This window comes from Thalia democratica, chromosome 1, assembly GCF_965202585.1.
Source record: "Thalia democratica chromosome 1, ktThaDemo2.hap1.1, whole genome shotgun sequence".
Lineage (NCBI taxonomy): Eukaryota > Metazoa > Chordata > Thaliacea > Salpida > Salpidae > Thalia > Thalia democratica.
This window is the reverse complement of record NC_139165.1, coordinates 62,451,726-62,506,398: the sequence shown is the minus strand read 5'-3', so window position 1 is coordinate 62,506,398 and position 54,673 is coordinate 62,451,726. Positions and strand designations below refer to the sequence as shown.

The 54,673-nt window shown below is 25.1% G+C and overlaps 2 protein-coding genes across 3 annotated transcripts; one reads left to right on the top strand and one right to left on the bottom strand.

The window, feature by feature from the left end:
• The first annotated feature begins 22,126 nt into the window (after positions 1 to 22,126).
• Positions 22,127 to 34,427, top strand: LOC145828753 (uncharacterized). Of its 2 annotated transcripts, XM_082936507.1 has the most exons (14): positions 22,133 to 22,170; positions 23,916 to 24,012; positions 24,243 to 24,423; positions 25,933 to 26,041; positions 26,400 to 26,459; positions 26,523 to 26,585; positions 26,655 to 26,792; positions 26,900 to 27,055; positions 27,445 to 27,615; positions 30,950 to 31,109; positions 32,029 to 32,185; positions 32,664 to 32,706; positions 32,881 to 33,159; positions 33,800 to 34,427. In XM_082936507.1, exons 1-14 carry the CDS (start codon positions 22,158 to 22,160, stop codon positions 33,829 to 33,831), a joined length of 1,659 nt encoding a protein of 552 aa, XP_082792633.1. In that variant the 5' UTR covers positions 22,133 to 22,157; the 3' UTR covers positions 33,832 to 34,427. The 2 variants fall into 2 exon arrangements, with proteins under 2 accessions (XP_082792640.1, XP_082792633.1); XM_082936514.1 differs by lacking the exons at positions 23,916 to 24,012; positions 24,243 to 24,423 and having other exon boundaries at positions 22,127 to 22,170; positions 33,800 to 34,425.
• Positions 34,428 to 41,479: 7,052 nt separating this feature from the next.
• On the bottom strand, positions 41,480 to 50,631 carry LOC145831877 (prenylated Rab acceptor protein 1-like). The gene is made up of 5 exons (XM_082939231.1): positions 50,578 to 50,631; positions 48,613 to 48,819; positions 46,048 to 46,145; positions 41,968 to 42,069; positions 41,480 to 41,857 (listed from the first exon to the last, which is right to left on the bottom strand). Exons 1-5 carry the CDS (start codon positions 50,601 to 50,603, stop codon positions 41,760 to 41,762), a joined length of 531 nt encoding a protein of 176 aa, XP_082795357.1. The 5' UTR covers positions 50,604 to 50,631; the 3' UTR covers positions 41,480 to 41,759.
• Positions 50,632 to 54,673: the final 4,042 nt, after the last annotated feature.

Sequence of the window (54,673 nt, the reverse complement as noted above, 5' to 3'; positions counted from 1 at the left end):
CCAAATTCTATGTTGTGCAACAAGTTGGTAATCGTGATTGTCCAATTACACCAAAAAGACATCTGCAAGCACGATAAAGAGCACTAATGATCACTTGCCAATAACCGCGAAAAATGATCTTCTAGCGACAAATCTCAAATAGAGAGAAAACCAACACTTAAACTTAAGGAGAAGAAGAAATCAGAATGAGTTTTATTTTTCATTTAGTTTAATCATTATTTTTAGTGTTGCATATTTTTGAGCACAGCCCACATAGTCGATTTTAGCTGGTAGCAGTGCTATTATTGTATCTACTATATATATGATAAAATATTAGAATCAACTGTATAGCTAATTTCCCATGAAGTACGTTTAGTTTAAATCATAAGGATTCAAAGCTAACAGATATTTATAAAATAGCGGCACACTCATTTTTCATTTATTAAGGTTATACAATACTTTCAGCAAACATCAATAGACAAATTAGAAATAAACTAAGTTATTTTTTAAGCATAAAGTTTGTGACTTTTTAATTACAAAAATTTATTCCAATTAAAGAAATTACAATAACATTTCTTTTATAAAAACTATATTCTACAATCAATAACCTTTTAGTTGATTTATATTAAGAACATCATAAAAGTATTACAGCTCGAAAAAAGTATAAGCTTTTATTTATCAATAACACAATATTTTGTTTATCTTGTATTACAAACGGGTAGGTGTCAAATATCCACAAAGGGACATTTTTGCACAAAAACACTTTTGCACGAGGAGTCATTTTTGCAATATATTCTTATTCTTTTAAATTGAGGTTTGTTTTTTTACTATTGCTCTTACCCTCGGTCGGTCATACTTTTTATTAATTTATTTTATTTTTTTTATTAATATTTTTCATTGTTATTTTACTATCACTGTTGTCCCTTACTCTCGTCGATAGCTTATTTTCTTATAATTTTTTTTTACTAACAAATTTCGCTAGTAACTGATGTTTTTTTTACTACTACTGTTGCCCCTTACCCTCGGTCAGTAACTTATTTTTGTGTTTTTATTAGTTTGTCTTTTTGTTTGTTTTTTTCTTTTTTTGTATAGATTTATTACTTTAATATTTTTCACTCTCGTGCAAAAATGACCCTCCGTGCAAAAGTCTCTTCGTTCAAAAGTGTCCTTCGTACATATAAAACCCGTCCCCATTACAAACTGATAGTAAAATCTATTATATATATGTAGTTACTATACAACTGAAAGCACTTGCCTACTAGTATTCGTTTACTTAAGTTAAAGTATTTTACACGGTATAAAGCTTAATGTACACACCATATTTCCACAGTTGAGCTAAAATGCGTTGACCAGGTAAAATGGAGTGAAATTTTGTATTAAATAAATATTAATAAATTTTTCAAAAATCAAATTTAAACGGAGCCTATCAATTGAAGCATTCACACTGAGTTATATAAATATTTCTATACTGTTTAACAAAGTTTTTACTTTAAGCTCAATTCTATACTAAAAATGTACAAAAAACTTGTACTTTTTTATTATATAAAACATTAGTCTTAAGTTCTATCTTTTGCAATGATAAACGTTTTCTGGGCAAAAGCGAGTGTGTTACATCATACATAACTTTGTCTGCCCCATTAATGTTTACTTTTGATAAACCAAAAAATAAAAAATATCTTTAAAAAAGTTGAAGAACACTCTTAAGACCATTTTAAGAACATTCTTAAGGCTAAAATATTTCTTACAAAAACCTGAAAGAAATTTAAAAAACTTAGAATATTTTTTTTAAACCTATGGCAAGCCTGTAGAACAAAATTCATCAGACTTCAAGTATTAGCTTCCTATTTTCTTATTCCTTTTGTATTAAATATTAAGTTTATTTTAAACTTAAAAATAAAGCACATAAAACTAATGTTTTAACAACTTTCAGGTTGTGCTGCTTTTAAATGTTTATTACATAATAGATAAACAGCTTCGGTAAATAAAAGAACTTGTTCTGTTGAAATTGTTCAAAGACACTTTTTAAAAAACTCTACATGATTTTTTCGAAGGATACTTCAGCAGAAACATTATAACAATATGAATTTTTCAGAATTGATACCAATTGTCATAAAAGTTTCTTTAACTCTACTAAGTCTATGGTAAACTAGGTATTTATAAAAATATACATATATATATTTGTTTAAGCTTGTCTACAAATAACCTTAATCTTTTAAGGTTTACTGTATTAACGACAAAAAGTGCTTCAAAACTTTTGATTTTTTTTATGTGTATAGAACTCAAAAAGTTTTGATAAAACTATTAAACAAAAATTTTGAATACTTAATTTATTTAAGGAAAAATAAATAAAATAATTTTATTGAAAATATTTATCTTAAGGCTTTTTTTGATGGTTTTTTTTCTATTTTTTAAACACATATAAATTTTATCTATGCCAAAACTCATTTTCAAAATGTCAGATATCCTCCTTATTAGAGAATCAAAAAATAAGCTTCCCCTTTACTTAGAGATCAGCAGGCATCTGATGGTCGCGACCGAATAAAATCTTCGCGGGTTGTATTTTTAGTTTTGGCTTTTATTAGAGTTTTTATTATTTCATCACAAACTAAAGAATATCTATTGTAAATATTATTACACTATCAATGTATTATTAGAACTGTAAATTTTAAAACTCTGGTTAATTTTCCATCATACCTTTTTAATCTTCATTAAAAACCAAAGAAAAATTATTGTTTGCTTCAAATCTTTTGACAATTATCTCTCAGATTTTTTTGTCTATTGTAAGTTAATAGATTACCCATTTACCTTTTTCCGATATACTAGTTAATGGTCATTTACAAACTTTGTAAAAAGTAGCAGGTAAAAAATCTAAAATTTAGTACTCCTCAAAAGTTTCAAAATTTCCCCTCTCCTTTGCCCCCTTTTTAATTATTGCCCTTGATGTACTAAAATCAACCATTTTAAGAAACGTTTGTGTGAAATAAGCTTTAAATTTCTTTCTTTTCCTTAGCAACTACTTTCATAAACTCTGTTATTAAAGAAAATTGAAGTTATTGTAATGTTTAATCTATAAGTTTACATATTTTCGTCTGTTGTTAACATAATGAAGTATTATGGTTAGTATTATATACCACAACTAACTTGTTTCCTTATATTAAATTATGGTACTTACCTAAAAGATAAAACTTATAAAGTATGAATGTATTGTTTAAGTAAAAATTATGGTCGAAATTTAAAGACTATTTTCTAAGAATTTATGAAATAAATGAAAAAAAAAATTAACAAGAGTAATTTGTTTAAATAATTAAAAGACACAATCTAAAAACACAGTATTTTATATTTAAAAAATCAAGCTTCATTAACATTATAATAACTTAAGTAAATTAAGTTATTTAAAAGATTAAATCCTTTTTAAAATAAGTGCTTTAACTTCTAGTAGCTGATGTAATGAATTACGTATAATAAAGATAGCTGTTTTTTTTTTCCCTGAATCGAAAAATTATTTAGTGAGTTACATTAAAGCATTTAGATAATAAATTCCTTATTACCTTTCAAAAAGCAAAAAATAATAACTTAGGCAAAAAAAACTATAAAAAATCAATGAAAAAAAAAAGTATAGACTTATTTTAGGCTAAACTGCTCCTTAAAGTTTATTAACTTTTAAGCTTTTAGCCCAATAGCAATTTGATTTTTAATGTTTTTATCTAAATTCAACGCAAATGTGTCTAAAAAGATCATATCTAGTTATACTTTTTTTTTCTGATAAAATCATCTAATGCTTAATGCATGAGTTACCTTATAAAATATAAACCATTACAGAAAAAGATTAATTTTCAGTACTTGCTGTAAATACTTAATTAGTTGTTTATATAATTATCTTATACTAAAAATTTGTTAAAAACTTTTAATTACTTTATTAACGTCCATATATACACAATTTAAATGCTTACAAAAAAAAACGAATTCAAATTTTAAACATTCTCATGTATTTTTATTATTCTAAAACTATTAAATTTATATGATTATATAAGGGGTCGGTAGTTTTTGATAACGATCAGACCAACTTTTAGTGATACTGCTTAGAAAAAAGTCTTTCAAAGATTGCATTCATTTAAAATAAATGTAATAATTATAACAAAAATACTGCTTTAAACCAAAAATGTGATAAAACTAAAAACAACGAATAATAGTTTTCAGAGCTTAGTTGTAAGTCTTTACCCCAATGACTTTTATTTATTGCTTTTAAAAAGAGTATGTTTTTAGCTGATAAGTATAGCGCGGGCCACTGATTTGCGAAACGCAGTTTGCCATCCCCAGGATTAGATTTTACTAACTTTCAAAATACTTACTTAAATATACACATAAGATAAGATGCAAAATAAAAATAATTATAGGTAGATGCTCTTGAATTAAGCATATTCAAAGATTCATATAAAAATAATAATATAAAAATTTTTAAATAAAAATTATAAAATTCAATTCGTAAATGTAAAATGTTTTCAAACCAGAATGGACAAATTAAAAAAATATGTCAAAACTTTTTGTAACATAACATAATACTTTTGTTACACTACTACACTTAAAAAAATGTATATATTTTTTGTTGAAATAATTTTTTTTATGTTTTGAACTTCTCATATTTAATTAATATTTTAGGTAAAATGTTTTTTCTATATTTTTTTATTTAACAAACTTTTTTAAAGTATTTGACAAACTTCACAGGTTTTTTTACACAGTAGTTTTATTTACACATACATTCTTTATCAAAGTATTTTTTTAAGAAATATTATTACTCTATTTAAAATCTAACATTTTCAAACCCAGTCGGCTATAAACTTGATGCCTAGAAACTTCGTCATCCGCTAAAAAAATTATAAAGCATTGGAAGAGTTTAGAAGAATTTCTGAAATCATTTATTATGAACAAAAATTTTAAGCTATCTTATTTATTTTTTATCTTTATAACAATGTCTAGTTTTTGACAAATAAAACAGTAATTTGGTGTAAGACTTGTTATAAAAGTACTTTAAAATAAAAACTTGCAGTTATTTTTTAAACTGAAGGAGATACTTGTATTGTTATGCTCTCCTACGGGATTTAAAGAAACTTATCAGATAAAAAATAGTAAGTTATTAGATCAAACTAACATATAGTTAAAGACTTAATCTTTTTTAGATATATTTTTTACATTTAGTTTTGATTAAACTTCATATTTTTGCTTAAAATGTTTCATATTTATACTCAAAATCAAATATTTCTAACACTAAGAAATTAAAAACTTTTTTTTTCAATGCAGTTATTAAATACTAAGGAAACCTGTAACATAGTACTAGGTTAAACTTGGTAACCAAAAATTCATAAGCCAAAATAATTCCTGACTGTTGTCAAAATTTATTTATTGTCCTTAAAATAAAAAAATTTGTTACATTTTACTAAACTGGTCTAAAAAAGACGATAACGACATCATGAAAACGCTTAATTACTCACGGTACGAGGACAAAATTCTGATACCGTTAGAAATTAAGTATTGTCATGTGACATATTTTTAGCTCTTTTGAAATATTCCTTTTTAAATATTAGTGTTTATATTGTATAGATCTACTTCTACAAACTCAAGTTTATCTTTCTTAACGTTACTTTTACTTTTTATAATATATAATACTCATAAGTTGTGGTACACATACTAATATACTCACTCCTCTCGTCCTTAAAAGATCTACACTAATTTTTTGTAATAACTATGAGGTTAAAGTTAAATTTAAGATAAAAAATAAAATTTTACTTTACTTTTATTCTCCCTTTTTTTTAATGTTTTTGCTGAAGTTAACTTTAAAATGAATAAATTTTATCAAAACTCATCTTTTATACATTTTTTTCAATTTCAGAAAAAAAAAATCAACCTGGAATAAGCAATAATTAATTCTATCATTTCCTATACAATAATCTTTATTTTAAAACAAAATAAGTCAATAGGAAACAATAAAGATCTAATTATTCAAAAAATAACCTATGAGTTTTTACTGTAACGTCATGACAATTTTTTGACTTTACTGGCAACTTAGCCTTATATGGTTGTTTACAGTGGAACGGTTAACAACAGTGTGATGGCAGCAGCCTGCGCTACTTCCTGTATTACTCCGTTTCTCAACACCACACGCTTCCCTCGATCGTGTTGCTGTCTTTCTTACATAGTGTTAGTTTTTTTTTTTGAAAATTTTAAATCAGCAAACTTGTATTCTATCAATACTTATTATTTTCTTAATGTTTTTTAAAAATTGGTTAAGCTAATTCTTTAAAATATCTTTTCGTTATAAAAACTTGTTTTATTTATTTAAAGTTAGTCAGTCAGTAGCTTTGCATAACTAATGCTAAGTAACGTTCGAAACTAAACTAGTTAATAAATATGTTACTTGTTTTAAGGCGTATTCATTATAATATTTTTTTTTTCTTCTCAATTTTAAAAGTTTATAAATTTTAATGTGATATAGTTATTTGTCTTAAATAAAAAATAGTGCTCAATTTACTTTAATGTAAAGAACTTTTTTAATAGTATGAATTTAAATTAGAAGTTTTATTCACTACCAGATTTCGGTACCAAATAAAAAAAATACGACCTCGTCAAGTAAAATAAAATATGTTATAAATGTTGTAAAACAGTTTTACTTAACTTTTGAAAATTTTATTAAAATTGTGTTTTTTTATCTATTCATTCACCATTAGTTTTAAGTATAAAGTCTAATTTAAATAGAGCTTTAGGAAAACGATTGACTTTTAATAGCTCTAAAAGAAATACTAATTTAGCTTACTATCATATTTCATCAAACTTAAAAAAAAAAATTCTTTTATCTTAAAATCTATTTTCTGTATATCAAGATAAATATATCATAAATACTTATAGTAAGTACTTAAGTTTGTACTAACTTGTTAGTAATTGATAGTAAAAGACATGATATCTTGTTTTTAGTTTTTACTAATGTAACTAATGGGTCAGAAGCATTAAACAACGACTTTTTGTAACAACAATATTTAGTCTTAATTTGTTTATTTATGATTACATGTGTTTTATTTTAATTACTAACGATATAACTATTTTTCAAAAGTAAAAATGAAAGAATAAAATTAATTTGAAATATACTTAACTATTTTTAAGTAAAAACTTTGAGAACTTAAATCTATTGATAAATATACAATAAATAGTGTGTATAAAAGTTTGTTTTCTAAAAGACAAATATAGATTATACTGCTATGATATAATATAAAAATATCTAAAAACTAAAACATGCCATCCTCTGACTAATGTGATAATAACATTTAATTTGGTTTTAACTTACATTTTTAAGTACGCTCAAGTGATACTTTTAAAAAGCATATCAAGCTTTCACTAGCGTATGTTTATAGATATAAATTGATGAAGAAGCTCGTTTACTCTAAAACTGTTTATTGACAATTTTGATTACATCATCTAAATTATAAATAGCTTTAATCATGTTGTTTTTTTTTAACAGTTTACGCCCCTAGAACTTTACTGTTTTGTCAACCAAAGGAACAGTATCGTAGAAGATTTTTTCTAAAGCTTGACAAAAAAAAATTAAAAAATATTACAGTTAATTAGACTGATAATAAATGTATAGTATCAACAGAGTATTACCGATCTTAATGTAGCTAATCTAATATAGTTTTTCAAGTTTAGAAAACATTTTACCTTTTGTTTTAACTTAATAAAGCCGAAATAATTTTCAAAAACTAGCCTTACCTAGTTTTTTTTTTCAAAATATTTTTTTTTTAACTTACACGTTCTAAATATTTTAAAGTAAGTATTTAGAGTTTAGAAAAGGTATTTTTTTTAACTCTAATGTAATTTTAAAACCAAAGTTGTTTAAAGTTTAAAAGAAATTAAAACAAAATAAAGCATAAAGGTTGTGAAAAAATTTTTGTTAGTACCATAAAGTAAATTAATCAATGTCATAAAATAAAAAGTTAAAACCAAAACTATAACTTGATGTTCTAAAAGAACAAAAGAAAACTTCATTTAGTTATAAAACATCTTACTCAATTACAGCTTATTAGTTCAGCTTGTTGTTCGTTTTTCTAATCAATTATTTTATTTTTTCTTAATCATGCATTTTATTTTTCAATTCTTTATATTTGTTAAAATTGTTGGTTCTGTGGTAGGATTCTCGCCTGCCTGTCCTTGACATTAAACTGTATCCGTGGTGTATGACTAGATAATCGAAAGGTTTTTCATACCACGTGTTCTTGAACCAAACTTTTAAAGCGCTTTTTTTCGTTTAATAAACAATAAATAGTTAAGCGATAAAAAATATACTGTTAGATTGAAATTAGTATTTTTTTAAGCACTTAATTAAATTTATAGTTACGTATTATGTGCATTTATGTTTACGAATAAGAAAAAAACAAGTTATCTCGTCGTTTTTAACTAATGTTCATTTAATTATGTTATGTTTTAGATCAATAAATCAATAAATAACTATGAATATGTCTTTGATGTTTAATCATATTATTTGAATAAAAAATATTCAAAAATATGAGTTATTGAAAAAAAAACACTTAAATTGTTTTGTAACTTTACTCTACTGGTATCAAAAGTTATTTTATTCTAATATTATTTGAGTTTTTTAATTCGTTATATCTATACCTAAACTTAGTTATCAACAAAAACATCGGCGAAAGTCTACAGTGTTTAAGCCTGTACTTTCGTATGCCGTAAAACAAGCTCAAGTTACATAAAGGTTCGATCATACCAACTCGATCATCATACCACAAGCCTTCATTAGACCAAGACTGGTTTCGTCCTTATTAGACTCATCAGTCAGCCACAACCGAAAAACTTGCAGTCATCATCAATCTACAAACGGTCTCAGTCTATCGAAGGCTTATGGTTTGATGACCGAATTGGTATAATTAAACCTTATGTTAACTTGAGCTTGACTCACGGCATACAAAAGTTTCGGTTTAGTCTCTGTAGACTTCCGCCAATGTTTTCGTTGATCGTATTCAATACGAGCGTACCAGCTGTCTTACCTAGTGAACAATATATATTAAACGCTGCACGGTAAAGGACAATGCTGACGTCACTGATCAATACCAGCAAACGGTTGCTTTATGTTTTAAGATTATAAACATTTTGTAGATTGGTAACTGAATTTTTTTAAGTTTTGGCTAAATAATTAGTCCTAATAAGGACGAAACCGGTCTTAGCATAACGAAGGCTTGTGGTATGATCAAACCTTGACAAATGTAGTCAACAGATACCTAAGTTTTTTGAATGGTATACTTAAAACAAAATTTCGAAAACACCAAATAATTGACGACTTAAAAAGAAAAGAAGAAAGTAGTCTTTGATAAGTAAGAAAAACGTAAAACTTGTATGTAATCGGAATTTATCTAGCACAAGTAATAATAAATTTTATTAAATCACATTTAGCACTAATGATGAAAAAATATCTATGTAAAAACAAAGATGTAAAAAAAAAATTAATTTTATTTCAACGCTAAATAATAAAGCCTATAGCTTTAAAACTTGTTATAAAAATCGAGAAAAACAAAAAAATAAGTTTTCAGTTTCTAATAGCTCTAATTTTAGGATAAATATCAGAAGAAAAAACCTTAAAGCATAAACACCTTTGCTTTTAACTTAAACCAAACTAAAAATCTCACTAGAATTAAAACAGGCCATATATACAGGGATAGTTAAAATATGCTCGAAGGGTCACTTTTGCACGAAGTGTCATTTTTGCGAGGAGGGTAAATTTCGCACGAGTGATAGTTTTGCACGAAAGTAAAAATAAAATAGAATTAATAAAAAAATACAAACCAAAAGTTAGGGATAACAGTGATAGTAAAAAAAAATAAAAGGAAGAAAAAAATATCTATAATAAATAAAAAAAAATATTAAAAAATATTAAAATTAAAAAATACCGACCAAGGGCCAGGGGTAACAGTAAAAAATAAAAGAAAAAAGAAAAAAAAAATATTAAACAGTATGAACAAAAAAACAGTTACCGGCCAAGTGTGAGGGTTAGCGGTAACAGTGAAAGAAAAAAAAATAAAGAAAGTTAATCAAAAATCAATAAAAATGAAATATAATAAAAAAATTGCAACCCGTGTAAATGTGTCTCCGTACAAAAGTGTCCCTTCGTGCATATTTTACCTAACCCATACATCCTTGGTGAAAAGTTTACAAAAATTACATGCTCAGTTTTACTACTTATAGTTGAAACATTTATAGTTTGTATGTGATTACTTTTCAGAAAAAAAAAAACATTTATCTTCTACTTTTTTCTAATATGAATTATATATATTTTTTGAACTATAAATTTGACATAAAGAAATGTTTATGTTTAATAAATTACTAAGTACTTTTAAAACTTTATCTATCTAAAAAATAAAGTTTTATTTTAATTTATAATCAAGTTTTGAGATAGGTCCGAAGGATGTTTTAATTTTTATTTTTCACAATTTACTGCTCTGCCGTTACTTTATAGTAGTAGTGTGCAGCTTTTATAATCGTCAGGCAGTAAAATTTAAAAAAGGCTTTAGCTGGTTGCGTAACTTGAAACAAATTACGATAGAAGTTTTTTAAAGAAAATATGCAATTAAAGGATCATTTAATAAAAAAAATTGTGTACTAAAAACTAATTATCCAATATTCATTTTAACAGTATTACTAACAAAACAATGTTTCACTCCTATACTTGCATATAGGAGATCCTCAGTTGTTGTAAATAGGTCTTATTCAAATAGAATACGAAATTATAATAATAGAATTCAATTTCTAGTAATAAACTGTTAAAATAAATATTGGATAAAAATCTTTTTAAAGACATTTAAGTCGAGAACTTTAAATTGTTTAATTTAAAACAAGTTACAATATCAAAAATTAGTTATAAACACTTTTAAAAATACTAGTTATTAATAATTTTAATTTTACTTAATTTGTACCACTTGTTTACAAATTTATAATTGAGATTTTTGTTCGCAGGCCAAATTCGGCCCGTAAACCGTGCGTTATGCACCCCTACTTTAAGTTATTAATTAAAAAATTACTTTTTTTATACTTTATTAGACCTCTTAATAGCTTAAAAGTATATCATTGTTTTAAGATATTTTTTTCAATACTTTTAAAAGATTACATAAATCACGTTGAGATTATATAAAAAAATCAAATACATACTCATAAATAACTTAAATAAACATTAAGTACAAATTTTAGTGTGATTTAAAAAAAAACATTAAAAGTATTAAAAAAACATTAAGATTCGATTTAAATTTTAAAACTTGTTGTCTGAAAAAAAGATTTATAAAAACCTTTAAGAAGGTTAGATTTAAAACCCAAAACACTTGGATGCTATATAAAAAAAATTTAAAGCCATATTTAGACATGTTTCAAAAATTAAGTTGAAGTTAAAAGATAAAAGAAAATAAAATTGATTGTTTAATGTAAAATAAACATAAAACGATGAAAAAATAAACTTTTTAGTGGGGTGTTAAGAAAAAGATAAAAGAACCGTAATTTCACGCATATAAAAAAAATTACGATAGTAAACTAATTTCAAAATAGTGTTGGTTATCTGAAAAATAAAACAATATTTTTTTAATACTTTTAGAGCTGAATTAAAATAGTAAAAGAGATACTAAATATAAGCAATTTGATACTTTTTTAACGCACAAGCTCGTTCTATAAGTTAATTGTTTCTTTATGTTTAAAAGTCTTTTCAACATCTTTATGTTATGATAGAGACAAAATCTACAAAATCACAATTTAAAAGTCTAACTTTAGCTTTGACGGAAAAATTATACATTGTTAAGTCTTAGAATTTAAAGCCTGAGATTATTTATTGTATACACTTCTAATATACATTTTTTTTATAAAAAGCTAAGTTTAAGTTTAAAAAAAAATTATACTCGAAACTAAGGAAAAAAATTGTTTTTAATGACTTAACATTATTTTTTTTAGTACAAAGTTAAAGCAAGATCTTCAATGTAAAAAGACTTTTAGTGAATGCTGAAAATTAGATGTTTTATATTCTAAATAGTTTTTTAGTAGATTTAAAGATGACTTTAATAATTAGAAAACCTAACTGTAATTATTTACTATCTTTCACCTGTTTTTATTTAAGTTTTATAAACTGTTAAATTTTTTATCTTTTAGACATATTTTTTATTTAATAAAAATCGGTAAAATATTCAAAAATACATTTAAAAACTTTAACTTATTTTATAACTTTTAAATTTTAAATTTTATAACTAAGTGTTTTTAAAAATATTATATTAAACGAAAATTTTTATTAAAATCCTTTCAATAAATTTTCAAAAAGTTGTGTTGTATATATTGTTAATCATTTTTTTGATTTTTTTTTTACTTCATCGTCCAAATATCAACTGTTGCACTTCAATTTTATTTATAAAACTTTTTAATAAAACAGCATTCAATTTTTTCTTAAAACGTTGATTTCTAATAAATAAAACAAAAGTTGCTGATTGTTATCTTTAATTCTACCCAAACTTTTTTTGATTGACAGAGACAAAAAATACGCTTTTATAGTATTAAAAAGCCTTTTGCAAAGCCAGCTATGAAATTAAGCTACCTTTTAACATGCCAAGCCACCTGCATTTGTCTAAAAATATATTTTTAAATGTATATAAAAGTACTAGTAGAGAAATAATTAGCTTAGTGTACCTCAACTACACTACGGAGCCGCTTCAACGTGGTGACTCTTTATTCGTTAAAATAGTTGCAGCAATTCCCTTTAGACTTCAAAACCAGAGATGTAGATAGCGTTATGATACAATTTTTTGCTGTGAGGCCACTGACGTTGACTGTTGAACGGTATAAAATAATTTTCATTGGATTTCTACTACGGCAAGTTGTTTATTCGGTCTTAAACAACGTAAGTTCGAGTTAAGACTCATGTGTACAAGACTAAAACGTCAGACACCATTTTGTATTTTTAGTCGTAAATTAAATAAATTGTAAGTTTATGTTGTTTATTTTATAGCTTAATAAGTTTATAATAGTGTTTTTATAAATAAAGAAGAGACAATATAATATCATTTTTTGTTTTATAAATACGGTTAGCGATAATATATATTCATTTACAATACAAATTTTTAAATATCACATAGAAAAAGTTCTTTAAAGTTTTATTTTAGCTTCGTCTGGTTTTTCATCTATAAATGTCTTAATGTCATTTGGCCGGTTTTTTGTAAGCCTACCCGATCTATTGTGAAAGGCTAGCCGCCTCTTGTTGTACAAAATAAGCTAAAAAAGCTTTAAAGTGTTTATTAGTTTTTTTAACATAGTTGGAAATACATAGTAAACTAATGTAATGGGAATCGCGAACTGTCCCTGCTTTATAATAAAGCATTAGGAAACATAGTTTAAAATTTGAATTTGAAGTTGATATGGACATTGCAATACAGCCAAATTTCTGTGCAAATACTTAAATTTAGCTGTAGCAACGGACAGATGGCAACGTGTAACTTGGAAGACTTGTTAAACTTCTTCTAGTTTTTGAATATTGATGCTTTTCTGTGAACTCCAGCTTGTATCAGATAAGCAGTTGACTTTTATTAGTTATATTAATTTCTTTTGTATTTAAAGAGAAAAGTAATAATTTATTTAGTTAGTTACCTCTTTGAACTTTTATGTTTATGCAATTTTATAATAATTTGAATTTATTTTGCTCACAAACTTTTGATTGAAAATTTTGTATTAAACTTTTATTGTTGTATTATAAATTATTAAATTTAATTTGTTATGCATTGTCCAATTATCACATATAAAGTAAAATGAATAAATCTCCAAAAAAGAGTCTAAGACTAAAAAAATAAGCGTTCTTTGAGTAATTCAGACTTTACCTGTATTGCAGACACAGGAGTATCAATGCCTGCGGACTTCAATAGCGACTCCGTGCGCGGCGTTACACCGAATCTTCCAGCGTTATCCAAGCAACCATAAGTAGCACTTATGACACAGCAAAGAGTGCGCAGGCTAGGGATGTTGACAATTTAGATGTTATTGAACTAAATAAGTTAGTAGAAAAGGGTAGGCTCTTAGAAGAAAAAAACTTTGTTAATAGTTGAATTAAAATCCATTTATAAAACAATAAATTTCAATAACACCTTAAATAATAGCGGCCTCGCTTCAATCAAACAGACCTCACCCGCTTTAGGGGAAACGATCATCAACACAAAAAGTAGTTCCAAAAACAAAACTCTAGAAAACTGTATGCTCTTCCACAAAATTGATGCCGTACGTGAACCGGTTACAGAATTACGCTTTTTTGAAGACAGATGTACGGCGTATGGGATTACAACCGACACTATGGAATTTGAAATTCTTCTAAGAATTTTCCCACGGAGCGACATTATTGACTTTGTTTTGGCGCATGACTAAGATAGGTCATATTATAACCTTTATAAGTCCCTTATAAATAAGTTAAATTTTATTAGTTGAAGGCAAAGGGAGTACATAGCCACGCATTCTCAGGGCAAGTAAGTCATGGGAGGAGCCAGTAAAATTTAAAACGCTCCGTTCAAAGGCTAAACTATGAGCAAAAGCACACGAGGAGGACAGAGTCAAGTACCTTATGTATGTTCAATTTTCATACTCCTGCTGACTTAAAAATAAAAATATGGAAATTTTTAGGCCAAAAATACGATGAGTTTAAATACGATGGCGGGCAGAGGCACTATGCAGTTTTGAAGAGCAGAGGGTCTTAGAAAATGCCAAAAACTTTAATTATGATACTCCATACAAACATTTCAAAGAGATACACATTACAAACTCATAGTTTATTTCAAAATGACGCCGTTTCGAAATTTCCTCAGTCATTATCTAATACAAAACTGTGTAAAACAACTAAAAGTTAGTGTTAAACAAATATATATATAAGACAGATTAAGTAATAAGACAATAATTAAGTATATAAACAGTTATATATTAAAAATAACAAGCTACAGTAAAATAAAAAAATTAACAAAAAAGTTTATGCCAATAAACGTTTATACATAGTAATAAAAAATGTATATACAACTAATCAAAAATTCTTTTTGTGTGAGTACCTCCGATATGTCGATGACATACTCAGTATTTTTGAAAAGATGTATTATTTGAAAACTTCCACAAAACGTTAAACAAACTACATAAATCAATAAAATTCACTTATGAATTAGGTGGCAACGAACTCTAATTTTTGGATATTAAAACAAAATTAACAACAGACAAAGTTTTAACAAAAGTACACAAAAAGAAATTGATACAGATGATATTTTAAATAATAGTTCAATGACACCAGCTAGATGGAAAAGGGCTTTAATACTATGATTTTTGAATAACTGACTCACTTTTGAGCAACTAACTTGAGTTGTCGGTGTCAGACATGTGTGATTTTACCAACATTGCCGGTAAAGTATTGTCAATTGGCGAGTTGCAGACGGGCAAGCTGTTTCAGTTGCAGGGAAATAGATGTTGAGGAAAAAGCATTTTGATGAGCTACATCAATAGAGAAGGGAACTAAGCGAACCAGAGTATGTGATTTTTTTTCTGATTACTCTTGATTAAAGGCTACTAATTGTAGCCTGGCCAAGAACACCAAAAAAGGCATTTTAAAGAAGAAAAATGTAGTGGTAATCGCGAACTGTCTCTGCTTTATAAATAAGTTTTTACACATAGTTAAAATTAAGCTTTAGAAAAAAATTATTTAAAATTTGAATTTTAAGTTGTTATGGACATTGCATAACAACCGAATTTCTATGCAAATACTGGAATTTAGCTGTAGTAACGGACAGATGACAACGTGTAATTTGGAAGACTTGTTAAACTTCTTCTAGTTTTTGAACAATGATGCTTCTCTTGAACTCCGGCTTGTATCAGATAAGCAATTGACTTTTATAATTTATACTAATTTCTTTTGCATTTAAAAAAAAGTAATAATTTTCGATGTTAAATACTTTATAAATCTTTATTTTTATACAGTTTTATAATTTCAATACGTATTTTGCTCACAAACTTTCTATTGAACATTTTGTTTTAAACTTTTGTTGTTAGATTATCAGTTGTTATTATTTAAATTATTATGCATTGTCCAACTATCACATATAAAGTAAAATCAATAAATATCCAAAAAAAGTTTAAGACTAAAAAATAAGCGTTCTTTGAGTGATTCAGATCTATTCATGAACAGGTTTTGCAGACACTGGAGCCTGGAGTCTGGCTGGATCTTGACTGGACTACTAGTGCCTGCGATTTTACCAAAAATAAAGATTATTTTATTTTAGTATCAAAACTTATCTTGTTTATTGAAATATTTATAATATTTTATCTTTGAATTATTGTTTTATATATAAATACATGTAAATGTATTGTGGATGATTTTTTTAAATTTTTATGATGCATGACTTGACATTTTAGACAAATGTCTAATTTAAAATAAGTTTGTTTTCTTCAATAGTAAACTTTCTTTAGTAAAATAAAATTAGTTTTTCGTAATCATTTTTTTTAATTTAATTACTTTTTAGTTTGTTTTATTGTTTTATTAATTTTTTACAGACTTTAAGTAAAAGTTTTAATAAGAGTTACTATCTGATTAAATGTTTTATGGTGTTTCACTGAATGAATGTACTATTTGTTAACAAATTAAAAGCTTTCGTAAGCATGACTGCACAAATTTTGACACACCTAAGATATTAAATCTATTAACTGAGCATAATCTTAGTCAATTTTTCTATTATGTCAATATGATATATGAGAAACACACAATGCAGCGTTGCCAAAAAACCTGGAATTTGACAATCTAGACCAAAAAACTTAAAATTTTGTAAAAAAACCTTAACTTTAAAACAAATTTTACATTTTAAGTAGTAAAATTTTGATTTGACACAAAAAATTCTCTAGTATAAATAGTTTTTTTCGGTCAACATCAAATTTTTTTTATTTAAAAACACATTTAATGAAGTAATAAGAAAATTTTTCAATGTTGTTATACTATATAACACAGTTTTTTATTTTAAACTTAGTTTTAAACTAAATTTAGACCGAAAACGTGTAATTTAAAAAATCATACAAGATGTTTTCAAGAAAAAAAAAACATACATATAACAAGAAAACCTATAGAAAGTTTTCAAAAAGCATTTGGTAACCATGCACAATGATAACTATCTTTGAAATACTAAACTAAATTATTTTCACTATTTAAAATTTTTTCTTTTAAATTGTTCTTTGAATTTTAATACAAAACTACATAATATGCCTAAATTTTTTAAAATGCTTCTCAAATTTTATTAGCTATTCTTGTGTAATTTAAAATTATTAATACTTAATACTACCCTTAACTTTTACATTAAATGTTAAAGTGATATTGCTAATAAAGTTTTTAGACAATCAAAAATTCAATTGCAGAAGTTTGCTTCTAAAACTTTATTTTGTTAAATATAAATTCATAATTTTACAACATGTATGTATACTTTAAGGATAATATAAACGTGTTTGAATTATTAAATTGAAATGAATCCGATTTTTTTGTAATTTATAAAAGTTGCTAAATAAACATAACAAAAGTTTATTTGTTTACATGTAAGTAGAAAATTAGTCTTATAAGTTATTAAAACTTTGTGAACTACAGGGTTGCCACTTTACCTAGAATTTGACAATTAAGGCAAAAAAAAAACCAGGAAAAACCTGGAATTTAGGAAATTTTGATAAAAATACCTAGAAAAACCTCAAATTTTAACAATTTTCACATATTGAGTAATAAAACTTCAATTTGATTTAAAAAATCTATAATATGTTATATAAAAAAAATTATCATCATCAAAAAAATTTTATAGTAAAAAATTTATTTAAAGTATCTTTTCAGATGTTTTTTTTACTAATTAACACAGTTTCTTACCTAAAGTTTAATTTTAAACTGAAAATAGACCCAAAAATGAGTACTTTTAAAAACCTGGAGGAAATTTGGAAAATCCTGAAAAAATATTGAAAAAATGAGTGGCAACCCTGGAATTTTAAAAGTATAAAGTAGAAGATTTAAAACTTTCCATATAGTTCTAAAAGAAAAAAAAATCATAAAATGTTGAAGTACTACAATCATAAGTTACTAACTAATTTTTATTTTTACTATAATACTATACTAGTTGGAATTGCTACTGAAACTATTCTTAAGTAGTATAAATACAATAAATATAAATAAAAACAAATTATACAGTAATCTTCCTTTATTCTACCAACATATGTTTCTGTGTGTCAACGAATCTACACACTTCAACTGGGTTCTGTAAAAAAATAATTACTGTAATAAGAGAATAGAAGCATAGAATAAAGTAGGTGTATATATGTTTTCATTAAAATAAGATATATTCTACAGATAATAGTTATTAATAGGTGAAATACTTAACATTAAATCCGACTGTTATAAAACTATATGATATTTGTAATTATTAAGTCTAAAATAAATAAGTAAGCTAAATTACACAACAAAATATAATATAAACAAACAACTTTGTTGTGTAATTTAGCTTACTTATTTATTTTAGACTTAATGTTTACAAATATCATAGAGTTTTATAACAGTTGGATTTAATGTTAAGTATTTCACCTATTAATAACTATTATCTGTAGAATATATCTTATTTTAATGAAAACATATATACACCTACTTTATTCTATGCTTCTATTCTCTTATTACAGTAATTATTTTTTTACAGAACCTAGTTGAAGTGTGTTGATTCGTTGACACACAGAAACATATGTTGGTAGAATAAAGGAAGATTACTGTATAATTTGTTTTTATTTATATTCCAGTGAAGTTACTTTACTAGGATCTTTTGTTAGCAAACAATTAAAACTATATTTTGAACAGTTACAATAAAGTATATTAATTTATTTTCTTCAAGTGTAATGTATTAACCTGGATAAATGATTAATATTTTTCTCACAAAGACCAAAAAGTTTTAAAATAGAGATAGCTTTAGAAAACACTTGCCATTTAAAAATAAAAAATTACACTCCAATATCTTAAACCTAGATTTCTTAGATGAAATATTTATAAATATTTAAAATTTTTAACAATGCTTACTACAATATTTTTATTATTATTTTATTTTATTTTTTTATTTTTTTTAAATTATTTTAACATTTTTTTTTAATTTACATTAATTATTTAACTTTATACATACCATGTTAGTTTTAAGCAATTATTTTTGCATATGATAAGGTAAAAAAGTGCATATGACAAGGCTTTCTCAGAATTGTACTATGCAGAATTGCCATAACTTTGTTTTGATGTATCATCAGCTATCATGATTTATAAGGCTCAAAATAAAATTTCAGAAACATTATTCTGTAGAAAGCTTCATTAATATTGACTCTGCTTCAAAAAAGGGGATACTTAATTTTTTTAGTTTTTTTATATTTAAATTAATATTTTTTTACTGCTTCATCTAAATATTTAGAGTTTTGATAAAATATCAGTTGCTTTACCCCCTGTGCTGTTAGTTTTTTAATTTAAACTCAGCTTAGCTCAAGGTAATTCAGGCATTTTTTTTGCATTCTTAGACAAGCTTTTTTACTTCAAAGAGTGGAAATTTTCAATGAGGTGGTTTAGATTAAAACTCTTTGCAGTTTGTTCATATATTTTACTGTTTGATAAGGCTATAGGGGGGGGGGTAAGACATGTTTTTTACAAGTTGATCTTATTTTAAATAGATTTATCAAAGGTTGAAGATGCTTTTTATCATTTAAAAAAAATTCAAATTATTTTTTGAGATATGACTAGTCAAAGTTGGGCCGCATAATAGGTTCCCTCTGGAAAAGGAAAACTAAAACAGCAAAAAAAGACTATTTTATTTAAAATCTATCTCCTCCTACATTTTTCAATCAATCTTCTTCAAACTTTTACAGTCTAATCTTTATACAATAACAAAAAAACATTACTTTGGAATTAAAAAAAAAATTGTTAAAAATTATTTAAAAAACAAAAGCACTTTTTTTTTAAATTTTTGTGAAAGAATTTTTATTTTTTTACATTATTAAAATTCTAAAGTAATGTATTTTCCTTTTAATATAAGTAACATTACCTGAAAATTTGAACTAGATTGCTTGAAACATAAAGGAGAAGATAGATTTTTAGTAAATTTTTAAATTTCCAAGAAAATTGACCCCAAAAAATTTGCGGTCCATACATTTGTATTGGAAACTTTTTACAAAAAATAAAATATCTTAAAAGTCGTATGATATTTTTAAATTCTATAAAAACAGGCTTGTAGTTTGTATTTAAAGCTTTCATATAAAAGCCAAAGTTAATTTTTGTAAAAAAAATGTTGGACCCCCCTATGGCCTTAATTTAAAGTCATTAGAGATATTCACAAGACTAAAACTTAGCTTTAAGACATAAGTACTAATTCTTATAGGAGTAAAAATTTTAGGTACAATTCATTCTTTCTACAAGAACAGAATATTTAAGGTTTTTTTTTAAATTAAGTGCTAACTTTTTAATCCAAATATGACATCAACAATCACTGTATTTGTTTAGATTTAGAGTTAAAGATTTATAATTATGTGTCAATTTTAAGTATTAGTCAAAATACTATGACATTTTTAATTGGTTTAATACTTGTGTAAGCCTTTTATTTTTAATGTTAATAAAGCACTACAATACATGTCATTTTATGATAAATTTTCTGGTTTTAATGTTTTTACTTAATGCTTGCTTAAATTGAACATTAATATATATAAAATATTTATACTAGTAATAGACTAGATATAACACTTATTTTAAAACTTATTTCTGAATTTGTATTGTTAAGCGCATAGGGGGAAGGGTTCAATCACTTTTTTCACAATTTAGTCTAATTTTGTTGAATTTAACTAAGCTACAAGTTGCTTTTTGTAGATTTTCAAAACTCACAATAGTTTTTAAGATATAGCCAGTTGGAGTTGGAGACAACAATTGTAAAAATTAAGACCCCCAATACTCAAAATGACTATTTAGGGGGTTTTTCCTTAAAAAAAAACAAGCTAAATTGTCAAAATCAGGCTAAATTAAGATAAATTTGTGCACGAAACCTATATGCTGAAAGTGGGTAGGAGTCTAATATGCACAAAGGGACACTTTTACACAAAGGGTCACTTTTGCACAATAGGAAATTTTTGCACAAAGACACTTTTGCACGGCTTCAATTTTGCACAAGAGGTCACTTTTACACAAGAAACTTTTGCACTAAGGGTTAATTTTGCACAAAGACACTTTTGCACAGGATATACATTTTTATTTTTACTTTAATTTTTTTATTAACATCTTTTTACCCTAAGTCGGTAATTTTTTTCTCTTTTTTGTTTTTATAAATTTAATTTTTTATAACTTTTCTTTAATTTCTTGTTTTTTTTTTTGATTTATAATTTTTATTAGGTTTTTTATTAATTATTTTTTATCACTGTACCCCTTACCCTGGTTGGATTTTTTTTTCTTTTTTATTTGTTTAGTTTTTATTTTTTCTAAATACTTTTTTTGTTATTTTTCTTACTTGTTGTTTTTCTTACTATCACTGATATTAACTATAAGTTTATTTTTTTGGAAGCTTACTTTAATTTTTAAATTTATTTACTCTCATTTAAAAATGACCCTTTGTGTAAAAGTGACCCTCTGTGCAAAGCCTCTTTTTGTGCATACTCGACATGTTCCTGCTATAAGCATGCTGCAATATGTTTTAATATGACTAAATAAATTTTTCAAGAGTTAATGAAATAAAAGATAATTGTAAAAATGATAGTTGAATGATTAAAATAACCTTTTTTAAGCTGATATTTCCATCTATTTATTATATAAGTTTTTCAATAAAGCAAGTTTATAAAAATTACATAATAGGTATTTGTAAACGAGGTAACTAAGTAAATCAAAATTGTACTCAGAATTTAAATGTCAACACATACACAAAAAGAACAAGTTAATATCTCTTTAAAAGTTTTGTACACATTTATAGACCCTTTAATGGTAAGACCATAAATGAAATAAAATTTTATAAGCTAAAAAACTGTATAATTAAACCAACATATAGTTAATATTTTGACAAAAAATAGGTATCTAGTTATTACTGTTAGTTTTAAAAATTGACCTAAGTATTTTAATTACAGATTTAATATTATTAGCTAGAGTTTTTACTATGGTTCTATATGGTAAGTGATTTGTTTATTTTTTTTAGATCTAATGATTTGAAAGTTTTTGTAAAAAAATATTCTAATTTTTTATTATCTCTTAAAATACTTCAATCTCTGTAGTGAGTTAAGTTAATTTTTACAAAAAATTATTAAGTTAAAATATATTAATTAAATTATTCTGTACAGCTTTTCATATTTTATGGGCAGCATATTGTTGTCAGTCTATTGAAATATTTCCTTAAAAAATAATGCTTTAGTTTTTTTTTACAGCCTTTGCTTAATTAGAAGTCAAGGATTTAACACCTTAACATGTTATATGTAATTCAAGTTCATTTATAAAAGATATTAAAAAGAACTGGAGTGTTTTTTACTAATTTAAAATATATAACTGTATAAAATAGAATAGTTTAGAAAATGAATTTGGTTTAAAGGTCCATTTATTAAATATATAAGTCTCAAATAAAATTCTGGCCAATGTTAGACACATAAAATTACAACTGTGTGAATATTTATTTCTGATGCAAGTAGAGTTCTGAAAAAAAAAACTATTCTAAACAAGTTACTGTACTTACAACTATATAGTTCATATATGTAATGTTAATGACTTATTTCACAGCAGGAATAAAGTTTCAAGTAGATACAAGTAGTTATAATTTCATAATAAAATCTTACAAAAATATTGTTTTAGCTAAATATCTACCTATTTCCAACATTACTGCACATATAGTAATGAAAATTTGTATGTGTACTTTTCATAATTATTTAAAATCTTTGTAAGTTCAAGTTAATCTTTTCAGTTTTTAGAATGTAATAACTCTCAATTATTCAGAGTTACACTCATTTTCACTCTGATAATTGTCTATTGTATGGATACTGTTCAATTTGTGTTTTAATGGTAAAGTATTTTAGTGATCTGTTTAAAAGGCCCTAAATTAGTTATATATTTAAAAATTCGTATCTAATAAATTGTCAGATAACTCATTAACAAGGAAAATCTTTCTGACTTACCTAAGCAATAGTTTTAGACTTGTGTAGCAACTTCTGAACTAAATTTTATACATGTTGTTAAACTGTTAAACATAATAATTTATTATATAATTTTAATTTGAAACTAAGAAATGAAGAGGAAAAGAGATTATCATTGTACATGCTTTCAGATATAAATATAGTATAAATTTAAGGTAAATTTCAATTATTATTTACTACGTTTTTAATAAATGTTAGTTAACAAAAAATAGTAAAAATATACCTCAAGTCTATTTTATTTACCATTTTCAAAGAAAATATTTTACTAAGTTTTTTTTTTTATAAGTCAAATTCCATAAGCACATTGAAAAGCTGTTACTTAATTCCTGAAATGATTTAAATATTTGGGTTTTAAAAAACTTAAATATTTTATTGAATTGTAAGGCTTTTAAAGTTATTCTAAAATATGTATTTTTTTCACGTTTATGTTTTATAGTCTCTCTGGGTACTGCTTATAATTTGGTTTAATATAGACAACACAAAATGCTTACACTTAATTTTAGATTTTAAGTAATATCTATGATTTGAAAAAAAAAGGCTAGAACCAATATTCAATTATGATTTTGCCAAGTACATTTTAAATCTCAAATATTATATTTTGAATCTTTTGTAACTAAAGTTGTAATTATTTGTTATATTTAATTTAGTTCTAACTTTACCTTAATGAATTATGTGTGTAACTATAAAGATGTGTATATGTAATTTGGCAGCTTTATAACCATTCATTTGTAAAATAGAAATGAAAAATATACAAGAATTTCAAAAATTATGTCAAGATGGTGTTATAAATACCAATGGAAGTGTACAATTTGAATCTGCACATAATTATATCAGGTTATAATAGTTTTAATATTAAATCAAAAATACTAATTTTTATAAACAGTTTGTTAAACTAGTTCATTATAGACTAATAATAGATACTTATTTTGTAAACTGTATTTAAAAAATGTTTTAATTTTTTAAAATTATTTCATCTACACTTCCAAGTAATTTATATGTAAAATTTTTATAATATGCTACTAATGTTAATAAATGTTTAAATTATAATTAAATTATTAACTTAGATCTATGGATGGAGCTATTTTATACAGTGATAAATTGCTGTACCTAGAAACTCTAAAAAGAACACAAGAAAATAATGTATTAGAAGCATTAATTAACAACGGATTATTAAATATTTTTTCACAATGGCTAAATTGCGCTATAAACCCACTAATGCACCAGTGTGCTACAATTATAATGAAGGTAATTATTTCAGTTATAGTTATAAATAGCTTCATAAATGTATGTAATTAAAAAAAGTGTGCTACTTAAATTTAGTTATGTTTGAAAAAGATAAGTAAACAAGTATTTGTACTTTTAAAGTTTCTGTTTTCCAGCACTACTATTTTATCTTATAGAAGTGTTTTAAAACTTAAAAGCTAAACAGCTTTTAACTAAAAACTAAATTTTAAATAAAAAAATCTGAGAACTTTTTACTAAATTCAGGCATTAATGTCCTTATATATTATAGGCGTTAGTAAGACTAAAATTAGTATAAAAACCAACACAAATTTTTTATCATTAACTGGCAACAATTTTACTTTTTTAACTCAATGTTAAGGGCATGGGGGGGGGGGGGGGGGGGGTAAACATCCTTTTTTGGTTTTTGATCTTATTTTATATAGTTTTTACTAAGCTACAAGATGCTTTTTACAGATTTGAAAAATTCAAAATAATTTTTGAGATATAGCCCGTCAAAGTCGGAGGCAACAATAGGATCCTTATGGGAGGCGCAAACTAAAACAGCAAATAACTAGAAATCACTCAAAATCTATCTCCTCCTACGTTTTTTGAGATAACTACCTCAAATTTTCAGGAAATGTTCCTTGCAGTATTTAGAAAATTTTGTCAGAAGGAATTTAAAAAAAAAATTAACAATAAAAAAATTATATAAAAAATAAACAAAAAAAAATTTTTTTTTGTTTTTTTATTATAAATTTTTTTTTAAATAATTATTTTGAAATTCCTTCTGACAGAATTAACCAAAAAAGGATCAAAAAACCAAAAAAGGATGTTTACCCCCCCTATGCCCTTAATTCTACATAATAATCAATTATCTTAAATGTTTGGGTTGATTTAACTCAACAAGAAAAATCTATTTGTAATACTATAAAACAACGTAAATTCAGTAAATACAACAAAAACTAGCCTAGGTTTTATAAAAAAGTTTCAAATTAAACAAGAAATTTTCAAAAAGTTTTAAATTGTTGGAGTAACCTAAATTACATTTACTACAAACCTTCTTTAAAGAATGTTGCTTTTCTTATATGGGAACTGTTTTAAATAGTATCATTTTTTTATTTTAAAAACTAAAATTTTAAAAATGGTCTATACGTTTTTAAAGAATTTTTTTTACTTAAAATGACTATATTTCATAACTTAAGTAAAATTTTTGAATTCTTCAATACTGACTTTGATTTTCACCTTAAGCATTTATATAAGAGCCAATGTTAGTTTTTGTAAAAAAGCCCATACCCCTTTAAGCCCTTACTAGTAAGTTTTTCAATCCTTAGCTATTAAAAATAATTTATAGTTTTTTAATTTTATGATGAACTTAGGCTGGGCTTATTGCTTTAAAGAATGGAAACCTTTTCAACACCTGTAAATAAGGTGTAGAAAAATACTAAGATAACATTAATCTTATAAAATGCTATTAATGAATCGCAGTAAAATTAACTTTTGAAGCTTATCTAAAATAGTCAATATTTTTAGATCTTAACTATGGTTCCAGTTAATGTAAACAGTCAAGGCTTAAATGAAGTTGTTAAATCATTAAAAAGGTATAGAAATATAGAATCAACTTCAAATTGCCCGGAAAAAGGTGGTTTTGTAGGACTAAATAATGTATTATAAAAATAAAAATTTTTTGTATAAGAAATGTATTTGATTAATAAAATTTAGTTGAACTAAGAACTAAAGTAAATCTTTAAAGTCCAATACTATCATTTAATTAAATTTAACTATGGAAAAAGACATGAAAGTTATAATCTTCGTACTCACTAACAAGTAAAAACTTTCAACTTCAAATTTTTTAGCTTACTTGTCATTTAGAAATACTCTATAGTTATTGTAAACTATTGATTAAATAAATATAAAACTTTAATTTGAAAAATAACATCGTTTTTTGGTTTAAGAAATAAGTATTCTTGTTTTATATTTTTAACATATATAAATTATAGAGTGTGAAGAAGTCAAGAGATATGCTAATCATACGGTGAAAGTTTTAAAAAATAATTGTGGTGAGTTGATTTGTTTTCATTTAATAAAAAAAATACTCAAAAATAATGCATAGTATACTTCAGACTCTAAAGATATAAGAAGAAAAGAAAATAAAGCAGCAAAAAAGCTCTTGAAACCAAATAATGGTGAGTTAAAAATAGTTGATAATAATGAAAAACTTCTGTATTTTATCTTTGTTTAATACATAATTTCAGGATTAAGTACTAAGGAACCTGTATCAGAGAATATTAAAAAAGTCAATGCAGCTCCTAAAAGATGCTTAATTGAAACACCAGCTAACAGTGAAAGTAAGAAAGCTTCTAATTCAAGACCTCCACCACCGAAAAAAAATAGTATGTTCAATATTATACTTTTTAATATGTTCAAGAACTTAACTCAAACAAAGATATGTTGTTGTATAAATAATTTGCGTTATTCAGTTCTTTTATTTTTTATTAAGAAAAAAGTGGTTTATCTGATTCAAGCTTTCTTGATGATATCATTAGAGGACAAAAGGCTGCTATGCCAAAGCCGAAACGACCAGCTAAGAAGCCAGTGAGCATCAAGCAACCTTCATCGAAGCCTGATAAACAAAAAATTATTGCTACTTCGACTGGTAATATTTTATATAAACTCTCTCTAACAATCGAATGCTATTAATAATCAATAATTATCTATTACAACCATACAAAATTATATAATTATTAGTAGGTGTTTAAAATACTTTTAAAGTGTTTATTGTTAAATTTATAATTTATTAAACTGCTTTGTAAATATTAAATACAAAATAAGCTTGTGTCATTTATGAAAATAACTTTTGTTTAGGCGAAAATGCTATTAATAATCAATAATTATCTAATACAACCATATTTTTTTAATAGTTGTTAGTAGGTGTTTAAAATGATTTTAAAGTGTTTATTGTTAAATTTAGAATTTATTTAACTGTTTTGTAAACATTAAATACAAAATAAGTTAGTGTCATTTACGAAAATAACTTTGATTTAGACGAAAATATCAATGATGCTGTATCGGCAAATGATGAAACCGAGAAAGAAAAAGTCAAAATGCCCACCTATGGCAAAAATGGCAAACTGAAAAAAGTTCTACGTTGGGCTGATAACAGTGGCATTGACCTGGAAGAAATAAGATATTTTGAGGTCATGCCCGGAGAAAGAGGTGTGTACCTCAGAGTAAAACTATGCCAAAAACAAAAATCTCGTCTAATATATTTTCTCTTTCTTTGTTGTATTGTTATCCATAGTACTATTTTATGAACTAGATATTTATGGTTTTTTTGAACCTTCGTTTAATTTAAGGTTTTTAATAATGTTAGTAAAATTGTAGATATCTTCTTAAGGTGCATTCAAACTATTTTTTCCAATTTTTTTCATTATTCAACAAAATTGTAAGTTTAAAAGCTAATCAACGTTAAGATTAATTTTGAATGCAAATTTTTTCATGATATTTTAATAATACTAGAATTATACTTTTATCGATAACTTTTATGTGGATGTACATATATAATAAGTTATAAATAATCGTAATGCTAGATACTAAAATATTTAGCTTACATTTTATCAAGTTTAATTTTCTAAGGTCATAAATAGTGTCCACGTTGTTTTAAAATTTAAATTTGTGTATTGACTTTTCTGTCTGCGATCAAATCCTTTTAACTTTTAGGAATAAAGTTTGTGTAGTTAGTAAATATATTTTTACCTAAGATGCGATTTAAGTAAAAATATATTTGTGTTAATTCTCAAGATTTAAAGAACTATTCCTTAAATGTACACAATTAAATAAAAAAACACAAATAAAGTTGAAAAAATTGGGATATGAATCTGGGATTATAATCTTAAATAGTGTGAAATAGTTAGTTTGAATTGATGTTTAAATGTTTTCCAACTAAAAAATAAAAATTGGTAGAGTTTATAGTCCCATATCTTAAAACTTAAAGGAGAAATGATTTTGGTTAATAATAAATTTATTGAAGATTTTAGAATGAAACAACCTTAAAATTAACTGTAAAAAATCTGGAATCTTTATACTTAAATACTATTGCAAAGATATAAATGAAATTGCTACTGAAATCAGCATCTGGGATTTAATATGAGAGGAATTTTTGAATTGCCTTATGGCCTTAGTTATAATTAATTTAAATTATAAGTATTGCGCTGGAAATACTATGTTAATAGTAATTTTAATAGTTGAAAGTTGAATATTCCTTACTTGTTTACTTACTGTAAATTACTAGTTTAACTTGAATACATTATTCAAAATTTTACTTATAATTTTGTCATTAGTTTATATCTCTTTAAAATATAAACTGTTTTGAGCTTTATTCTTAATATTTTTTAAAAGCTTTGAATTTAATGCTGAACTGCCGTTTTTGAAAATCTTATTTTTCATATATACTGCTCTGAAAATTACCTCTATGTGCTTTTGTCTAATAATTCACTATTTTTTTGCAAGTTTAAGTACAAAAGTATTATTTACCTCTTTTTGATAAATTCTAATCATTACTTTAGAGTATTTTAACTGAATCATAATTTTATAAAAACATTTATTCAAGTTTAGTATCTTTAACTTTTGTCTGCATAATAAATGTAGAAAATTGTTTGCTAAAGTTTTGTTTTATTTATCGTATTAAAATTTAAAAACGTTTTAATTGAGATAAGTTCAAAAAGAAGTAAGTTAAATTAATTTTTAAAAGTTCTAGGTGAATTTATTAAGCATTATGTAAGTGAAATCCAAATAATTTTAAGTATCAAATTCTAGTTACATTATGATGTTAAAAAAAGAACGCTACAATTATTATATTTTTTAATAGTTAGGTTCGAGTCCAAGAAGTTTGTTAACAAAGCAATATTTTACCTAAATAAATTAATAAAATTGTTTAGTTTCAGGTACTTGATAAAACATTCAAAGCATACTTTAATTTTTGTTATGCTTAAAAGATTAATTAATGACTAAGAATGCAATTTAATTTTTGAACATTTTATTCAACAAAGAAATAGAAGTTTCAAATCATAATTAGCCCATAAGAAAGTTTCAATCTCTAAATATTTATATTCGCTGCTTTATCTTTTTGTGGAAATACTTTTTCATTAACTGGTAAGTGTTAAACATGCACTTTATTACGTCATAAAATGGCTTCTACAATTAAAGGTTTTAAACCTCTCTTTATAAATAAACCTTCAAGGTGAATTAATATTAAAAAAAAGAAGGATGTCTAAACTTAAGAAATCTAGTAGGATAATAATGCATACTAGTTGAACTTAGGTTCAATAAATGTATAAAGTTAAATGTATATTTGTATAAGTACAACTAATAAAAAATTGACAACGAAGAAAGTTAACTTTTTGCATATAGTGAACACTGCAATAATATTGGTTTAACAAACATTAAGCTTTAAATAGCTGTCATTTAGAACAACCTACATGAAATACAGTTTAAGTTGAAAGTTTAAATTGGTGTAAAAAATATTCGATGAGTGAAAAAAGTACATATTTTAAAATTCACTTATAGGTCTCTCGAGCGTCCAACAACAGAGTAAGTTTAAAGATAATTTGTAATTATCTGATTTATTAATTATACACTGAAAGCTAGATCGAAGACTGTAAAACGAACTTCTTTACAAATATATATTCCGTCTGTATTTTAAAAACCTCGAAACTATTCTTTGAGTGCAACAAAATAACTTCTAGTAATTAAGTAAGTGTAATTTAAGTAATTAACTACACTAAAAATATTAGTATTTACTGATATTTTAACTTTATAAGTTGAAATGATTAACAAATTAAAAATTTATATCAACAATGCGTGTTAAAACTTGACTGTACTTAAAAATATTCGATGTCTAACATCGTAATTTTTATACTAAATCATAAATTATTTTAATTATAACTAAATGTATATTTAAAGCGATTTAATGTAGTTTTCTAAAAAGAAAATTACCTAGACAATGATAATTTTGCTACTAATTCTCTAATTGTTTATGATTAGTTAATGATTTTATAAGTATGATATGTTAATTCGTACATGACGAAGCAAACGACTAAAACAAATAATATGTTTTAGTTAAGCACGTTGACTAATCAAAACTTTCATTGAAGATATGTATATAGTGGAATATATGTAAAATTCTTTTACCTACTAATTGTGTAAAAGTGTACGGAATTAAGTTACAGTGTAGTAATTCTCTCTCATTTCTCTCAAAACTTCTCTCAGAGCAGAACATTTTCTCACTCTTTCTACGTCATTTCACGTTGCTAATAGAAACTGTTTTATACATTTGTACGCGTATATCAAGGATATATACATGATACTTGTTTTTGGCATGGTTTCTCATAGCATATTTTGATTTTTTAATTTCTTGTTTTTGTAAAATTTATTGTTTGTAAGTATAATTATGTTTGTTTAAGTTACTAATTTATATTTAAACATCGTTGTGGTTAATGATTTTTTATTATGAGTAATGTTAAAGTAATTAGTATAAATATATTACTCACAGTTAATGTCAACAATGAAAACTTCAAAGAAGCTTTGGAAAAGGAAAGACAGAGAGAAAGATTGAGACAAGGAGATGTAGATGGAAATGAATGGGTTAGGCCAGGAAGAATTATTGTAAACGATGAGTTCGGTAAAGCTATGGAAAATTGGGGACAATTAAGGTAAAATAAATTTAAAATACAATTTGTAACTTTAGCTATTAATAATGTATAACTACTAACAGTTGAACGACTATAAATATAATTTGTCTCATAAAACTTTTCAAAATTTGTATACGGTACTTTTAAGTTACAAAAAAATAGCATTATTTGCAATTTAAAATATAACAAATGATAGTTTTTAGGTTTTTATAGGGATGCTACCAAATCAGCTAGTTTTAAACTTAAAAAAAAAACAGTCTAAAATCTAGTTTGATTTTTTTGTAAATCTCCTGCTAGTTTATACCTATGTCTTATTTGAGTTATCTTTTCTCAAAATTAAGTTTATGCTTTTTGATTTTTTAAATTTACATTTTTATTATTTTTGTAGTAATCTTGATTTAATAAATTTACAGAAAGAGTGTACTATATGTTTGATTTTTTTTGGTACAGTGATTTGGTAAAATACAAAATTTATCTAAATGTTTAAAAATAGTGTGCACAAATATTCCTTTGTTTCAACATTATTATTTTATGAATGATTTTATAGGAATAACTTATATTAGTTAGTTTATATTAATCTAGTATTAATTGTTGTAAATGGATTTTTATTTAATATTAAACAAACAAGTTGTTATTGTTAATTAATGAGAGTATAAAATTATTTAAACAGGTTATATTTTTAAGAGACACTGCTTAAATTGGCTGTGTTACCATCTTACATAAAAAGCAGTACAAAACAGATTAAATTCAACTTATAGAGTCAGAATGTTTTATTTTATTTTAAACTCTAAATGTGATAAAAAATGTGGAAGCGATTGTAGAAAAATTAGTTCTCGATAAAATATTTATTTATACAGTGTAAAGGTTTCATAAAAATTTAAGAAACAAGTTAGATATACTTAATTATATTTTACTTGAATAATCATGTTTTTGCATGCAGTGTGGAGAAAGATATTCAGATGCGTAGAGAGTCATCGACACTCATGGCAATATATCTAACACCACAAATGATCCCTGATAGTCCTGCTGAGCCAGAACCTGAAAAAATTGATTTTGTCGAACCCAAAGTTATTCCCTATCTAAACAAGGACAGCAATGTAACTAAACGCTTTTTGTTTTATAGAGCAGTTGCTAAACTATATAAGATTATTAATTTTTAATTTCATTTAAGTTAATTTATAAAAGTATAACTTGATGCACTTGAAATGACTGAATAAGCATTAGATAGTTTAAATTAAAACTTTTAAGAAACACTTATCTTTTTAGCTTTGATTTTCGTATAGTAAAGTATTAAAATGTTTGTGCATTGTTTGTTAGTTTATTTTAAATACAAAGCTTTCAAAATAAAAATTTTTGTTTATCATAATATAGTAACCCTGATAAAATTTTGAAGTATAGTGATTTGACTAAAAATAGTTTACTTCAAACCATTCATATATGAATTAAAGAAACAAAATGTTTAAGTTTTAATAAAAAAAAATTATTAGAATAAGTAATTACAAGCATTGTTAAATTTTTATTAAAAATAGAAAAAATCAAATTTTCGACATATCTATAAACACAAATATTTTACAGGTTTCTTCTAACAATAACACTCCACCTGAAAACAGGAATAAAGGTAATTTAAGTTTTCTGTTTTTTTTAATATTTTTCTTATAAGTTTTACTAGTTAAGAATAACTTCTTTACCTCACATTATATTTCAGTTGGTCTATAGATAAAAACTCAAACAAAAACAAAAAGAGACCTTTTTATTTTAAGCACTCTTAACTAACCAGTAACAAACTGCATAGAAGCTTCCAACAAAGCTCCTTTGCTGGAACCAACCAACGGTAATATCCCGGTCGTTGCTGACAACATGCCGCCTCGACACCAACAACTACCTCGTCCAAACACCATGAGAGGCCCTCATATCCCACACCGTCAGTATCAGCAGCAGCGGTACATGCTGCGACCCCATTTCATGCCGAACAGGCATCCCGGTATGAACGGTCCTCCACTTGCTCCCCCGCACATGCATGGCATGATGAGGCACCGACACATGAGACCCAGGCAAATGTTTCGTCCTCATGGTGAGTTTTCTTTTTCAGTTTATAGCTGCATTTAATTGCTGTATTTTATATTGTTAGTTTCAAAACTCTGTTATTTAAAGCGTTCCAAGTCTATTTAGTTAAAAAAAGTTGAAGTTTAAAATAAAGATTGAAATGTATTAAAAAGTAATTATTAGAAGAAAATGTTTATTATACTTTTGTTTTTGTTAACACAATGTGTGAATTTAAAACTAAAAGTATTGATAAAATATCAAAATGAAAGTAAATTTAGTTAGAGTAATTAAAGTTGTCAAAAGTATACTTGATTAAAGTAAACAAATCTTTTGCACTTTTGTAATAATCTAAGTTTAAAATATAAATAAAAACTTAAAGTTCAAAACATTTTTATTTACTACAATTCCCAATTTTCTTTCTAGTTTTAAATATAGTTTCTCTATTAAACTTTTTTATTGTTTAGTAATGAAAAAATGAGTTTGATATCTATTAATGTACAAACTTGACTTATTTTGTTAACGTTTTATTTCTTTAGTGAATAATAATTTATATAGTTTAATGAAAATAAATTAAGAAATAAAGTTTCAATTTTATTTGTAAGACTTGCCACCAAAAAGTTTTAAGTTGTTATACAAATTAAAAAACTAAATAAAAAACTTTTTTAAAGGTCAGCAGCGTCCATTACGAAGATCAAGATAAATTTGAATTTTTTTCTAAACTAGTCACAAACAACTGAAAAAATAACAATTTTGATTTAGAAAAATTCCAATTTTTTTTGATAAGTCTCGTAATTATGAAATATTTATTCAAAGTTTCTTATATTTTGTAAATTAATAAAATATAAAATTTTTAACATTGGTAAATAAAAAATAAAGCAAGATATTAAAGTAACAGTTGTCTTTTGGTACTTTTACTCTAAATATATATTGAATAAAAGCCTGAAATTTTCTATTTAATTCACTTAAACTAGTTAAAAAGTTTTTTGCATACGTTTATTTTCTGATTTCTAGGCAATTTTGTTTTGTTTATTGTTTTTTATTTGTGCTTTATGAAAATGTTTCTAATTTATTGGAAAATAGTTTGTTGCTGAATAATTTGTTTTTATGTAACAAATACATTCAATCACAAGTTTTGTGCTAAGTAATTTTTTATCCAACCAGTTGAGTTTTCGGAAAAAAGCTTAAATTTCTTATACAATTTTGAACAATAAGTACAACAAAGAATAAAGTAAATATCTACTTGAGTGGAAATCTTATAAAAAGTTAAATTGTAATAGAATGAAAGAAATAAGAAGTTTTATAGAAAATACGTATGAGTATAAAAAACATTGTTTAAAAAAAAAGTTAGCTGTATACTTTTTACTTATGAATTAAGAAGAAACAATCCCAGATTTTGTAAGCTTAAAAAAAGTTTATGATTTTATTATTTTCTTTAAAAAACTCCTAATTTTTTGCTTTCATTTAAAAAATAAAGTTGAACCGCTAAGTTTGACTTAAATACTTTTTAAACAGTATAATGTTAATCAAAGTTGTGTGAATTTTTCCGAGTATTCTGAATTAAAACTTATTTCAATATTAAACTTGAGTTTAAGTGTTCTCTTTAAAGATTTTATATTAAAGTAAAGTGATTTACACTCCAAAACAAAAAATTCCACTTTTGAAACCTTTAAATTTGACATATTAAATTATATTGAGTTTATTTAAGTCCATAAAGTATGACAAAAGTCAGTCAACTACTCAAAGTTTAAATGATTTAGTTTCAAGTATTCTAAAAATGTTTTGCTTAGTTTTATTTTTTTGAATCAATGAAACAAGTAGAGATTAGAAGACATCTTTTTTATCAGAGCTTAACTAACTGTTGGTTGTTTTATATATATTTGTAAAGTATACTTTTAAGTTTAACACGTAGATAAATAATTTAGTTGACGATTCATTAAGATACGTAAAAAAAATAAAAGACTTTCAAAGATGATAAAATTTATAGTTTACGAAATACTATACCACATTCTGATTGCACTTAAAAAATAATATTCATTATTTTTATCAAAACAACAATTACTTTAAAACTTCTAGATATAAGAAATTTTAAAAGGATAATCCTTTTAAATTTTTTCTTAGAGTAGTACATTTCTATATAGAAGTTTAGTATAAACTGTTTAAAAAAATAAACTTTTGTTAAACAACCGTTTTAAGAAATTCAATACTTTAGTATTATTTTATAGTTTAGGCATTTTTCGTTTTCTAAATATTTTTGCCAAATAAAAATAGCTCTCACATTAGAAAAATTTCAAAGCTCAAGAAACACACTTTGAAATATTTCAAAATTAAAAAATAACAATTAAATAAAGAAATAAAAAAAAAAAAATTTAATGCTTTATTTTGTCACTTTTCGCTGTTTTCTTTTCAATTAAGTTGAAAATAGAAATCAATGCCAAATAGATCAGCAGTCGATAGCCGTTTTTATGTAACAGGCTTAAAAATATTTTTAAAGGCCGTACGCGGGAACGGGTCAAAACTTCACGAAGACAAAATACACGAGGTTACTAAATTGCACAAGGGAACAAAATTGTACGAAGACAATTTTGCACGAGAGTTAAAAAATAATTTAATAAAAAAGTTACTGACGATGGTTAGGGGTAACAGTGATAGTTAAAATAGTTAATTAAAAAAAAAGCTACTGACCGTGGGTTAGGGGTAACAGTGATAGTAAAAAAAAAACTTATCGACTGAGGGTTAGGGTTAACAGTGATAGTTAAAATAGTTAATTAAAAAAAAGGTACCGACCGTGGGTTAGGGGTAACAGTGATAGTAAAAAAAAAACTTATCGACTGAGGGTTAGGGTTAACAGTGATAGTAGAAAAGAAAACTGAACTAAAAAAAAATCAAACCGTGCAAAATTATCTGCTCGTGCAAAAGTATCTTCGGGAAATTTTGTCTCCCTAATTTTGTACGCTCGTGCAAATTTGACAGCTATCCCCGCACGCACTGTATAGAAAAAAATCTTCTGCGGGTTGCAGTTTTTTAAATTAATTATAAAGAAGTGGTCTACCGGATTCACTATTTAGGATCCGGTTCCGGATATTTTTTCTTATTTAAGATCAGGTCCGGATCTAATTTTTAAATTAAGATCGGCCGGAACAAATTTTTCCATTAAGATTTGTTTCCGGATTCTAAATGTTTTATGTAGTTTTAATAGAGAACAAACTTATAAAATTGAATTATTATAATACCATAAATTCGTAAAAATTGTTTAATACAAATATTTTGTTTAAAAAAAAAATGTTATTGTCTAAATATTTTAATTATTACACTTGAAAAAATGTTGTAGAGTAAAAACAAATATCTACCTATACGAAATCTCAGTTTTAATGTTAAATTGCAAGCTATTTGTACGACTAAACTTGAATTTTGTAATGACGTAAAAGAAACTGAATGCAACAACGCTTTGAAAACTAACGAGCTTTAATTGTTTTAAGCTTTACATTATACTTATATTTACAAAAGTTCGAACTATAAGATGAACAAAAACTTCTTTAGCAACTGTTTACATATACAAAAGTAAGTGATTTAGTAAATAACATTTATTCATATCAACGCCATTAAGCTGCTAAGAAACCTACTCTTATTTTTTTAAATTGTTATAAAATATATAAGTTTTTCGCCAGTTTTTGTAAGCAATCGATTTCGCTTTTGTTAGTACAAGTTACCAGCTTCTGAAAATAACCTTTCAGAATAAACAGAAGTCTTTCAGAAAGACAACTTCTTGCAAACCCGGTAAGATGTGTGTATATTTTTCTTGTTTGAGTTCCACCAAGACAAGAATTCAGCTTCTTTAACTTCTTTAGCAGATATATTTTTTTTAATTAAAGAAAAAATGTCTGTCTCAATCTCTTGATCAACTGAATGTTGTTGCTCACCTACGTGAGTGTTAAACTTGTTTCCGATTTAAATGTAGATAAAAACAATAACGTTTTTTGGGAACATCATTTTTAGGTAGTTGAGCGTTAGGTTTATTAGGCGGTACTGTAGGAATTTAGCTTTATGATTAAAAAGTTATTTTAGTACTGCTGCATGCGGGATTACACTTGACAGCAATGCCTACACTGCTGCGTTACTATGTAAAAGGGTTTGAGCAGCTCATTAAGGAGGCTAAAAAATTTCCATTCATCAGCTGTAAGAATATTTTCGGGTTTAAATTTATTGTTAGTCAGACATTTCTGAACACTTGTTTTTAAATTTTCAGCATAAGGTTGGTTGAGTTCCACCTTGTTTCAACACCTTGCAGAAGTAGCAAGGCTTTTTTCTTATATTAAATATATTAAACATTCAAAACACAATAATATTTATACAATAATAATATTATATATAAAACTTAAAGAAGCTGATCGCGGAAAACAAAGTCTTTCCAAACTAACTGGATCCGGTTCCGGTTCTTTTTTAAAAAATAGGATCCGACCGGTTCCGGATCCAAGTAAAAAATGACCGGTCCAGGGCGGGTCCGGATCTTGGATCACTATAAAGAATAAATATAAAAATGCTATTTTCAGGGTTCAAATGCGTCAGAATTAATCTTTACTTTTAAAAGTTTGGAATGTAGTTTTTGTCATTTCAAATGCTTGAAAACTTCTAAATCAAAAACAAGTTCTCAAATTAATTCGAGCAATAACTTTTTAGAATTTGTTTTTGCTTATAGATTACTAAAAATTATGAATTTCATTCCGAATAAGCATATGGTTTTTATAGTCTTTATTTTACTAGATGTTGGAAAATGTCAGTTTTTATCAGTTCAAATGCTTGAAAATTTCTAAAAACAAATTGAATAGTATTTTAAATTTATTAAATTATGATTATTTTTTTAACAAGCATTTAGTTTTTGTAGGTAGTATGTCAAATATAAATGCTTAAGACTTTGTGGTTTTAAAAACAAAGTTTGAGAATTTTCTTTTTTGGTAAATATTATGTTTGTAAAATTAAAAAATAAAATTTTGATCAAGTAATCATTAAATAGTGATAAGTAAGTAATCATATATCGTCGCGGTCCTGATATTCCTGCTTAATAAGCTTATCTGATGACTATAATTCACAAATAAAACATGTTTATTTTGAGGTATCTACAGAGTATAACCTTTTTCTCTCTTCCTATACTAATTTTTAACTCTAAAATAATCATTATAATTGCTTTCATTGACATATGTTCACCTTGACTAAATCAACAAAAGCATGTTGATTGATTCGTACTAATTTTGACTTCTTCTTTTTATCTCAAACCAACACTTTTTTAATACGAAATGCATTAATTTTTAACTATTTTTATGCTCCTAAATAAACTAGTTTTTGTACACTTTTTCATTGATCTATAATAGAGGTAATAATTTTTGTAGTCGGTTGACCTGATATGGTAGCGTTTTGTACACAACAGGCCGTATTTATTCGAAAAATCTTTTGCGAGACGTTTTATTTGTATTAAACTAGTAATCTTATAAATAAGTTGTACCTCCTCTCGTAAGTCGTATAGAAAGCTCCTCTCGTAGGAGCCGAAATATAACATAGTATAATTAAAACTTAGAGTTTACTAAAAAACTTATTGTTTTAAACATTAGGCAATGTTTATAATTAATAATTGTAAACAAAACTATTTAAACTTATAACAAAGTTAACTAAACCAAAAACATAATCGTAATCATTTGTTTTTATTTCTTTTCTTGTTTATTCATATCTTTTATTTTTTTATTTGTAAACTACAATAGTTTTTTGTTTTTTTAGTCTTCAGTATTAAATTACTTACAGTAAAGAGCAAATATAAAACTTATTTATTTTATAAACTTGTTTCGGTGTAATACATAGACCTTATTTAACAATATACGTGGTGTACGACTTGACAGTGAAAAACAATTAAAAGTAATGATATCTGTATTACCTATAAGAAAGTTATAAATATATATTTTAGTAAACAATGAATATTTATTTACTATTTTTAAGTTTAATGTAATTTAAAGTATATCTTTAAAAAGTTGATTAAGATTTTAGTATCACAAATCAATATTAGTTCACAACAAAGTAACAAAAATGATTTTAAAAACCATAACATGTCTACTACTAAAAAAAAACTATGTTAGTATAGAACACTTCATAAGATTTAGTTTCTTTTCAGTTTTTCGTAGAAACTTTTCGTATGTCTGCATGAATTCATTAGTTCAGTTGTTTAAAAAAAAGAGTTTATATATGAATTTAGTATTAGAATGGCTTTTCTTGTTCAGTATTCATAAACTTCTTAAAAATTCTACAGATCAAAATAAGACAAAAACCTTTTAAAAAAAATATACAAATTAAGTAAAAAGTTACAAAAATATTTATAAAATACATGAAATAGAAATTCTAATAGCAAATTTTGAAAATGAATTCAGGTGAAAGTTGGCAAAATGCCTGAACTTACTTTATTATTAGTCAGAATTTTATTATTAATTTTAGTCTAAATATTAGCTAAAATATATTCAATGGTTAGGGATGGGAGCATTAGCCTGGTTTTGTCCCGCCAAGTAGAAATATCTGGCGTGCGACATACTTTTTAGCATGAAGCATTTGTAGTAAACAACGAACATTAAGTTTTTTATAACAAATGTGAAATCAATTTTATTTTCTGTATACAGTAGTTCTTAAAAGTATTTCAATAGTTTTAGACTTAAAACTAAAAAAACTTAATTTTCAAATGCTATGCGACCTGCCAATATTTATTTTCTAATACGTCCGGCCCGCAAAAGGCTTTTATTTTGAAATCTTGGCTTTTGACTCGATACCTTTAAAGTTCCTTCGTACACCAGGTCCTTAGAACTATCTAATAAACTTTTTGAGCGTTTTTCCTTGATCGTTCAATATAATATACACAATAAAATATATTTACTAGAAAAAATTTCCTACCTCTTATGAAAAAGGTAATTTCAAAAGTTCCAAAGTGCACCAGGTCCTGGAACCAACTATTTTGTCGATCTATAAACTATAATAAAGTTTAGTTTAACGCATTAATTTTTTTCTACATTTTAAACTAACTTGATTGTATTTTGAAACAACAGATCCGGATCCTAATTTTGTGGATCCGGTAGATCACTATTCAAAATCTTATATAACTTTCAATTAATTTCAATAAGCTTCTAAACCTATTTAATCTGCCATAAAACCCCTTGTTTTAAATTAAGGGTGGTAAATATTTTTAGTCAGTTGATTAGGTTCACTAAAATCATTTTCATGGAACGGTTTAAAAAAACCTTCATGAGTGCTTAATTTTGAGAAACAGTACTCGATTAAATTAAAAATTGAACTGCAAAAGATTAAAATTTAGTAAATACGATTTATTGACCATTGAGTACCAAAGATCAAACTAAGCTATTTACTCAAAAATTTCAATTTAAAAAGTAGTTTTCAGTCTAAAAGAAGTGGCTCGGATATGATTTACAAGCCGTACATTGCACTAACCAAATATTTATTTTTTTTCGCAAACGTATATAGTTACAGTATTTTGTAAGACTTTAAACATTGTAATCTCAACCAGATGCTTTGAAATTTACCATTCAAGACAGTTTCCAGAACTAATTTTGATAATCGCCCACTTGGCAAAAATAATTGCCTGTTACTAGATATCACCATTGCGCTTGATAGCCTATATAAACTTAAGGGACGATGTTGCCTACTTTGGAAAAACCCTTATTTTATATGGTGAAGTTTTAACTATACTTCTGTACGTGACGTTTATTCATTGCAAAACTAAAATTAATGAGATAAATTTATCATCTTCAATGTAAAAAAAAACTATTTAAAAGAACTGAAGAAATTGAATTTCGATAATACATTAACAAACCTTTTAACTGTTATGGTTTTTTTTTTGAATAATAGATAAACAATCTTTTCTAATTATTTGTTTTTTATAAAACATAGGTTTCTAATCAAAATAAGAACTGATACTATTAAAAAAGATTAATTCATTCAAATTCTAATATACTTTTTTATCACTATTAACTTATTTTTTAAACCTACATGAATACTAACATGAAACTATTTTTTGAGATATGGCTGAAACCATTTTTAAAACATATTAAAATATAGCTATTTCTAAGTAATTTAGAATTCTATTTTTAGTTTTTCACCTTCAAAACATTTACTTAACTTTTAAAGCGTGTATAAACTTATTTTGAAGAACTTGAACTGTAATATTTCAATTTTCCATGTAATCGCAATACAACAGATTTATTCCAGTAACCAATACGATCTATTGCTTTCTTAGTTTTAAAGTTTCATATAAATAATCTCAACAAAGTGTTCATATATAAGTCAATCAAGTATTTAAAACACAGCCGATGTATATCTTTCAGATATTTATTTAAATAAAAAAAAAAAAAAAAGATTATTTATAGAAAATTAAATTGTACTATATATGCTCGTGTATCAATGTGTCACAATATTGTAGTTAATGAAGCACATTACTACTTGTAAGACAAGTTTGGTATAATAAAACAAAAGCTTCATTAAAATTGCGTTACAGATACAAAGTATAAAATATAGAAAAACATCAGCAGTATTTGATTTAAAATATAATGGTAAATAGAGTAAAATTATTGGAGTTTTAAGCATTTCCAGCTGTCAAACTGTTTCGACAAAAGGAGTTTGATCTTCCCCATTCATTTCTTCAACTGATAAGTGAAACGATGCGTGTAAACCAATAAGAAAAAATGAAACTCCTGTAGTGTAATAAACAATTATAATGTATCTTGGTTGCTTTTATTTTAAAGTATAGCAAAACATCATAGAACCTTATTCGAAAAAATACTTAAAATTATGTCAGTCTAACCCAGTACCCAAAAAACAGCGGAGCCGGTGCCTGCTAGAAAGAAAAGTGGGAAGGATATTAAACCAGCGATTGAGTATTGTTGTGTAGTTGTTACCTCATGTCCTGCAAAAAATTAGAGTTTTTTAATTTCCAAATAATATAAGTAGGTTTCGCAGTACAAAATATTATTATAGTAAATATATAATAACACTCTATGAAGCAAAAAAAGTCTAGCTTAAAAAAAATTCTATAGACCAATACAATCTACCTGGCTTCTAAAAATAGTTTGTTTTACTTAGAATTCATAGCATGATTGCAGTGTGCTTGCTTACTCTATATTTACAAATTACTAAAAACATAGTTGTGTTAAGGCATAGAATTAAAAAAAAACTAAACATGATTATATTTAAGTATATACAGGGCTCGGCTAGCATTTAATAGTCCTGGGCAAAATTTCTAATATTAAATATTTAGTTGCAAGTATTTTTGTTTGCTCTTTATTTTAGATCCAAGAGTACCCTGTGTAAATTTTTAAATGTTATGTGCTCGCGGCCTACAGTTGGTTTAAAGATTTTTTTTTTAATTTATACAACAAAAAACAGTTCAGAAAAATTGATCATAAACAACTACATCCATTGATTAAAACGTATATAAGTGTTTATACAATCAAACTAACAAAACAATTTAAACAAGAACATAATGACATACAATGACTTAATACTAAATTCAAACTTTAACTGCTTATGTTTACCTAACTTATCTAATTTTCAGGACTTATTAAAAATTCTAAATGTAACATTAAAGAAAATCTATCAGCAAGAATTAGATGTGTTTTCCTAAACATTAGAAAAACAGCAGTTCTAAATTAACAGAAATTACTTGGTTTAGAACAAGTAATGTAAATGATAGGAAACTTGAAATGATGAAATTGAAAATAACTGTTTAACTATTTTTTAAATATAATTTAAGTTTTAATTCAGCCTAAAAAAAGACTAGGCTTAATTTATCAATAAATATAAGACTAGCAAAACTTCCAAATATCCTCAGGAAACTTCAAATTAGCCTGGTCAGCTGAGTGTGTAGCAACCTTATAATTGGTCAACAAAAGTTACTTAGTTGAGAAAACTGGCAATATTTTTTTACCATTGAAAAACTTGATAAAAAATTTAAGTGTAAATTAAACTTGTTTATTTTTTTAAATAAATCTAAAATAGATGAGAAGTTAAAAAGTTTACTTAGCAGTATTAAACAACTTATATACTTTACAAATATGCCTATTCAAAGGAGATGTACACATTTTAATTGAAAGCTATATATCAAAGTTTGATAATATCTGTTAAAACGTTGTAGTAACAAACAAAATATTATGAACACTGTACAAGGTTGCTACTCTTTGAGACAAAAAGTTAAAAGTAAAAAGTTTTAAGTGATCAAAAACTAGCCTGAGTTTATGAGCAAGTATAAAAATGGTAATAAGATTCAAATATTGAAAATTTTATTTTTAATAAAGCATTAAAAATTGAATGATATTTTAGTCAATAACCAGAGGACTTACTGTCTCGAATAAAATAAATAAATTTTAAGAAATAATTTTTTTTTAATCCACTAAAACTAGCCTGAGGTTTAGGAAAACAATTTAAATTAGTATGAGTTTTTAGAGTACTTGAAATAATTTTAAACTAGCAGAGTGTGTGACAACCATTTAACATTATTTATACATAAATCTATCCCACAACTTTAAAAATGGATGCAAAAAAAAAAACAATTTATCAGATTTATTGTTTATTATTTTGCAATGACATTTTATAATCAACTGTTTGAAAACACTACTAGTTTAAAATAGATATTATGCTTTTGTTACAAATAAATCTAGCAACAACAAAAAAAAATTAGAAAACACAATCCTTAGTGGAACAGACGTACATTTTTCTGTGTTATACTAGTAACACATTTCAATGGAGTTGTTCAAGAAGCTTTATAGTACTATAAATATATCTAATAGCATCTGTATCTAATACCATCTACATTTATAACATCTATATCTAGGACATCTATATCTAGAACATCTATTTCTAGTTAGATCATAATTAAACAGATAAGTAACTCCGGGTAAGTAGGGAGTTAATTAAACAGGCATATTATCAAGGTAAGTATCCATTAAGCATAAAGTTTGCAAAAATAATATCAGACAACTCTAAGACAATTCCAATATTTATCATAATTTTGTATATATATAAAAGTTTATTTTAAGATGTAGAACTCAAAGGACTCGAGTTTCGTGCTTATGCACTCATCATTTTCAAAACAATTTTAAAACAAAGCACAAAACAAAACACACAAATGAAAGTTAAAAATTTTTAGCATAAATAGATTATGACGTAATTTTGAAACTATCAAAAATCATGCAAAACGGCTTGTGCAAAAATTAATTTACCAATCGACAATAAACTGGCAAAAATTCATGAAACTTCAGTGAGTAACTATATATTAGGACAGATAATTGAAAGATAAAGATAAACATAAAAAGTTAAATAAAAACAATATTTCAAGATGAAATTAAAACTTAGTAATTTTAAAAGCGATTTCTTTATATGTCTACAAGACGATACAAACTAGCTTCTTTTATTTAGGCATCTCTGGTCTTTCAGTGCATATACAACGGCTATTGCTTCTTTGAGACACAGCCTACATATTGGGCTATTGCCGTCAGCTATAGGCTGTGCTCTTTTTATAACTTCCCAGGATATTTCAAAGTCAATGCCGCTGCGCTTTAAGCCACAAACATATTTCGAAAGTTCAGTGTCATTTTCATATATGCCGCCTTTAAAAGATATTTTATGATTGGCATACCTGAATCTAAACTGAGTCTAAACACTGTCTACTTATGTACTAATTTATTTCACAACACTCACATTACAATCACATACACTTGCAAGTTTAATACTTCATGTTTTTAAGCTGTATAAATTATTGACCAATTTGTTAAATTTATTATGACGTAACATTTCTGCACAACTCAATTTAATTTTCAATTTTAAAAACTTGCCTATTCTTAGAGCTTTTTGAGGTTAGTGCCTACTTTTATTAAATTTGTATTTTTTGTAGACAATTTTATAATTTTAATGTTTTTATCCCAAACTTTGTTTTTAAACCATAAAGTTCATTTATAGTTACTACCCACATAAACACTATACATAATTATACATGCTTTTTCTGCTTTTTTTCTAATGTGTGTTAATATTTCATAGACTCCATAGATCTGTTCTTAAATTTATTTGAGAGCAGTGAAACGCCGTTAGTTGAAATAATGTTTTAGCAAAAGAACATCTGTGGTATATATTCCGATAAGCTTAGCTTATCAGGATCTCCAGGATTTAACGCCTTTTAACGTTACATCTTATAAATAAATATATATATATATATAGATATATATACAAAATTAAAATACACTAAATAAACTTTTGCTTGGGACAGTTGTTTCTGCGTTTAATAAGAGTCTTCAGCCAAGTATTTTATTCAATAAAAAGCCAACTTGTTAATACAGCAAAAAATTATACAAAATTAGGTTTTACGTAATAATAGAATAGTTAGTTTATTACAGACAAAATTATTCATAGAATTTCTAAACAAATTGTTTTCGGTAATGTATACAGCCAGTTTGTAATAAATTGCTTTCGGTAATTTATACAGATAGTTTAATTTACAGGTTTTATATATAGAGAAACTAGAAATGAACAATATTTTGTATAGTTTTTATACTAAAAAAACATCTAAATTAAAATGTTGGTACCAGAGAGGGCCATTTTACCACCTTAGCTTTGAGATAGTTTGTCGAAGGAGTTATACTAAAGAAATTTAATATAGGGTTAACAAAGTTTGAAAAAAAAAATTATAGGATTTTAAAGTTCATCTTTTTTTGAAAAATTTTAGTCGAAATTAATCTTATTTTTTTAAAGGTGTTTAACAGATTTTTAATAATTAAAAGATACTGTATTGTTATTTTAATTTGTATTAAATATGTTTAAGTTAAAAGGCAATAAGTTACTACACTAGATTTTTCTTTAAATTTCAAGGTACAATGTCTTAGTGTAAAGAACTAACCCATTACTTTCAAAGGTATATTAGTTGGTCGAACACTAATTAAATAGCTCATCACAAAAAACGCACTAATTGCTATCAGTAACAACGGTGATGTTATTCTGTGAAAAAAAAACTTGATTTTCATCAAAAAAAAATATAAAAAGTAAATAAACCTTAAATATACTGTTATAGATAAAATTTAGGTGAAGACAAAACAATTTACTTTAACTTTAATTTTTTTTAGTATTTTTTGCTATAACTGAATGATTTACTTATGTCACACATTTATATTTTATCATCAAATATTTTCTAAGATCTATTGCCTTTAAAAATAAAACGTTACTCTTTTTTTGTAAAAAACTAAATTTTACTAAAAAGATAGGATTTAAAAAATGCAACTTTAATTTAAAAAAGCTAAATGAAATAAAAACATTTTATTTAAGCTTTTCAGCAGGTTTTTTACTAGATTTAAAATATTAATATTTCGAACTTTAAATATACTAAAAATCAAGCTAATCGTTTGTTAATAAAAATCCTAGTGAAGCAAGATGCTTAGAACTTAATTACAGTAACATCTCGCTTATTTACGCACATTATGTCTACAAAAAATGCGTAAAGATACGAGAGATCGTAAAGATACGAGAGGTACCAAATATACTTACTATAATGGCTGTTTTTTGATATTGCTTCTAGTTAAAAGCATACTGGGAACTTTCCCAATTTTAACAATTGGTTTACTTTATTTATAAATATGAGATCAAAAGATAAAACTATACATCTATAAAAAAAAAAGGATTTGAATCTATATAAAATAAAAATACTTGTAGAAAAATTTTACTAATTAAATAACATATAGATTTTATCTTTATTTATATGTGACTCATTTGATTTATAATAACATTTAAATTATATTGTACTTAGTAAATTAAAATTATAATTAAGCATTTGTTTACAATGAAATAGTGTGATGTCTATATTAAAATTTTATGTAGTCTTTTACATAAGTATGCATTTGGTGCTGTAATGGATTTCTTGTTTTGAACAAAAGTATATAAAATATAAGAAAAATGTGTAATAAAAACTGTTTATGTTACTACAACTTTTCTTAATTTGACTTAAGGATAAACTTAAATTTGTTATTGTTAACGAAATTTTCTGATATACTGAGGTATAACTTGATGTTCATCAATTAGTCAAGGAACATCAATTTACAAAGTCTAAAGATATAGAGAGGTAAGTTAGCATTTAAAAAAATATTTTAATTAAATATTTACAATAAACCTAATTTGTGCAATATTAAAAAAATAATTTTATATTGTGAATTTTTTAGAATTCTATAATGCGTAACTAAACAAGAGTGCGTAACGTCACGAGAACGTAAAGATACGAGAGGTTACTGTAATATAAAATTGTGTAATTAATACATTCCTTACTATTTGTGTTCCTTTACACATAAAACAACATAAGTTTGTATATCGTGACACGTAAAATTAAAGTATTACAATTAAAATTTCTGTAAAACAGTTTGGAGCAAAAACAAGCTGAAACCATTTTGGCAAAGTATTTTTTGTAGACATAACAAAAGAACTACCAACAACATAAATTTGCATATTAAAAAATGTTAATCAATTAAAAATTGTTTTTCAAATACGCCAGTCAAAGCAACCAAAAACTAGCTTAAGTTTTTGTGAAAACTAAAAAAAGGTACAAAAAGATGAAAAAAATTTGATGTTAAACAATCTAAAACATTTAAAACAATCCTAACAATAATAAATAGATGTAATGTAAAGAAAAAAAAGTTAAAACATCTAACCTGATATTTAGAAAAATATCTAAACTAGCCTGAATTTTCAAAAACTTCAAAAAGTCTGAGTACATCTATAAATTGAAACTTCATTGTAATTTAATTAACAATTTGCATAAATATAGATATATTCATTTGTTATTTTTCATTACTAAATTCTCAATAAGTATAGCTTTAGTTTTTAATTCATTATTCAAAGCTTATCAAAATAAACATTTACTAAAGTATTACAGTTTTACACAAATAAGATGACAAACAATTTTTCTTGAACCAGTCATACTTTACTAATGTGTGGTGTTTAAACATATAATTAAGAATAAAAGCTTATACAGCAAAACGTAATTAATACAAAATAAAAGCTTTAAAAAAATGTGTACTTTCTTATTTATAATGAAACTTTAAATTTTCTATCTAAGATAATAAATTCAATTACTTGTACCACAATTATTTTTCTGTTAAGATTACTGAAATTACATTAAAAAAACTCAAGTACTATTTTATATATTTTTTAAAAATAAAACTTTATTTTTTTAACATTTTATTTTGACACTGATAGTTTTCAGCATTTTAAGTAAGTAATGTTGTCAACCATTTGAAGTTTTTAAGGAGCTAAATTACAGGCGCCTACCAAAGCACCCATCTGTTACTTGTAGTATGACTTATGAATAGTAAAAGTTTTAAGTTTCAATAAACTTTATATACCATTAAACTGACTAATATTTGCTAAAATATAAGGATTATTATAGCACCAATGAAAATACTTTAATAATAAATACACTAACATGCAATATAAAATGAGTCCAATAAATACAAACATATAGTTTGCTTGGTAATTCTCAATGTTTTTTAAACTCCTAGTAGTCCATTGTTTAATAGTATCCGGTTTTTTAAAGTTATTTGAATTTACAAACTCTGACCAAGGTTTGATTAAATCCTTCCGCTTCATTAACCAGGTTTGTGCTGTTTTCACATTCATGTTTGCTACCATTCTGTTTTGAAATTGTTTTATTAAAATAACTTTGTATAATCTTGTTTCATTGAAAATACAATCAAAAGTTGAATTCCACTACTAACAGAGAAATTCTGTACAATATGTATATAACATAAAAAGCAAAGATATCAATAAAAATATTGGCTTTATAATTCTATCATTACAATTTATTTATAAAAAACGTAGTAATTAGCATACTTTTTTAAGATGTCTACAAAACTGTATGCTGAACCAGACTAACTAAAGTTAAACTAATTGTTATAGGGTTTACTTTCTTATCTGCAAAAATAAATAGCTCAAGTTAAAATAAAAAAAGAATTTTGGCTTAAGTCACTTTTATTTAAGTCCCCTAAATAGTTAAAAATTACTGTTCAACCAATAAGTTCAAGCCTTGCAGTTTGTCACTAAATTTACAATGAAGCTGAAAAGTTTATTTTAGTTGACAAAAATGAAAAAATAACTAACTGAAGATTGTGTGGTTGTTTTTTTTAACAGCACAACAACTTTAGGTTTGATATTATTAGTTAACAATATTTTTATCTTGAACTGAACTTAGAATAGTTTGATACAACTTACATTACTTAATTAATTTCAATTGTAAGGCAAAGCATTTAAAATACTATTTTTGAGTTTTATAAGTTTAAAAAGTATATAAATGGTAAAACTGTAACAATCCAAAATCTAATAAGAATTATCAAGACAAAATTTTCTTATATCATTAAAAACAAAAACTTGTTTCAGTTTTTTCAACAATAATAAACTTGACTAAATAAAGCAAGAACAACTCGTGTTTATATAACAAGAAGTGAGGCTTAAAAAACAACAAAAACGAAATGCAAAAGTATTCTTTCCTTAAAAATAATATTTAGTTGACTTAATCTCATTTAAAATATCATGAAAATAGCCTAAATATAGCAAAAACCACTGCTAATTAGCTTAAGTTCCAATACTTTTTTTCAGGAAATAAAAGCTCAAGTAGAAAAGGTTTTTCTAGACTATCTAACAAGACCCATTTAAGTCAAAAGAAACTGCAGCCATATATTCTATTTTTTTAAAAGTAGAAATAGTGAAGCTTGTCAATTACAAGGTAAGCCACCAATATCAAGTTTCCAATTGTAATATTAATTTTAGTGGAGTTTTTGTTATAAAAAGAATACTATGTCAAAACATGAATTGGTTTTGTAAGAATAAATAACTACTGCTAGAAATACTAATCTTTGGAAAATTTTATACTCACTTAGATATATTTATTAAACAATTACAGTCTTATTGTATATAATTGTGATCATAAAGATATGTCGCATGTTATTAATTCGAAAACTCTAATTGAAATAAAATAATTAATCTAGTTCTTTATATATAAAAAAATTAAAATTAAAAAAACTACAACTAAAACTTGATTTTGCAGTGTTACCAATTTAGTCAAAAAAAAAAACTATCCTGAGTGACCATGGTACGGAGTCAACCTGAGCTTCTAAAATTAATACGAAATATCTATAAAAATTAAATAAAGTTTTTAAAATCACTAAAAATCTAGTTTTTCAACAACATTGGCTATAAAAAATCAAAATGTTGAAACTGGACCAACTAAATCTCATTCAAGATCTAGAAAAAAAGTGGACTGATAATATCAAAAAATTTAAAAACTACCCTGTGTTTTTTATAACAAATTCAAACCTGCCTTTGCTAGTTTGAATTATACTGAGTGTGTGGCAGCCCTGATTTGTTAATAGTACTTAAAGTTTAATTTACTTACTTGTTTTGAAAAGACTGTTGTTCCATTGTAGTTGAACAATTATATTGAAAGTATAAACCTATAAGTTACAATAAAATTTTTAAATAGTTTAAGTAGAAATACAGCACTTATATTAAAAATACTTTATCACTAGGTTAAGTTTTGCTTAAAAGATAAGTTTAGTAAGTACTTAGAAACGATATTCTTAATATGGTATTTTTTTGAAACACAAGAAAAAATTGAGTAAATATTACTTTATCTTTAAGATCTAGTAAACATAAATTTAAACAAACTTTTATGGTTTTACTTTGTCATTAGTACAATAGTTATTTAAAAAAAAAATGCTATTAAGGCTTAAATACTAATTATTAAGTTAAGCTTTGGATAAGATAAAATCAATTTATTTTCAATTCATTTAAATAAATTGTGTTTTAGGTTATACCTTTTTGGTTTGAAAATAGCTAATTTATCAAAAAAAAAAAATACAATTTATAATGTTTAAATAATTGTCAAAAACGTAAACAAACTAATTTTATATGTTCAAAGTTCAGTTTAGTTTATTTTTTGTTTCAAAAAAAATTTATGAAGAAAAAATGTTTTACAATTGAAAACAGCTGAGTAAAACACTTTTTCAACTAATAAAAATGATGCATTTAGCTAAACTTTTAAAACTTGTAACTTTATATAGATCAAATAAACAAGATTTTTAGATTAAGATGTTGTACTTTATAGCTGTCTAAAAGACATTATAGCTGTCTATGGTTTCCTAATTTAGTTACATTAAGTTTTACACCCTTTGAAATAAAAATCTTTTTTTTTTGAAATAAAATTACAAATTTTCAACTGTTAATTGCTTATGTTTCTTATGTTTTTACACTACTTAAGAAACATTTTATGTAGTTTTTAAGCAACTGGTAACTAGAAGCTTGATTTTTTTATTTGTATTCCTTATAAATTAGTAAATAAATTTTTATTAAATCAGCTGTAGCAACAAAATTTAAAATAAATTTGTTTTGGTTTATAAAACTAATTTACATAAGCTTTTTATTAAACACTACTACAGTAAACTAGTGTGTACTTTACTAGTTTTATAATAGGTCAATGAACAGCTTTTTATTAACATTTATCTATAAATATTTAATTAAAGCAAAACCTTTAAGATAAAAAAAATTTAGAAATTAAAAGTAATACTCCTACTTCATGATCAAAAACAAAAAACAAGTTTATAATAATTACTTAGTTACAGAAGAGTTCATTTGTTTCACTGTTATACAAGAAATTCTTCTTTTACTGTTTTTATGTAAGCAATAGCCACGTGCTTCAAAATAAAATTCGATATTACAGTTTTGGATTTATATTGAAAAACAATCACACTAAAAGTTTCCTAACTAATTGATTTTGTCTGCGTATAAGCTTAATAATCAAAAAACTGTTTTTCTATAAAAACTAGCGTTAAAATGCTTTAATACGTCCTGGACATGACGTTAAACTGTACTAGTTTGTACGACTCGATAACCAAAAGTTTTTTTGTACACTAGGTTCTTGGACCAAATATTTGGAGCGTATTTTTTGTCGTTTAATAAACAATACTGTTATATACGTAACAAGTGCGTAACTGAATTTGTATTTTTTAAAGTATGATAAATAGTTTAAAAAAATTTTAATAGTATTTAAAAAGCTATTTTTAGTATTTAAATTGATTAGTATTAAATGAAAATTAAATGTACAAAAATTTCAAAAACTGAGTTTTTTTAAGGTAGAAAAACATCAGAACTCACTCTTGCCTTTGCAACGATATTTTTTTTTTATTAGGTCAAGCGAGTGAGTTTGAGCTCATCATACGTTATTCCACCTGCCCTATCTTTTAATTTATTAAGAAAAAATTACCTTTCAATTAAAAGATAAAAATAAGTCCATCTATAAATTAAAAAATAATAATAGAACTTTTATTTTTAACAACCAATATAAAAATTAAATAAAAACTAATCCTAACCCTTTATTGAAAAAAACCCTAGTGACACGTCGTTTAGCAATAGCAAACCTCACGTCACAAGGTTAAATCTCAATATTAAAATAACATAGTGTGAAAAAATCCTGAAGCTCAAATCCCCAAGCAAGTGCTGCATGTTCTGAACAAAGCAATAATAACAATAATTCAATTACGATATCACTGCCACCAAAGTGAGTCCACAATTAGCTGTTAAAAATATAAGTAGCAAATAGCATTAAACTGTATAAATTGTAAAGTTTTGATTAAGATACGCAATTTTTATGTTGAAAGCTATAAAAGTAATATTTAATTGTGTATAAAGCTACTTATAACGTAATACAACATTAAAAAATTAATAAAATGTTTTTATTATTGTTAATTGTACGACGAAAAAGCGCTCTAAATAAATAGTCTTAGCACCTGGCGTACAAAAAAATCTTTCGGTTATCGAGTTTTAGATTTGTATAAAGCAAGAGCTGTAAAGTGAATTATCAATTAAATTCTGACAGTCATTTTTGTGTGTATCTTTTTTAGCTTAGTAGTGCTGTAAAAAGTTGATTTTAAATGTTTTGTAAATCATTTTATTAATTCTTACTTTTATTTTATACAGAACTATTGTATGTTACTTTTTTTTAACTTTCAAATATAATTTAACAAAGAAAAAATTGATCTTTTTTCATAGTCTAACTACAATTTACATAAATAAGTAACTTTTACTTTAAACTATTGACTAGTTTTTATGATAAAACAATTAGTGAAAAATCAATACTGTAATTTTAAGTATTTTTATAAAATTTAAAACAAAATATAGTTTTAAACTCATCTTAACACACTTACACACTCATAATATTAATATTTAAAGTTATCAAAGCGACTTGTATACTTTAGCTTTGCTTAAAAAAATTACTTAGTGTAATAGTTACAGAATTTAAAGTTTTTTAATATCTACAAGAAGTCTAATGTTGGACACTTATGCAAAATTTTATTTTCCCTCAGGTGTCAAAACTTTGATAATTTAAAGAAACTAACATTTTTCCTTTTAAAATAACAACAAATAAATTTAATAAAACTAATTCCTAGAAAAAGCTACTTTTCACAAACAAAATAAGTGTTATTTTATAATGTTTGTGTTTCTGATTTCTTGATTGAACTGGAAATAACCTGTTAGCTAAGAGAAAATGAGAGAATTAAAACGAGAGATCGCGTGATCTACAAGTCCAAAGTCCATCGAAAATTACAGAAAGATTCCAGAAAAACTATAAACACGTCCAATCAGTGCGTGAATTATTACCTCGAAACAAGCACGAAGCGACACTCTACTGCTCGCAAATTTGAGTGTTAGCCGCCATCTTGGAAAAGCTAGCTGATCTCCTGGAAAACCTTCTCTTGGCGCTCTGAGCATAAGTCGCCATCTTGGAAAAGCTTCTTATTCAACAACGTCGACGGACGAACATCTCGATTTGAGTTGTTAACGTGACATACTCATAAGCCTATGCATACTGTAGAGACAACTTCTTTGAAACAATTTGAACATAGAACTACACGCATAAGCCCACGCATTCGGTGGCATAACTTATTACTTTTATCTTTAATTTACTTTTTTTCATTATTGTATTTTTTTATCTTGCGTGCTCTACATCCGGTGTCAACGAGGAAGTATAAGTCCCTACGTTCTGAACCAGTAAACTGTACGAGCAACCATTTGTTACAGTACAACTAGAATTGTAAACTGCAAGAAGCCTTCTCAAGTAGAAACCTTTCTTATTGTTCTTTCATTTTATTGTATAATAAAGCTTATAGATATTTGTTAGTCTATATTTAAACTTAAATTGAAAGTAAAATGAATAGGTATTTAGCTCTTAAACCCTCTCACACTCGGTCGCAGACCGAGGTAGCAACTAAAGATAAAGGTGGCCCCGAAGATACTGCTAATCCGACTCCAGTTGAAACTGCCGAACCTGTTACAGAGGCGGTTTCACATAAAGTTAGAGACCCTAGTACTTCAGTGTACATTACTAATACTAAAAAGAATGTTATGTTAAAAAGATGTGGCAATCTGCTTTGATGAAACCCTACTTAAAATTGCAATGTATTTTAAAAATACTTGTAACAAATTATTTTAACAAA

Bases quoted from the DNA above. Each gene is read 5' to 3' on its own strand.
- LOC145828753 (XM_082936507.1), top strand. The intron at 26,042-26,399 runs GTGGTTTTGTAG...TATAAATTATAG, and splicing joins TTCAAATTGCCCGGAAAAAG to AGTGTGAAGAAGTCAAGAGA. The intron at 32,707-32,880 runs GTAATTTAAGTT...CAAACTGCATAG, and splicing joins ACCTGAAAACAGGAATAAAG to AAGCTTCCAACAAAGCTCCT.
- LOC145831877 (XM_082939231.1), bottom strand. From the start codon at position 50,603: ATGGAACAACAGTCTTTTCAAAACAA. The intron at 48,820-50,577 runs GTAAGTAAATTA...ATTTCAAAACAG, and splicing joins CAACAGTCTTTTCAAAACAA to AATGGTAGCAAACATGAATG. The intron at 46,146-48,612 runs GTTAGTGTATTT...TTTTTTTCACAG, and splicing joins GGACTCATTTTATATTGCAT to AATAACATCACCGTTGTTAC.